This window comes from Pinus tabuliformis, chromosome 5_1 (assembly GCF_031772625.1).
Source record: "Pinus tabuliformis cultivar Carrire ecotype Pingquan chromosome 5_1, CPIR1, whole genome shotgun sequence".
Lineage (NCBI taxonomy): Eukaryota > Viridiplantae > Streptophyta > Pinopsida > Pinales > Pinaceae > Pinus > Pinus tabuliformis.
In genome coordinates this window covers 833,091,242-833,163,330 of record NC_142305.1, presented here as the reverse complement: position 1 = coordinate 833,163,330, position 72,089 = coordinate 833,091,242, and the positions used below count along the sequence as shown (strand labels likewise).

The 72,089-nt window shown below is 37.1% G+C and overlaps 2 protein-coding genes and 2 pseudogenes across 2 annotated transcripts; all 4 read right to left on the bottom strand.

Moving 5' to 3' along the window:
* Positions 1 to 35,009: 35,009 nt before the first annotated feature.
* On the bottom strand, positions 35,010 to 35,912 carry LOC149167479 (CAAX prenyl protease 1 homolog pseudogene; annotated as a pseudogene).
* A 370-nt stretch (positions 35,913 to 36,282) lies between these two features.
* LOC149167478 (uncharacterized) lies at positions 36,283 to 36,858 on the bottom strand. Its single transcript, XM_089430498.1, has one exon. The coding sequence runs from the start codon at positions 36,856 to 36,858 to the stop codon at positions 36,283 to 36,285; it is 576 nt and encodes a 191-aa protein (XP_089286624.1).
* A 3,155-nt stretch (positions 36,859 to 40,013) lies between these two features.
* On the bottom strand, positions 40,014 to 40,916 carry LOC149167477 (CAAX prenyl protease 1 homolog pseudogene; annotated as a pseudogene).
* A 144-nt stretch (positions 40,917 to 41,060) lies between these two features.
* LOC149167476 (uncharacterized) lies at positions 41,061 to 41,751 on the bottom strand. Its single transcript, XM_089430497.1, has 2 exons — positions 41,305 to 41,751; positions 41,061 to 41,150 (listed from the first exon to the last, which is right to left on the bottom strand). Exons 1-2 carry the CDS (start codon positions 41,749 to 41,751, stop codon positions 41,061 to 41,063), a joined length of 537 nt encoding a protein of 178 aa, XP_089286623.1.
* Positions 41,752 to 72,089: the final 30,338 nt, after the last annotated feature.

Sequence of the window (72,089 nt, the reverse complement as noted above, 5' to 3'; positions counted from 1 at the left end):
CTTCTGAATTGATTCCTTGAAACTACCCTACATTTCATTACATCTGTAAACACCACTGTCATGCATTCTATCACATTTGATATCTCTTCTGTAGATTCATCTAGTTACCATATACAAGTGAGTTTTTCTGCTACAAGTGGGTTGCCATCAAGTACAACACATGCATCATAATGCCAACACTATATCACATATATTTTAAGATGAATTCAAAGATAAATAACTGTTTAACCAAACAAGAATACATACATTGAAAGCATGGAAATGATAAGATAGAAATTTACAACATAAGAAAGAACATCACAATCAGGAGTTGCCACTTGAATCCCTATAAAGTCACACCTCTTTCTTTTTCATTCACTCAAAAATATCAGAAAAATCTCTTTCCTTTTCATTCACTCGAAAATATCAGAAAAATACAATGCACATATTGTCTCTTCTTATAAACCCTTACCAACCCTTTGATTCATTAAAACTACAACATAAGTATATTAAAAACCATCAGTTCCCACCTATAGGAACTAAATTCCCTAAAAGAATTTATATTTCTACCTAATGCAATGAATATAGAACTATTTTTCTGAAAACTAGGAATTGTTTGACTAAAGCTTTTTTAAGAAAAATTACATTAAATACAAAGTCTAAATTAAGTTTTGAAGTCCTTAGACACCTAAAAATATTAACTATGACCATAAAAACAAATTACATGAAGTTTTGACATAGATTCCATAGTCCAAAGGTTGACTGTGTGCAAACATCCTAGTCCAGCAGAAACACAACATAGAGGCATAGTGAATTGATGTTCATGTAGCTCTAGTCACTTCCTGAAATACTTAATGAATAATGCATGTGCGAAATGGCTTAGACATCATCAACTTCCGCTTCAGAAACCTCCTTTCATTATTCAAAGCTTCCAACTCTCAAAACTCCACCTATAGTAAAAGCGCCTCGCCTGTATGAATGTGTAGAAAAACCTATTCTTCATGATTTTGATCAGTGATGATGTCTCTAAACAAGATATAAAACCTAAAACTGACACTGAAAATATTGAAAACCCTTTTCAAATCCCGAATCACCAAAAAGACAACAAAATTTCTCATTCCCATGAAGAACCCTAATGCTTCTCCAGAATGCCTCCAGGAAAGGGTAAAACACCAAGTGAAAAAGGATTGTAGGCCAAGCAAGTGATGATGATGGAAAAGAAAAACCAAGTCTCAATATGTAAAAATAGGATGATAAAAAGTGACAATCACAAGGGATAAAATGGTGGAATCCTCCTTGGGTATAGCTAGAAATATGATGAAGAAGAGGACATGAGGCTCAAATTCTAGGTCATGACGAGTGAGAAGGAGGATTCTGAAAAGAGGATAAAAATGACTACATGGAAACCAATATGGAAACAAGGTGATAAAATAGGGAATATTACCCCTTGTTTTTGTACATCGGTTTCAAGAAATCTTTATAGTTGGCTATGTAAAGAGGCATGCTCTTTAACCACTGTTGTCCTTGTAGAGGAATATTTGTTGCAACTAAGATGGTGACATCTACCACAAGGAAAGTGAGCTCTCCAATTGTAACATCCAGCCCTATGAAATTCAAAGAAAACTCCTTGGTGAGTGGTAAACTATATCCCTAGATCTTCTCACAAAATCTAATGCAATTGACTTGTTCAAATAAACTCTGATTGTTGGGTCCTAGTTGATCAAGGTGAGGTATTGGGGTTCACACGTAACAATGTCTCCTCCCTTGTGTTTCTTTCTATCTGGGTTTGTCACGATTTTTAGAGTAGATATGAACTCTAGGGTTTATTGAATGAAATTTCATTGTATGCTAATAAGCGCAAAAGTGGGTAGCAGTGATGAAATAGAGCTTTAGATTAGATTTTTATGACATTTTAGGATGGAAAACCCTATATAAACGACTTGGACAATAAAACTCACCTCTCAAACCCAAAAAAACAGTTGAAATTTTCTTTTCTCACTGTGCTAAATTTAAAACACAGGCCAAGTGAGAATCACAATGCATGGAAGAAACAATGTTTCTTCAGCAGATAAGAGAATATTTGACAACATGTAAGACAAATGAGGCAATAAATGTGGAATTGGAACCAAAAGTAATGCCTATCAAGTTCTCGATGGAAAAATGAATGGATCTGTGGTATTTTGTGAAGTTAAACAAGCCTTTGAACTCCCAAAATGGCTAAATCCATGTTCCAAAAGCAATGATTGCAATTTTGAACCTTAATCATGAAAGTGAAACAATTGTTAGAAGTGCAATGCATCTCCTAACCATTGTACACTCCGATGTCATGGAAGAATGTAATTTGACACTCTAACTAACCATACTGACCTTACAAACTTGTGCCAATGATGATAATACATGATATTATGGCCTTACTCATGAATTTTTGTGATACATGACCCTAGACTCACTTAACTCATTTTCATAGGGAATTGATAACTATTTACATGATCTTTAACACAATCTGAAATAATAACATTAATAATGAAACCTTTATTCTACATTATGACCAATAGCTTGATCTCTTCAAGATCATAGCCTAACCTTTCCACATTTTCCCAAATAATTTGAGAAGACAAAACTTATTTTTTGACTACTATAATATACGATACTAATAAATTCAAAGTCTTTGATTATGTCATAGTCAAAAATAGTAAAAATATGCCCTAATTATTCCTCAAGTCAATGATCAAATAACCTCCAAAAGAGCTCAATCAACAATCAAAATATTCATTCTTCCTTGAGGGTCAACCCATAGTCAAAACAGTCCCAAACAACTTAGTTAAACTTAGTCAAATGAGAGAGAACCCTGTGGTCAAATTCATATTTCATAGGTCAAGGTCAATGATCAATAGCAGTAAAACGTGCTGAGAAAATCTTAGCTCCTCCATAGAAAAACTTAGCCTACAAAAATCGAAATTTTGCAAGTCAAAGTAGGTCAAAACTCAAATTCAAACTTTTTCAACAGTCACCCAAATAGAAAGTCAATGCATAATTTCAAAATTGCCTCTTTCCTTTCGCACATGTGAACTCAACTTCCTTGGTTTCACACCTGTCTGAACCAATCCAAAGAGGAGAGAAAAGAATATTATTTTGATGTGGTGCTCTAAAGTGATGTGACATTATGTCTATTTATATACATTAGAGGAGACCTAAATTGACTTCTAGTTTGATTTGAACTTGTGTGCATATGTGGTTTTGAAATTAAAATATATTTTTCCTTGACCAAATTAGATTCTTCCAAGGGAAAAGAGGGTCTGCTCAGGATGAGAAAGGTTTTCAATAGAAGGGAATTTTCCTTTGAGCTAGCCAATCAAAAAAATGTTATGGATTAGGCATCATTAACTGTGATGGTTATTCCCACTACTTCACCTGTTGTTAAAAAAAGTTGAGGGCTGAGATTTTTATCTTCAACCGAATTTGATGATAATATGTTCAACCCATTATATTTCCTAACACAATATAGAGTTGCAATTTAAAATTTATTTTTAATATTTTAAATTTATGAAACAACCATTTATTACTCCAATAGAGTAGGATAAGTTTATGAAATTCAAAAGACTACACCTCAAAAATTTAGTCCAAACATTCCACCTCATAAAAAGAAGGGAAAATACATCCAAACATTCCACTGAGAAAAACATCCCGACGAAGATAAATGAAAATTAAAAGAAAATTATGTTATGTAATTATTTTAGTTAGCATACCATAGTAGATGTAGTTTCCCTTGATGTACTTTGATAGGGCCAGCCTTTTAATTTTATGAAACTTTACTTTGAAAAGAAATAATCATCATGACATTATGAGTTTTTCTTTATGTACATGTTTCCGTTAATGTTTTGTTAACGTGTTCTGTGTTTTTATTTTTTTCATTCGCAATATGGTGTAATTGGAGGCCTCAATGATATTGACTTGTTCAATCATTAATATTTTCATATGTATTTCTAAATTATTGGCATTCTTAGATAGATATTATCTTGAAGAATTAATTTCACAATACTAATTGATTAGATCATATGCCAGATTTATGTTGATACATGACATTGTATGTCTTATTCTGCATAATTAATCAAGTATCTTTCAATATAGCAAAAATGATTTTGTGTGTTTTTCTATCTATTATTTTCATTTTCTTTGGTTTTAAGTTTATTTTATTTTTAGTTATGTTATATGTTTTACCTTAATTAATTTAAGGAAACATAAATTTAAGTACAACATTGTAGTTGTTGATGATTCTGGTTAATGAATACAGTGTCATGTATTACAAGCTTTTCCATGCTTTTTTAAGGATTTTTAATTTATAATCTGGATTATTTTAAATAAAATGTTATTATTGTAAAATTTTAATCTTAAAAAAATAAAGTACATGGAATACCCTTGTGGTTAAGGGAGACCACTCTTTAACCATAACCAAAACGATAAATTCAATCTTCATTGAATTCCTTAATATTATTCTTGTCGCGAGAACAATTTGAAGAACCACAATTTGACACTTGGGTGTTAAAGGAGTTATGGATCCCAGTTTTTGCACTTGTAGTTGTATCAACAACTCTTGAAACCCAATATTTTGATATCTGATAGCTGATAGGTCCACGGGATATAAATTTTGTTGTCTCCTAACCAGAAATGTTATTCTCAACAGTTCCAAAGGAACTTAATTTTGCAAGGGTGTCCATTTTTTGCATTTGGTGTGTGCCTGATAAAGTTCAAGGTTTGTAATTAAATAGGTCCAAAATCATGGGGTTTTGAAGTTGGATTGAAGGAAGCTTAAAGTAATAGGAAAATGGCTTTTATAGCACTTGGTCAAACCTTTGAAAGTGGTTGGACTAAAGGGAAATTTAAAATAATAAAATATTTTCATAAGTGTAGGAAGTGGCATAGATGTAGGATTGGTTGGAAAAAGTGTCAATTTAGTTAAATTGCGGACAAAGGAACCATCTTTAAATTGAAAATTCCCATAGAGGCATTAAGAGATAAGAGGTGGGAAAGGTCGAGGATAATCACATGAGAAGTTAGTGCATCCAAATGACATTATAAGCAAATAACATAGGATCTGTGGAAATAACACTTGGATTGATTAGGATGAGTGACTGCCTTAACTAAGATATTTGAGCAGTGTGAAAAATGGATGTGAGTAATTTGAAAAATAGATCTGAATAGTATAAATGTATCTAAGAAGTAGAGAGGGATATGTGCATTGAAGAGGCTAAATTTCCTAGTGTAAAGCTAATGTTGATGAGGTAGTTGCAAGTGATTATAGAGTAGTAGAGCAAGCCAAAGAACACCATATTATGGGTCACAGATCAGTGAGGATTGGTATCTCCAATAGGCTGGTTCCCAAAAATATGAGGGGATTGATGTCTCTTGTAGGTGTGTGCCTATAAATAAATGGTGATTGGTGTAAACAATAGGTTGGTTCCTCCAAATCTGGGGGGATTGGTGTCTCTAGTAGCTCGATGCCTACAAATCTAAGGGGATTGGTGTCTCCTATACGTTAATATTAAAAATGTAGTAAGAATTAATGCATCTAGTAGGTTGGTTCCTATATTAAAGATAAAGATATTGGTGTCTCTTGTAGGTTGGTGCCTACAAAAATGAATTAATTAAAAGAAAAATTTTAGTTTTCTTCTTGATGTGTTTCCACATATATATCTTGTCTTACTTGTTCAATTTATGATATTCATTTTTTATGATGTTGGAATGTTTGAATGAGTAAAAAATTACGGTTATAGTAATTCATCTCTGAACTCAATATAATTTTGAATCCAACAATTGGTATCAGAACGGAATCCTTTATAAATAGTCTAACAACTAGAAGGTATATCTTAGAGGGACAAAATTGTGAGTCATCATGGAAGTTTCTCAAAGAAAGCCGCACTTTTTGATGGAAAAGTTATCCCTTCTGGAAGATCAAGATGAGGATATATATTATTGTTACTTTGTGTTGATATTTGGCTGTTTGGGATGAATGGTTATCAAGTTCCAAAAACTCCTCCAACAAGTCTAGATGGTAAAAGGGATTTTGTAAATAACACAAAAGAAATAGATTTCATTCTATGTGGCCTTGCATAATATGAGTGAGTCAAGGAAATGTAGTGTGGATCTACTGAAGAAATTTGGAACAACCAGTAAAGCAATTACAAAGGATAGTTAAAAGGTAAAAAAGCCTAAGCTTCAAACTTATAGAATAAAATTTGAAAGCTTAAAGATGAATGAAGAAGAAGATAGCAAAGTGTTTTTCCTTTATGTGGATGAGGTTTTGAACAATATTAGAGGAATTGGTGAAACATTGATGAATCAGTTATTCTTCATAAAGTGTTGATATATCTTCCATTAAGATTTAATGAATAGGTTTTATCCATTGAAGAAATTAAAGATATAAAGGAGATGAATGTGGATGAACCACATGGAATATTCACTACATATGAGATGAGAACATGAAAAGAGAAATCATGATTAAAGGAAGAAACACTCAAGGAATCAAAGAAAACAAAATAACACAAGGACCATGATCATTCCAACGCTAAATTAGATGAATAAGAAGCTCAATTTGTGAGTAAGTTGAAAAGAAGATCTAGAAAATACAAAGGTTAGATACCATTAAAATGTTTTAATTGTGGTAGAATAGGTCATTTTGCTTCTAAATATCCATATAAAAAATTGGAATATAGTGATGATAAAGAAGAATAAAAAGATAGAAGAATATACCATAAACATAAGAAAGAAAAGATCTCATAGGAAGAAAAGGTTTTATTCCAAAGAATATGGTAGCTCATTAGAAAAGAATGATGAACATGCATCTGATGGACACAAAGAATAAGTCTTATTCTGTTATGTCCCCAATTAAATTAATTTTGCTAAGATGAAATTTTATTTTTCAATTGGGAATTGGGAAATATTTTGGCATGTAAGCTTAGCAAGAGTGGGTGGAGTGAGTCCCCACTTAATTTTTGGAGAGTTGGAGGCCACCAACATTAGAGAAAATGAAAGATTAAATTGATAATGGAATATGGGGCCCACATAAAGTACACACTTGGGGAAGAAAGAATTTGAATTCCTTGAGGAAAATCGAACTAGTGGAAGGACCCACAAGGAATGCATGACCAACAATTATAAAAGGAAGGAATGAGGGAGAAATACAGGTCTTTTGTCTATTTGAAAATCAAATTTGCCTTAGTTGTTCAGCTGAGCTAATATTGTGATGTTTAGCACAAGAGCTTCCTAAGGAGAGAAGTTCAACCTTTCTTCGGTGGACTTTGAGTGCCACCATAGGAAGGATTTCCTTCATCACTCAGAGAGGAAGAAGCATCAACTATAGCTCCCACGCACTTTTGGAGTAGAGCACGCAGTTTGGGAGCCACCACTACACAGAGGGAGGATTCACTGGTTGTTTGTGGAGATGGGTTGTTGGGGAATTGACCGAAGAAGCTAAAAGAGTGTTCTTTAATCATTTTCATGAGTGTGGAAGGAAGCCACAACCAAGAGGACCAACATACACGCAACACTCACTTTATCATACACAGGACTGCATCATCTCCCCCATGATTGCGCAGTCATTGGAGTGAGACACTTGGGGGGAGTTTGGAGTTGGGGTGCTGGGAAATCATTGGAGGGAAATTTGAGAAGGATTGCTAAAGTTTGGAGAGAAGATATTGACAGGAGAAGCCATAGTAACAGAATTTGAATTTAGTGAAGGGCCAAGGTGCGAAGGGTCAAATTTTGAAAGTTGGAACTAAGGAAAACCCTTTTTGGGTTTTTCTGGGTTTTGGGCAAGGAACACTCTCCTAATTTTATAGAATTTTCTAGGCACTGTAGAGTGCGAAAATCGGGGGCGAAGTTAGGTAGTAGGGTAGTTTTGCAGCAGTAACATAGTTTTATGGAGGTGTTGATTATTGCAGTCGTTTGGCTTTCTCGTACTCATCACTTGCTGCTTGTAGATTTCCTTTTTCAAGCCTAGGTGCAATTTGTCCAACTAATTTGTAGCACAATAGATATTATTAATAAAATTTGGCCAATTTGGGGATCTGCAGAAATTTCTGGTTTATGTGTACGCATTTCTAAATTTCTTTGTGTTATTTATTTGTGCATGTATTTTTTATCATTGTAAATGTTAAATTGGCAACTAGGGCCAAACTCCATGTGGGTTGACTTATTTCTGGCAGCTGATATTTTTATTGGATCCCTCTCTTCGAGAGGTGTAGGATTGATCCAAAGATCATCCGATTCCGATAAGTATTTATGGAGATATGAATTTATTTTGTTTATGTAATTATTATCAAGCCGACCAGCACATATGTAGGCTCTAGAAGCCCAACCGACGTGTCTATTCAACCTCTACATTTTTAGTATAAATAGATGAGGATTTTATGTCATTTAAACACACCTTCATGAGTAGTCTCCTCCTCTCCACGTCTGGGTTTTTGGTGAAGGAGAGAGACACCATGAGTGATACGCTGGTCTTCATGTGATGCCCTAGCTGCTGTACGTTACCCTAGCTCCAGAGATCTGGCTGCAGTAAAGGAGGACTCATACGCACCCAAAGGAAAGGCCCTATCCGCATTAAGAAGACTCTAATACGCTGAAATGCCCAACAATATATGCACAAGAGGGAAACCTTACGCAGTTAGACATCCACGCAGTATACGCTGTAATGAGGACAATGTATGCACAGTTTTGGAAACACTATACGATGAGCAGGCAATGTAGATATCTACGCTGTTCATATATACTGTTCTTTACGCAGGATTGATACGTAGTCAAGGTGACAAAATATACGTAGATGAAGGAAACAGTAGCACGTTGTTCATGAAATCATTCACACACAGATTATGGAAACATATATACGCACAGCATGGGGCACTTATACGCTGTCCAACATAAAGCATAGCCGCAGTAATATAAAGGAAGGTGCAGTCAAGACCTGGCATGTATGGGAGCAGATCCACATTGCAAAAGGAAAGACATTGATCTCAGGTGAGTACAGGTTCTTGATGTCAAGGTGCAAGTTCAGTATGTCTCTGTTAAACATCACTTCGGACCTACCTTCTAAACAACCTAAGCACATGGATATAAATGTATATGGGTAAGCATGCTCTAACACTGTCTCAGCTAAATGGAGATCACATTAAGTGATTATCTCAGTGTTGCATATATATATATATATATATATATATATATATATATATATATATATATATATATATATATATATATATATATATATATATATATATATATATATATATATATATATATATATATATATATATATATATATATGGCATAATAGGCATAATGATGAACAACAACAATGATAGAACTATGATGTTCAAGAGATCCTTGGTATGCCTATAAAAGGACTCAACATAATGGAAATAATAAGGATGAACAGTCTCAGATCATAATGATAGAAGCAGCATCATGGGCATATCAGTAAAGGGCAGCACGAAGATGAATGAGACAACATGATTTATGGGTAGCATAGTGATCATAAGCAGTGTGATGACGATGATTCATATTAGGATGGGCAGCATGAAGCATGATGATGCATGAGCGGCATGGAGACGAGATGCAGCTCGATGATAGGTGAAGGAGTCACCTTGGAGAATCAGTTGAAGCATATTGTCTTCAACTGATCTCATCATTATACAAAATGATCTATGTCAAAGTGTTGACTTCTGTTGTAAATGTAATCTCTCTCTCTCTCTCTGCTAAACTTTGAAGATAAAAGAAGATTTGATCAAAGGGTTTCCCCACACATTGTGGGGTTTGTCCCTGGCTTGCGCCATATCTTGTGTCCTCTTGTCTTGGCTTGTCTTCTGCATATTATATTTATGTTCTATCTGTAGTTTATCGTAATGCTGATGTGATTGGTAACTATGAAAATTTAAATAGATTGCTTTAGCATAGAACATACCTAATCTTAACAGTAAAAGTTCTACTAGGAATATTGAAGTGGTATCAAAGCATGATATTGGCCAATTTTGGAGTATCCTAGAAGATCATAGAAGATTTGGGCATGTATGCACTGTGATGGGTGAACTATAAAAAAATCCATGGCTTAAGAGAGAGTGAGTATCATTGCGGTAAAAATGACCCTCACCCACTTTGATGGTTTAGCTAGGAGTTCTGTCAGAAAATGGGTACAAGAATTGGACACATATTTCCGGCTAAACCCCATGAGGGAGGCATATGTTATTAGACATGCCACTTTGCAATTGGATGGAGATGCTATGGAATGGTGGTACTGAGGGCTGATCCCTTTCGTTCATGTATGTATCACATCCTGCAAAGAGTTCACACAAAGGCTCATGGAGGGATTTGACCAAAAGGACAATACACCCCCTCAAAGGGAGTGGATAGGATGTGGAAAGATAGAGGATCAGACTAGGAGGCATTTCTATTGGTGGAGACTATGATTTATATGTCAGAAGCTCGAGGAGGAGGTTGAGCAAGAGGCTATGAAAGATGGTGAGGGGCACATCAATATACCCAGTGTGGCGCAAGAGTCACCATTGTTGGAGGCCTCTTTGGTAGCTCCAGCTGACACCTCAGTTGAAGGAGTAGAGCATACACTCAGAGGACCATCTATTGATGAGATGCCAATAGTTCATGAGGTACCCAGTGCCATGACCCAATTTCTAGATGATGGCCGCCCACAATAGGTTGATGAGGTGGCTGCAGGCATACTTGTCATTGAGGAGGTACCAAAAGAGGTAGAGGGGTCAAGAGTGGTGACCAATTTTACAGAGGATAGCCACCCTCCACAGTTTCATCAGTTTCGAGCTAGCCTTCTAACGTTGATAAAGAAGGTCACGACAATGTGAGAGGCCATTCTGCAGCAAAACGAGGAGTTGGAGGGCATGAGAGCAGTTTGTGCCGAGTCAGTGGCCAAACTAACTCGCATTGGGGAATGGTTGGGTTCCCTAATGGTTCAGTTGGAGTGCACATTGGAGTGATGGGGAAACCCTACTCAGAGATTACAGGCCAGTAGCACTAGCAAGTTACTACTACACATTGGAGAGGGAGAGGTAGAGTCACCTTGACATATTTTATATGTTGACCAGGATGGTGAGATGAGGCGTCATGAGTTGCGTAGGGTGCATCCTTGGTAGGATGGAGGGTTAGTTCCATGCACAAGAGTTTATGCTCTGGATCCTTCCCTTGGGGTTCGATTACAAGAGATATTGAGTTGGTATCTTGTCGAGCTGGCTAGGAGGTTACATGCATCTATGGGCATAGCTCAGTGGAGTCTATGGATTACTAGAGGAGCTAGAGGGCCAGATTATTGTTGGGATCCAAGTGAGATTCTCCATCACATCATGGAGTTTCTAGGTCATGGTAGTTTCTATGTGATGGAATCATTGGTTGGGTGCACACCCCTTTTCACATTCCCTTTAGAGTTCCTGACAAAAATAGTGATAGGATGGATTGGCAAAGGAGCAGGCAGATTTCATGAGTTGTCATGGCATGTTGGGTTGACATGGGATTGTAGGATGGTTAGACTACTCTGGAAGGAGTTGGTAGGAGGAGGTGGCATTGTCAAGCCACCAGAGAGGGCATCATATGGATATAGTGCTTTCTCATTGATGTATTGGGCACCAGAGTTATTGAGGTTCGACATGGTAGCATTAGTCCCGATTACATGTGAGGAGTTGAGGCACATAGGTGTACCTTGGCAGATGAGGAGGTGTAGATCACATCATGGTGGGTGTACTAGCAGAGTGGCGGATGCATGTGCACATATGGGATGGCCTATGGTACATAGTGGCATGGCACTAAGCGTTGATATGCAGTGGTGCATGAAGTTGTGCCACAGAGTTCAGGGCTATGTAGTGGAGTGTTAGGGTGTGTATTTGTGTGAAGAAGAGCATGACGATGCACAACAATTTATTGATATGTTTTCACCAGAGATATCTCCTCATGAGGACATCAAGAAATCCATTGTGTTTTGCACACTCAAATTTGGAGAGCGAGTTGATCATAGGGTCGACCGTGAGCTTCCCTTTATCACTCACCATCATTACACACTGATATCGGGGACTTTGATATCATTCCTTGATGCTCTCATTATGAGCAACATAACCCAAGAGGTTCATCTCAGACATTTGGACGGGGCATGGTGCATCAGGAGAGAGGATTTCCAGCTGTGGCATATGGGCAAGGCACGGGTTGGTGGATGTAGGCTTGGGGATAGTCCAATCTTCTATAGAGGTAAAACATGCACCGCACTTGAGCCCATACTCAAGGAGAGGCATGATCCCCTTTGGGTGAGACGTTCTGACGTGTCTCAAGAGCATCCAAAACAGTTTGTGGACCTTACATGCAGGTGGATGTTCAGACTCCAAGTGGTGTTGCGGAGTGCTTTCAGGAGGTAATATGATAAATCCCACTGCATGGTATGGTTGGCATAGGGAAGGTTTGTATGCACTAGATTGGTTTGTGATGTAAGGAGGCCATATATCAATTGCACATAGGGGCTTGAGATGTGGTATGGGTTGGCACCAACAGCTGTCAGGAGTATACCACAACCATTATGGCTGTGGGATCAAGGGATCTAGCAAATTTATTGGAAACTTTGTTTCGTGATCAGTGGGAGCAGGATAGAGGATGACCCAACTCCCGCTTGGTCTTACATGCAAGCAATAATTAACGCCTTTGTCGCATGGCAAGACTAGTTTTCCTTGTTGCTGCTACAAATTAGAGTGAGTGTTGGATGGGTAGGTGTTGACATCGTGGGCATTTGTGGGCTAGATGCACTGGGACTCCATAGATATTTTTCCATCAGGTCTGACGAGAGGGGGAAACAACATTCACGTAATGAGAAAACTGTCATGATAAGAGTGGTGCAGCGACAACATGGTGGCACCCCTTTTGGACTAGCTTGGGATTTTGTCCTAATAGTTCAACTACCTATGGAGGTGAGTGGGTTTCTATAGGGGAAGGTCATTCATATCTTCCATTTGGATTTAGTGACTTGTTGGTGGTGTGGTGGACTTCACCAGTGTGGTAGGGTGATCAACACGAGGAGATCAGGGGAAGCATAAGTAGGCAAGGATTCCATCCCAAAAGGATTGGATTGCATCTTCAAGGGTCTATTACTGAACTGCACGACAAAGACTATTCGGTAGAGCAGTTTCATGAGGAGATGATCAGGATTTTATACTACCATGATGATCTAATTAGTGGTGGTAAGAAGGGGACGTCTGGTGCCTATGCTGATTTGGATAGCAAGTGGAGCAAGGGATGCATCATGCTAATCAGGATGGCTTGGGATCCTAGAAAGACGAGTCAAAGATTAGGGATGAATGAGTGGTACATATGGTACCACGGTATTGTGTGCAGAGAATTTTGGGGTCAGTTGATCGAGAGGGTGCTTGTTCAGGCATTGCTTGAGAATAAGGAATTTTTGGTGGGGAGGACTGCAATGTCCCCAACTAAATTAATTCTCCTAAGATGAATTTCTATGTTACAATCAGGTGTCGGGAAATATTTTGCCATGTAAACTTAGGAAAAGTGGGTGGAGGGAGTCCCCACTTAATTTTTGGAGAGATGGAGGCCACCAATATTAGAGAAAATGAAAGCTTAAATTGATAGTGGAATATGGGGCCCACATAAAGTACACAGTTGGGGAAGAAAAAATTTGAATTCCTTAAGGAAAATCGACTTGATGCAGGGACCCACAAGGAATGCATGGCCAACGATTATAAAAGGAAAGAATGAGGGAGCAATAGGGATATTTTTTCTATTTGAAAATCAAATTTGCCTTAGTTGTTCAGCTGAGCCAATATTGTGTTATTTAGCACAAGAGCTTCCCAAGGAGAGAAGCTCAATCTTTATTCGGTGGACTTCGAGTGCCACCTAGGAAGGCTTTCCTTCATCACTGGGAGTGGAAGAGGCATCAACTACAAGTCCCACACATTTCTCGAGTAGAGCACAGAGTCTAGGAGCGACCACTACACAGAGGGATGATTCACTAGTTGTTTGTGGAGCTGGGTTGTTGGGGAATTGACCAAAGAAGCTAAAAGAGTGTTCTTTGATCATTTTCATGAGTGTGGAGGGAAGCTATATCCAAGAGTACGAACATACACGCAAGTCTTACTTTATCATACACATGAATGCATCATCTCCTCCATGACTGCGCAGTCATTGGAGTGAGACTCTTTTGGGGCAGCATCATCCGGGGAGTTTAGAGCTAGGGTGATGGGAATAATTGGGAGGGAAATTTGAGGAGGATTGCTATAGTTTGGAGAGAATAGATTGACAGGAGCCTCCATAGTAACAAAATTCAAATTTGGTTGAGGGCCAAGCTGTGAAGGGTCAAATTTTGAAAGTTGGAACTAAGGAAATCTTTTTCTCGGTTTTGGGCAAGGAGCACTCTCCTAATTTTATATAACTTTCTCAGCACTCTAGAGTGGGAAAATCAGGGGGTGAATTCAGGTAGCAGTGTAGTTTTGGAGCAGCAACACAATTTTCTGGAGGTGTTGATTATTGCATTTGTTTAGCTTTCTCATACTCATCACCTGGTGCTTATAACTTGCATTGTGCAAGCCTAGGTGAAATTTCTCCAACTAATTTGTACCAAAATAGATATTATTAATAAAATTTGGCTAGTTTGGGGATTTGCAGAAATTTTTGGTTTATGTGTATGCATTTCTAAAATTTTCTGTGTTATTTATTTGTGCATGTATTTATTATCATTGTAAAATTTTTACTAGGAATATTACATATTCATGGCTATGGAGACTCAATACAATGATCAATAAAAATCATATTCAAAGGAAGAGTATGTTGTTGGATAGGTAGATATTGAGGGATAACTTATTAATGCCTTATAAGAAATATGAATACTCAGAAAAATATTAAAAATAATTTGTTGTAGAAATATGAGAAGGAAAAGAAGCATGGTCTCGATGATTCAACAATCTCTCTCATGAAGTTATAGATAGAAGAGGAAAATAAAAGAGAATAAATGTAACTAATCCAACTCGAAGAAAAGAAAGTACATTGTGAGAAGCTAGAAGCTATGATTGTTTCCTTGGGAAAGGATTTAGAAAAATCCAATGATTAAAAAAATAATAATTTGAAGTTTGGAATGAAAAATGAAATATTAGATGATATTCTCAATTTCCAAATATCCCCTTTTATTAAAACATGTCTTGGTTATCATTAAATATCCAAAGTGGAATTAAGAAAAATGACATTAGAAAATAAATGCAAAGAAGAACCTAACAGTTATGCTAATATGCTCAAAGGGTTAGTAGCAATGAAAGAAGAGACATAAATGAAGCCAAGGATTATCATAGGCATGACTCTCTTAGCAATAAAATAAGCACTAGAAAGGAAGTAAATAATTAGTAGTTATACAAGTTTCCTCACAAAAATAGTCAAAATGGGTTTAGAAGAATAGTTTTTTAGAAATACTAGGGTGGGGGGTGTGAATCACTATTCATGCTAAATTAAGTTTTACCTAGTTTATACTTTTCTTTGCAATATTAATTGGATCATCATTTAACAAGTAGAACATTATGACATTAGATCTAAGAATATGTATAAATTCATGAGCAAAATATAATTAGAAATACATGAGAACCATAATAATGTAACAGATCAACAAGTCAACATACACATCATCAAATAGGAACATTAGATATTAGGTGCAAAAATGAACTAGGAAAACCACCACTGTTTTTATCTCTATCTTTTTATTATTATAAATAAAATCTTCCTTTACTTCTTAGACTTGCACAAACTTCTATTAGTGCACAAGCTCCTAGTTGTTGGAGGCCGAAACCTCCTATCATTTCTCCATCTACCACTAGAAGAAAGCCACTACTCCTTAATCAAGTTATCTGGCCACCACCAGAAGGAAGCTACCAATCCCTCACTGAATGCTCCAAACTTCAAACTCCTTGTATACCTTGTTTCAAAGTCTTTCACACTAGATCCACTTGCAACATAAACTGAATCATGTAGGCCAAGTTTCTTCCAATTTTCAAGTTGGACCCCCTTGTAACTTTCCACTCAACAATATAAATAAAAATATACCAAAACCTCTCTGTAATAAGTCTCTAATCAACAATTGAATTTCCTCAATAAAAAATTAAACCCTAGCTCTGTCATGGACAAGAATACTGTCAAATTCTAGAAACAACACATGTACTCAATGAATCTGACCAACAATATACCAAACCATACTATTTTCTCACCCATGAGATCAAACCCTAGCATCATACTCCTAAATAATAAACAATTTTTCCCAAACTCCAATCTCAACACTACACATCTAAGATACATCAAACATCAAACCTCATAAGTAGAATTTTATCATCAACATTAATAATCAACAACAACTATGAAAAACATTCTCACATCAAACAATACTCGATGATAACAAGCAACCATCATGACTACCCCACACAACTCCAATCACATAAAAATGTCTTTCTATTCATACAACAGTCAACAACAAATATAATTCTATCTTGTGACCAAATTTAGTGCATATGATAACAAAAAAATAGTGGCATTTCATTATTAGTATCAAACTTGCAACACATAATCAAACTCAACTCACCATACAAGATGTAGAAACATCATATACATTGTAACGTGTAAGATAACAAGCTTCCAACCCTAGTCTAACCACTAACATACATCAATTATGGAAAACCCCTAGTAACCAGTACTACAACTTAGTTTATCAAACCCTAGCAACATAGTAGCAACATGCATATGACAATATAAACACTCTTTGTGTTTACCCGATAGATTAGTAGCATCATATTATCTCTGGAAAACCTTTCATACGTTATTATACTAACTAAAACATCAAGATCCATGCAAAAATGACTATACTTATTTTAAGGAAACATATTCATCAACAATGGCTTACTATTCAACAAAATATTCTAAACATCAATATATCATTTCCAAGTCAGGCCCTATAAACATTGTTGAAATCCTGATGTTCTATGTTGTAACAATCACTTATTATAAAACTTCTTAGATAAGAAATCGTAGATATAACATAAATCAAATTCACGATAGAAGACAACCAAGAATACATTAAGACACAGAGAATTTAGGTCCAATGACTAGGAAAAACCCCATAAGGGGAAAACCCAACCAGATTCCTTTTCTATTAGAAATCAATTGTTGAGCAGAGATACAAAGTACAATGAGGGATCAAGAGAATGAGTAAGTTCGCCCAAATATGAACAAGTTGTAGCATGAATATCATTGGTGGTAGCAACAAATGCATAGATGGAGTCAACCTTCCCTTTAGCTAAATCAACATTGAAGCACTAAATCAACCTTGGCTAACCAAGTTATGCTCTTACTCTCCAAGTCTCTCTCTTGCAATATCTTCAACTCTCTCCAACTGTTTATCAAGTTCGAATTCTTATTTCATAATGCACAAGTAGTGAGGTGAAAAATAATGAGCCACATATATAATACAAGCAACGAATCCATGCCATAAAGGAGGAATAACTCTCATGCCAAAAGGAGAGTAGCTGATGCCCATTTAGGAAATGTAACTCATGCCATTAAGGAGGTACACATGCCTTTGCAACATATTCTCTTAAGAGAGTGTGTAACATGTGCATTAAAGAGTGCATGAGAGGAATCTTTTATGACATTCTTTTATTGAGCATGAGAGAATGTAAAAGAATATTTTATGACATTTTTAATGAGGGTAAGAGAGTCTAAGAGTATTAATGAGAGCCTAAGAGGAGTATTCCATGCCAATAATGAGTGTGTAAGAGAACATTATTTAGAGACATGATTGAGTGTCTTAAAATTCCTTTTAATAATAATAACAATAATATCATAAATAGGATAATTATGATGATAAAATATTAAGTCGATATTGTATTATTAGATTAATGATAAGAATTTATTTTTTATCAACAATACTTGATTACTAATTGATGCAAGGTGATTTACTATCTTGAGAATTTCTAATTTTAGATTTTCTGTTTTTAGACTTTTTCTTTTAGAAATTCTATTTTTAGACTTTCCATTTTTATAAATGTTAGAAAATTATATATTACAGGAAATGGTACACATAAAATATTGCAAAAACACAAACACAAAAAACTCTAAAATCAAGAGAGAGACAGATATATGTGGTTAACCCAGTTAGGGCTACATCCACGGAGAAACATCCATTCCTTCATTTTATATTCTTTAGTAAAATGAAGAGATACAACCTACAACAGATTTGTTGTAATTTCCTCTTTGCCCTCACAAAATATCCTCTCTTTTTCTCACTCACAATACACATATACATAGTCACAATACAATTCCCTAATATAGAGTGAGGGGTTTCCTTCTAGGGAGAAAACCCTAAATTAACGTAACTTCTACTGTTACATCGTTCGCCTAATGAATGACCGATATTGACTATGAAATTACAATATTTTACAAGTCAATTTTAGATATATTTTTAACTCCGAGGGCACTTCACCTTAACCTTGTCCAGGGGGGCTCCTAAAATCACTGTCGCCCCCCATGCAACCCCTTGATGGTAATTAAACGGGAAACATTTCCACCCCATTATGAACTAGGGTCTAACAACGGGATACCTCTAAATAAAGAAGATAATTAGGATCCACACCTAACGATAAATTCATCCTCAAGTTACCAATTTCCAATAAACACATAGTCAGTCCAATGCAACAGTTATAGTAGCATGTCATGAGCCCTCGAATTGCAACAAGAATGTTGCAACTCCTAAGGCTACCAGCTTAAATTATCAACTCGGGGTTCGTACAAACTTAAGAGGTATCAAAACTATATTTACATCATGGAATGTGTCCTTCCTCAGTTGATCTAATGCAACGAGGTTAATATTATGAAATCAAAGCCTAAAGTATTTATACAAATGGAAATTTTATTCTATTTGCAATAAACGTAAATGTTTCTTGCTCAAATGTAAACGCTAACCCTAATTGTATAAATATAAATGCTATACTACATGTAGAGATGTAAACATTAAGCTACTTTCAAAATGTAAATGTTGCATTGAAAAGAAACCTCGTCTATGGAATGGAAATAATAGTGCTTTAAATAGAAACCCTAGCTTAAGAATAAAGAAAGAAAACTAGTATAATTTTCATGAAGGAAAGAGCATGTAATCAATCACTTCATTCCAAAGAGGTTAGATCCATTGACATAGTTCATTAGATACTTCATGTGGCAATCAAGAAATCTTTATTGTGCTATCCAATTCATAAATTTATCCACTAACCCTAATTGTTGAGATTTGTTGCATGGATAAAAGAGCAAGTCCATAGTTGTATTTAATATTCCTCAATCATTTTTGCAGAGACTAGGGGAAATTATTCAAGGCTAGAAGGAAAAAATCAAGATTCAAGGGAAATTTTGATCAAGTTTACACATTGCTACATGATGTTATATGATTTCTACATGGTTGCCCTTTTTTGCTACAAGATTGGATCCATGATAATTATGAGGGTGAAAATGGTGGCTTGAAGGTATTGAAAGGTAGGTGAGGGTAAATTATGGTTGTATGATACTTTTTCAAGCCTAGTACTCTTCAAGGGCCCATCTTGCACAAAATCCAATGCACACTATGGCCTTCAATAACCGAAAAATGTGTTCTCTATGAATAGTGTTTTGAGAGATTTGTGAGGTTAAAATAAAGATTTTGATGGTAGGGATAGTAGTGCGAATGAAAATTTAACCCTCAAAATCAACAGTAGTACCCACACACCACAAAAATATTATAATTTTTATAGTTGAAAAGACTAAAATACCTAGTCTTCCAACTAGTTCGTCCTTTGAGTTATCTCATCAAATGACCAAGAAAATCAGCTGAAAATTAGAAGGGGTGATGTTTTCTATTAAATAGTATGTCCTAGGACTTCAATCAAAGTGAAATTATTACTAAAAAAAAATCCTTGTTAACACATGTTAAAAAATAGCAGAAAATTACTACTCTAAAAGCCAAAAGAATCAGTGAGCTAGTTAACCTACCAAATGCCTAACCTAATCAAGTACAAATGTTATGGGTTGAATTTTGTTATTAATTTGAATTTTTTTATGAATCGATACAAGTTGACAAAACTCAAAAGGGCTTCATTAACATGTGCTAAAATTCAGTAGAAAATTACTACTATTTTGCTATAAGAGACTTCCAGAAATTCCATAATTGTGAACTAGTAAACCAATTCAAGCAGCTAAATCATGGATATTACATTGAAAAGTTGTTCTAAGTATGAATAATTCTTTTAAATCTGTAAATAAACTTTAAGACAACTCACTACAATCATTTGACTAGTATAACCGACAATAAATGAAGCATGAACATGGAGAAATAAGAGATGCAAGTGAAAAAGGAATTCAAAGAAAATAAAGAAATTGTATAGTAGGGCTCTGAGGCTCCTGGGATTGCCAAGCCCAAGGATGCTCAAATTCTTATTAAGTAAACCAATATTTAGAAGCTAAAAATGACACCAAACTTCATTATTAGATCCAATCCAAGTACATCACTTCTAGAAATGAAACTAGAGTTGTTGAATAATAATTTTTTTACTCAGATATAGGTAAATTCCCCACGCACATTCTGATCTGGAGATCCCATGCCCTGCTTCCTCGGCCCCAGCGGCCCTTCGCAAGCCTCCTACTTGGCAACCCCTGTTGTTGGGCTCTCAACCTACCCTCCCGGCATCCCCGCAATTGAGCTCTGCCCCCCTTCTTTGGCCTGCGCTGCTGCTGGCCCAACGATAGCGTTTTGTGACCGTAGAGGAGTGTTTTTGCCACCATGAGTGCACCAGGGGGTGGGGAGCCTCCTCCCACCCCACCTATCTCTTCAGAAGAATCTTTCAGAAGATTGCTTTCGCAGAAAGGGAAGAAATGTTTGACTCCAGAAGTCCCGAAATTCATCAAAAAACTGGAGGAAATTCCAGAGATTACCCTGCCAGAAGACCAACCGATAAAAATCGCCCTAGCCCTGGATATAGAGGGTTTGTAGGACAATTTATGGGATGCTGGCCATAAAAAAAAACAATAGATGACTGGATCCAACGCAACTGGAGGCCCCAGCTGGAAAACATTGTGATCTGCTATGCTCTCGGAAGAGGGTATTTCATTTTCGAGTTCACCTCCAAAGAAGATCGAGATTTGGTTTTCAGAAACGGTCTGTATTTTATGGGAAATCAAGGTCTGTATTTTAATAAGTGGACCCCTGACTTCAATCCCTCAATCAATTCCCCTAAAGAGGTCCCAGTCTGGGTCCGGCTTCCCAATCTTCCGATCCATTGCTGGAGCTATCACACCCTGCAAAAGATTGGAAATGGCCTCGGACGTTTCATTTACAAAGCTGATAACAAAGGCCAATATACTTGTGCAAGAATCTATGTGGAAGTCGATCTAGTAGTTGGACTACCCAAAGCAGTAAAACTTATAGTCAAAGAATGGCATCACTATCGAAAACTGGATTACGAGCAATTTCCATTCAAATGCAGAACCTGTCACGAACATGGACACTTCCAAAGAAATTGCCCAAAAGATCCAACCAAGGACAAAGTTGACAAAGAAGGATGGAAAGACATAAAAAAGGGAAAAGCAGTCCCAAAACCAACTGAGAAGAAAAATTCAGGGCCATTGGTGAAGTCCCGGCCCAAACCAAAAGCCAAAGAAGTTCCTAAAGAGGGTTCTCCCTCTGGGGAGAAGATAGATGCCATTGGGATCCAAGAGGAACCAGAAGACCCGTCGAAGAAAGTGAAAGAAGCTGAAGCAAAGTCATCTCTTCCTCCATCAGAGGATGAACAAGGGGAAAAAGAAGAAAACGAGGAGCACATCAATCTGGGCTCCAATTTTGAGGGAGATTCAAAAGATGGAGTCTCAAATTCAGACAGCTCGCAAGTCACTCCTATCAAGTCAACCAAGGGTCGAAAGTCTAAGAAGAAATAGAGAGAGGAGAAAACTTATCTGGATGTTCTCCAAGGTTCTCAGAAAACTCTCAAAGGAATGATGAATACCAGATGTAGGTGCAAGCATGGTAAGGCTCCAAAAGGAGCCACAACCTCCCAAGCTAGTAAATAGTGAAATACGTCTCTTGGAATTGCAGAGGATTAGGTAGAAAGTTGAAAGAAGAAGCTCTGAAAGACATTGTGAGGATGTACTTGTCTGAAATCCTTCTCATCCAAGAGACAAAACTGGAGGACCTTCTACTCCTCCAAGAAAGCAAAGTTTTCTGGCATAAAGGCTAAGGGAGAGCAGTCAATGCCAGAGGCGCCTCTAGATGGATTGCCTCCTTCTGGGACAGCTCCAAATATTATATGATTCACAAAGAATGTTGCCCCCATTGGCTACTCACTAAGCTCCTCCATAAAGAATCTGGCCACCAAGTAAGTATGCTCAATCTTTATGCTCCGGTTTTACCCTCTGAGAAAAAAAAATGTTGGGACTTGCTTGAGTCCTATCTTTTCTTGCACAATCCAGAAAATATTATTATTGCAGGTGATCTGAATGTTACACTAGCTACAGAAGAGAAAAAAGGGGGCTCACTGGTCAGGGACCCAGCTAGAGAATGGGTTGAAGGCCTCATTCTATATTGGAATTTAGAGGATATCAAACCCACATCTGGGAAAATCACCTAGTCAAACAAAAGGTTAGGCCTAGGCCACATTGCTGCTCGTCTGGATAGATTTCTTGTCCAATCCTCCTTCTTGACTTGTGGTCTAATGGCCACCTCTAAAATTCTGTCGAACTACACCTCTGACCATAAACCCATTCTGCTTGAGCTCTCCTTGGATGGAAATCTTGGCCCCATTCCCTTTAGATTTAGTTCTCTTTGGATTGATCAAGAAAGATTCCAAGAGGTGGTCATCAAGGCCTGGAACCGGCAAGTTCAAGGATCCCCTTTCTTTATGTGGAAAGAAAAGATGAAGAGACTTAAAAGGGAGCTCAAGGAGTGGGCTAAAAGGTTGAAAACGCCCACTGCCAAAAGAAAGGAGATGCATGACAGCTTAGCAAGCCACCAATTAAAAATGGAGAACTCTGATGCTATTCAAATCCTTCTTCAAAAAGAAGTTGAGTTGCAAAAAGATCTCCATAGAGAAAGTAGGGATGAAGAAGAGTTTTGCAGATAGAAGTTCAGAAATCTTTGGTTACAGGCTGGAGACAAAAATACAAGCTACTTCCATAAGCAAGTTGAAGCACGCAAGCACTTCAAAATAGTGAATGAAATTCACTATCAAAACTTTGTGGTTAAAGATTTTGATGGCATAAAGCAAGCAGCCCACGCCTTCTTCAAAGATCTTTATTCTGCCCTGGAAAACCCTCCTATTGATTCTCAAGCCTATCCGATTGATCTTATTCCTCACTGTGTCCAAGACTCTGAAAATATCATGCTGACTGCTCCGATCAGTATGAATGAGATTAAAAATGCTCTGGATTGCATGGACTCAGATAAATCCCCAGGCCCTGACGGGTTCACAGCAAGGTTCTATCTGACTTGTTGGCCTACAATTAAAAAATACCTTCTGAGAATGATCCGTAAATCTCATACCTGTACCAAGATTGGAGGAAGCACCGAATCGGTCTTCCTTGCATTGATTCCAAAAGACAAAGGCGCCACTGATTTCAGCAGATTCAGGCCCATCTTTTTGTGTAATACAAGTTATAAGCTGATTACAAAAATTATGGCCAACCGTCTTAAGAAAATTCTGTCGGGCATCATCCCTGAAAACCAAGGAGGATTCATAAAAGGGAGAAAGATTCTTGACAATATTGTGTTGGTGCAAGAAGCAATTCACTCAAGCTGTCACCGAAAAGAGAAAGGCATGGAGATTAAGCTAGATTTGACAAATTCCTTTGACAGGGTGAGACATGATTTCCTGTTCTCTGTGATGGGGAATTTTGGCTTCTCAAATGCTCTCATAACTTAGGTGAAAGCCTGCATTGCCTCCCCTTGGATAGCACCTCTGGTTAATGGTCATTCAAAGGAATTCTTCTAGGCCTTGAGGGGGCTAAGACAAGGTTTCCCTTTGTCCCTACTTCTTTACGCCATTCAAGCTTTGGTGTTCAGCTTCCAACTAGACTATTTTCAACAGATCCAAACTCTTCCAGGCCTGAGAATGGCTCAAAATGTTAAAGACATAAATCATGCCCAGTTTGCTAATGATACTTTATTACTAGGAGGAGCTACCATAAATTCTGCTAGAACCTTCAAGAAAGAGCTGAACATTTATCAGGAGGTTTTGGGCAGCAAGATTAACTATCTAAAAAGCATGATCTATGGCTGGAACTGCTTGGCCAAGGATTTGACAAGCATAGCAAGGCTTTTAGAAATGGAAAGAAGCTTGACCTGGGAGTATTTTAAGTATCTTGGGATCCCAATCTTCAAATCAAATCCTAAGGTAGTTCACTGGATGCCCCTGCTAGACAAGCTAAAACTCATAATACAAGCTTGGGGAGCCTCATGGTTGAATAATGCTAGGAATGTAATCCTAATGAAATATGTTCTCATAAGTCTCCCGGTTTATCAAAATTCCATTCTTCTAGCTCTTAAAACCTTTATCAGTAAAGTGGACATTCTCCTTAGAAGATTTCTTTGGGAAGGAGGGAAAAATAATGAAAGAAGGCTCCATTTAGTAAATTGGGACACAATTAAGAAGCCATTCTTGGAAGGAGGTCTTCAAATGCGGGATTTGGCAGCCCAAAATCTTGCTCTGGGCTCCAAACTCCTTTGGAACATTGTCTCTGGGAATTCTAGTTGGAGAAAGAGAGTTCAGTGGAAAAAATATTTTCATGGGTAGCGTTTGAGGTGTTTGGACCAGCCTCCTAGAATATTCAAAGGATCCCCAGTTTTCAAACTCTGTCTCACAGCTATGAAACATTTCAATCATAAGCTTTATTGGATCCCAGGTAATGGGAAAAAAGTAAAAATCTGGGAAGATTCGATTCTTGGAGATCAACCCTTGAATCAGGTGGCAGAACTGGAAAATATCAGAGTTTGGCTTCAGGCCAGCAATCTGGAAACCCTTTGGGACATCTCCAATTGGAAAAATGATGCAGAAAGTCTTTGGGATGGTTGGAATTTGGGGGAAGTCCCTCATTGGCTGGATGTTGAAGCCAAGTTATTGATGGATCTACTCGAAGGAAAGTCTCCCTTAAAGGCCTCTTCTAAGGACAAAAGAGGGTGGGGTTCTCTTTCAGGCTCTTACTTAGCAGTAGAAGGTTACAAAAGTTTGATGGATGTCCCCAGCGTCCCCCTAGAGCCAACTCAATGGAAATTTATCTGGTCTTTTCCTGCTCTCCCCAAAATTGACTTCTTTTGTTATACTATGGCGCATAAAAGTATCCTCACTGGAGATAACCTGAGGAAGCGTGGAATGGCAGGTCCCTCCAGATGCTGCCTTTGTGTCTCGGATGAAGAAACGGCTAACTACTTATTCTTATTGTTCCCCTTTGCTCAAGAAGTTTGGAGGGGTGTCCTAATGTTAGGACCTGACAATATGGAGCTTCGAGGAAATATTTAGGACCTTCTTCGAAACTGGGCCAAGTTATCCCAGTTCTGTCTCTCCAAAAAAAACCTTCTCAAGGCTAGCTGGATGTGGATTCCGAAATTCACATGCTTGGAACTGTGGCTGGAGAGGAAAAATAGAATTTTTATGGAGGAGAGTTGCAACACGGTCAGAATTATCACTAAGATCAAAGCCCTGTTGGGGGAGGCTTTAGAAACCAAACCCACCATAAGAAATGGCACGACTCTGGATAGCGAGGAAGATCAATGGCTAAAAGAGCTTGTTCCTAATCATCAAAATAGACCCATTCCTCCTGCTAAAGCCTCTTCTCACTGGGAAATTCGTCTGGAAGAATAGGAATTCATCAAATGGAGATCTGCTTTGGATGACCATTGCCTTTTCTTCAATGGGGCCTCTAAAGGCAACCCAGGAAAGGCCGGTGGTGGTGGAGATATCTTAAGCCCAGGTGGCTCAACTAAGCTGCGCTTTTCTTGGGGTCTGGGGCATGAAACAAACAATAGAGCAGAGGCTCTAGCTCTGTGGCAAGGTCTAAATCTGGCTTTTAAGAGGAATCTCCTCTCCATCTCAGTATTTGGAGACTCCAGACTAATTGTTTAGGCTATGAACTCTCAAAAGATCCCTTCTCAGGTGCAGTTAGCCCCCATCCTCAAAAAAATTGAACTAGTGTTGCCCAAGTTTCACAAAATTGCCTTCTATCATGTGCTGAGAAAGTTAAACTCATAGGCGGATGAGGCAGCCAACCTAGCCTCTATCCGAAGCAGAAAATCCCTATTATTCAATGAGGTTGAATCGGACTGCAGCATTCCTTAATTCTGGAGATGCCTAGGCCTCTGTATTTCACAGGTTCAGCTTCTCCAAAGCTTCGGGTTCGAACCTTTTGAGCTTCCTGCTGTTAAGTGGCACAGTGGGTAGGTGCTGGGGAGTTCAAGAGGGCCACCTCAAGGCGCGTTTTCCGATCTTAGCATTCTGGATCACATCAAAAAGAAAATGTAGTGATTCTCGGGTTGATCCAGCACTCTGGCGTGGTGGGTCTCCTATCTGCAAGCTAAGCAAAAGTAGTGGAACTCCAAGGAATAGCAGAAAAGGAACAACAGAAAAAACGGAACAAAAAAAATGGAACAGCAGAAAAGGAACAGAAGAAAAGGAACAACAGAAAATACAGTAGAAAAGGAACAGCAGCAAAGGAACAATAGAAAAAACGGAACAGCACAAAAGGAACAACAGAAAAGGAACAGCAAAAAAGAAAAACACAGCTCCAACAAGTTCGTCAAGCTTGAAGCAAGTCGGCGCCGACGACAATCCTGAAGAGTCCATTGCTCAACACATCAACCACAGTAATATAGATTGATATGATTTGTAAATGTTGTTATCTATTACTACAGTTTGTTAGGATTTACCTTTGGTCTTTGGTTTTTAGAAGCCCAAAAGGCACGATTAAGGAGGAATTTTCTCCTTCTTCAATTCTCTTTCAATCCCCTATCTGCAATCACAGTGTAAATCATTCAGCGGGCTTTTCAAAAACCAATTCTTCTGTTCCTGCTGACTGTAACAAGGATCTACAGAGTATCAATGTTTAAGCCCTCGGCAGCTGTTTTGCCGATCTTCAAATAAAAACTAACCGTTTTTGTCAAAAAAAAAAAATTTTTTCCTCAAGAAGACTAAGAAATACATTCCCCTAGAGGAAAATTAGAATTGGTTGTTATAAAAATTGATGGGGAAGCATCCTCCTTGAAAGAAAGTAGATTTCCCCTTCAAGATCCCTCAAAACATGGATCTGGTTCCCAATAGTAGGAATCTTCATTAACTGATAGGGAGCACATTCCTAGATTTTCTCAATCACTAGAGGTATAGAATATGTTCAACAATTTCATAATATCTTGTTCATTTAGTATCCAATCTTATTCGATCATGTAGCAAGGAGCAAGTCCCTAAATTATCTCATCTTCCAAATCGTCATAACATGCCCAATATTCTCACAATATTCTACAAAAATAAATAATATTAGGCACATAATATTAAACTAAACCTTCCTAAGAACATACTAAAGCTAAAAAAAACATTATTAACTATATAAGGAGAGATTTAATATAGCCTCCATGTGCCTAAGAAAGGTAATATGGGCCTTAATTTGTATCTAATTTGGGGGGCCATCAGAATGCACTATACGTTTGCACACATCTTTGTCTCAAGCCTTACCACTATCATATAGCATTGTATAACCTCAGGAAGCTTCCATTTCAATCACCCATGCAACATTACTAAAAAAATTCACTCTCACTGCAAAAAAATACATCTTCTCATAATACTCTATAACACTCTTACATTTATTGACTCAAAACTAATTATACTTGATAGCAACATCATACATCAAACCCTCACTCAACTTCATCACATCTATGCCAAGGACTCAATTCACACACATGAAAATGATACATGGCTTATACATATACAGTAATTTCCTTAAAATAATGATAACAATGATAAACATTATACTATAGCTATTAAACTCAACTATTTTTCTCTGCCAGATTTCCCTGCAGAATGAATTATTAGACACATGAAAACTATATCAGGTACACATCTTTGCTCATGTTATGTCACATTGTTTATGTAGTAGATATGACCTGAAAATATATTAAATTTGAAAATATGCCAAAAGCATAATAGAAGAGATTGTTGTTTCTCTGCCATGAAAATGTTTGAAGCGCTGGTCACAGAAAGAGACACAATGATCATCTTTCACATCATGTCTATAATGTGTATTTTATCTACAAAAAAAGATTAATATTTCATGTGCATACAAGCTTTGTCTCATTCACACTGGTGTATAATAAATTATGATCTACACACACCAGTCTCAAATTATCCCTTTCATTCACATTATATTTTTTGTTCAAACACACCCATAGACTCAATTCACTAGCATAATCTGACTCAAATCAAGTTATGTTTGATCTACTACGCTATCTGCATAAATTTCTAGTACTTGCACTTTTATTTTCCATGAACCTCATGCACAAGCACTTAGACACTAAAAATCTATCGATCTCTATGTTTAATTCTTGATTGATCTAGTGTCAGTTGTAGTTAGTATCACATATTATCAAACCATTGAAAGGAATATTGCATCAAACTTCAAATTCATTGTACATATATGCTTAGTCAAATCAGTCCTTATTCAATACATACATAGATCCTCAGATGTTCATAAGACTAACTCATATTATTAATCTCCTATAGTAATGTATTCACTCTTCTTCCAGATCTTTAGCCACACATAATAATCAATCCACAAATTCTTAGATTGATTTTCTTAATGCCTTTATACTGTGCCAAAAAAATGGAAAAAGTAATCCAAAACAATAAATAATGAGCAATGTTGTTAACCTCATCAGATCACACATCCATCAGAGATCTCCATCCTAGATCAATGTCACAAATGCAATCCAGGTGACATATTTATAGTGCCAAGGACAAGGTTTTACCAAGGGCATTTACAGTGGATATTTTTATGGTATTTTAATGTCCAAGTCAAACCATACCTTGAACCATTAATTGTATTATTACTATGGAGGATTAAATAGAGCATTCTAGACATTACCATGAGAAATTACAGTCGCTAAATCCCAATATAATTCATATTTTCACCTATAACAATCATCATGGGGATAATCCTAGATCCTAGAGAATATCATCATAGGAATAAGCCTAGATCCCATAGAATATGTTCCAATCATCACTTTGTGCTAGTTATCTTCCAAGCAATGATGTGCTAACTTGTGGAAAATGATAATTGATCTGCCTAGAACTCTACCACACTTCTAATTAACATTCTGAGGCACTTATAGAGTTTTTCCATCCTCTACATCACCTCTACAAGACCACTTAACACCAATAAGCACCAAATCATCATGAACATAGTCAAGCCAACCTCTACAATACTTTTTCGAATCATCAAGGGTGACTAATAAAATCACGATCTAGATTGTCATAATGGTCAACGAACTAACCATAATGCTAAAATATCCCCTTTTGGCATTGATTTCAACCTTCTGTAAAACACCAAGGCATCAAGTCCTTCTCTCCCCATTTGACATCAATGACAAGAGTGGGCTAGTCTTCTCAGAATAATGTCATGTTGCTGCCATTGAATACAGCAGATCAACTACCAATATGTGCATAAAAAATATGAGTATTCATCTACTATATGAAAGATAAACATACTCCCCATAAACATCGGGGTTATATATATATCATGAGCCTTCTACTACTATACACATCTCCCCTAAAACATATGCAATCTAGAAGTGAAATAAGAAAACATCAATGTATAGCGTTGTATGTAGGGAACGCATGTGCCTCACATGATGACTCAATACAAAATAATCAATGAAGTTTTATTTGACTACTTGTGAGCTCTCGAAAAGCATACATAGCTCTCCCTAAGCACATTAGGTTGCCTCATACATTCATTTGAGGATACAATGTTATTTTATGGTACTAATGGTATAGAAACCCTAGGTGGATTTTAACAACATCTGTAAGTGACTAGGGAATGTATCAATATGGAATCCTACAACATATCATTTTTAGCAATTCATAATATCATCACAATAATCTTGTTAATATCAACACACTTCAAGCCTAGGCATAGCCATCAATTTGATTGATACATGTACAGGAAAAGATTAACAATACTTGACATGGATGTGATCTCTCTAGCTTGACCAAATGAAATCATATAAGACTATGCAGACCCTGAATGCATAATATTCAACTCACATGTATAGAAAATGATATATCTTAACATAAACCTACAATAAGACAATGTCACATAATACATTGAAAAGCATGACAAATTCATTCCCTTTTCTTCCAGTAAAAGAGAATAATGCCAACAATGAATAACTAAGATACTAGAGGCATATGAGATGCTTCCCTTGGTAATGTGGCATATTTTCATCACCATTAATAAGTATTCTACAAAAACCATAGTCATAATAATCTCAGTGGATGTAAGATCAACATCAAATGGTAAGCATCATAATGTTAGGTAATGCAGTATGTTTCCAGATAGAAAACTCTAGGTTCATACTAAAAACCCACAATGATCTAGCACCACATCAAGAATTGTCAAAAAATAAACATGCATCAAGGGTCATATGCATGGTTGCCATATTAGCAAACCATCATTAGGGTTAAAAAAAAAAAAAATCTCCAAGACCTAAAATAACCATACAAAACTGAACCAATGGAAATAGCAAACATTATTAACATGTAAACTTTCTCTTCTATGTGCCTCTCCCCTTGCGCTCATGTGCCTCTTTCCAAAGAGAAAACTAATCTTTTGGTCCTTATTGTCATCAAGTTCCTACGTTGCTTCCATGTGCTTCCCTTTAGGTTATGCACCTCCCACTCATTTCTGTATTCCTTTTATAAATATGTATAAAGTACAATAAACTACAATTTGGATTTTCTTCCCCTAGTTTGAATCTGAAGAGGTGGATATTGACTTCAATCTCTTAATTTTTCTCAAATTTTTCTTCAATAAATATACCTTCCTTGCATTTCTAATCCCTTTTAATATGACCTTTCCAATGTCTTCTTCTACAATTTTCCAACCTCTTGAGGTAAATATAACTACATGTCCTTTATCAGTCACATGAACCACTCTCCAGATGTTTTTCTTTAGCCCTTTGACCAACAATACATTATTTTCCTTTGTATTTTTAACATCAAGATTGGATCTACCTTTTCCTAGCACCTTCATCGGTGCACTATTTCCAAGAATAATGTTACCACACATGGTTTTCTTAAGAGAAATGAATTGATATTATCTCTAGACATGTGATGATAACATCTGTCTATGTAAGAATGATTTTATTCTTCTAGAGTGCATAGAGAAATGACATGCTTTTTTTGTTGCTATTTCTATTAATTCCAAGTTTTTGTATGAGTACTGCTAATGGAGGTGTCTACTTCTAAGTTTTTGTTAAATTTATTTTTGAAATGCCTAAACAAATTCATTGGCTTGCTCCTACATTCTTTTTCCACATGTACAAATTTATTGCATGTATAGAACCTTGTTTGTCTAGAGAAGAGGGAGAAATAATCATGATACTTCTTCATTTCTCATTCATTTCTATATTATCTACAATCAATACCTTTATGACCAAGTAAATTTCATTTAAAACAATAAACTTCAAATACACTTGAATACATGGGAACCAATGATCTTCTTTAGGATATACTCTTTTCTTGAGTTTTGAATAATCTGCTTCTACGATCAGCGACAATGTGTCCAAAGTTGTGATAGATAAAACACTAAATATCATTAATCAAGGGAGATAATGAATTATGTTTACTTCTTTAGATACCATACTCATTCTTGGGATGAAATGATTTCATTGAAGAGTCACTTTTCTTGGTTGTTGGTTTTGCTACCTAAGGGTTTTTGGATTTTGCTCTATTGTCTTTAAGACTGTCTCCACATGCATATGAGTTTGATTCTCCTTTCACTATTTCATGAAAATTGAGCCTTGATTTAATGGAGGGTGACCTTTGACTACTAATAATATTGTCCAATATCTTGTTATTGTCTTGAAATCTCTATTGTTTTTCCTTTTCTTCTAATTTATGGCTTAATTAGATTACCTTTGTTTCTAATTGCTCACAACCATCCTCCTTTTCTGTTTGTTGGTTTCTTATAGCTTCTTCAACTTTTCATACCTCTTCCAGCTAGGTTCTTAACTCAATAGTATCCTCTTTAAGCCCATTTTTTTGTTCTTTAAATATCTGAAGTAACTTCTTATTCGTTCATTTGAGTTTTCTAGATCATACATCAAAGAGATGATGTCAACTTCAAGGGCTTCACAATGTATTTTCTTTTCTTCTTTTTTTAGCTACCATTGTAGTGTTTTTTGATTCATCATTATACCTATTTTCATATACCTGCAACAAAACTTGAGATTGTCAATCCTTTTCAATTCATAAACATGTTTTCTTCTAATTTTGAATTAATTATCTAACCTTTCTTATTTTGAATTTGTAGCTCCATCTGATATTATGAAAATTGTTTCATTACCACACTCATCTTTTGATAGACTACAAGTTTCTTCTTCAAATACATTGAATATTTTGAAAGCAATATTACCTGTCAATTTTCCTAATCAATGAACTTATATCTTAACTATGTTACTTTCACTATTTCCTCCTTCATGAATGGTCTACAAGTTATCCCATACATCTTTTTCAGTTTCATAGTGCATATATTTTTCAAGTTTTGAATCAGGTATGCCACAATAGATTGCATTTATTGATTGATGATTCATATACAATTCTTAACTTGATGGAGGAGTTTTAGTATAGCCATTACATACTAATTTCCAAATATCATATCCAAGTGATATTAATCTAGATTTCATCTTTTCTTTCCATGCCTATTAGTTTGCATCATTAAGAAGAAGCATACCTTGATATTCCATAGTTCCATACATGAATTGTTCTACTAATAATTCTCCTTGTTCAAAAATTGTTAATACTTCCACTGCATGTGATACCTCACTTGCACTAACATAGTTCTCTTGAATTGACTTCTTCCTTTCATTCATCTTCTTCTTGTGCTTCCTTAGATAATCCCTTATATCCCATTCCAAATGTTAAACTGATTTTGACCTTGGAATGATAATAATTGTTATAAATACTAAGCAGGTTGGGGGGGGGGGGGGGGGGGTGGTGAATTAGTATTTCATATTGAACCATGTTCTACCGAATTTATAATTTTATTTTGAATCTTAACTAGATCATATGATTTAACAAGTAGCACATTATGACATTATATCTAACCATAAATAGTAAACCATGAAAAATATATAATCATAAAGACATGAGAATCATAATAGAGCAACACATCAACAAGTCTACATGCACATCATCACATAAGAACACCATATATTAAATGGAAAATCCAACTAGAAAAAACCGCCATTACTGTTGTCTTTGTCTTATTTTTATTATTATAAATAAAATGTTTCTTTACATGTTAAATTGGTGCATACTTCTATGATCATACTTGCTAGATGCTTCCTGTTATCTCAAAATCAGGCCCTGGAAGGCTGCTGACCAGGAAGACTTCAAGCAACTATTTCAGACCAATCTTTTGACTAAGGCTTAGCCTCCTTAGCCTGAGAGGGCTCTCTCAAAGGGTTATTGATTTTGACTATTAATAAGATGACTAACTCTCTTGAAACAAATATGAAGGCTGGACAAACATTACATAAGTTTCCATTGGGCTTATGGAGTCAATCAAACCTCAGTAAATAATGATATTGCTTTACCATAGAAGTTAGGGCATGTGACATTTAAATGTTCAAAATACAACTCTTATAAAACCACAGTTCATAGATGAGTACAGGAAGTCAGAGCAGCATAAGTGAATTCTGAGTGATTACTCATCTAAGCAACTGAAAAAAGACATGAAGGACAAAGTAAAATAACACATCTTGAACATGGAAATGCTGTATGAATCCTGAGAAGAAAAGCATATAACTTATATTACTGAACTCTGTTCTTTACATAAGCCAAAACAACACTCTGTTTTTATAAAATATCCAACCCTCATTACATAGATGTTCCAGCTATATATAGAAAATCCTTATTCTAACTACTTCGAGCTTCCTCCTCCCACATGAGGGGAACTCGAATTCTGCCTATGATGACACCTATCTGCTTTACAACAAACTATTAAATACAATAAGGGCTAACTGGAGTTCTAAAGAGATCTAAATCTAGTAGGACTCTAACACCGTGTTATGCTAATAATAGCCTTGATTACAATGGTTCTTGTTCTTTGACACCTGGTCTTCTTTAGATTTGGCTGAGCTGGATGTTAAATACGCCTTATTGACCTTGAACGCTGAATCCTTTACTGCCCCGTAGTATTAGGAGATGGCCCCTGCTTTTCGGCTTTTGTTTTCATTAATTTGCTCAAATATATAACAACATGTTTCTTAGTCTTTAATAATCCAAGGTATGGAACGCTGCCATGTTTCTGATGTGCTGTAGGCTGTATTGATGATGTGTCATCCACTATTTTAAAAAAACCAAAGAGAAAACGCATTCAAGCTGTCTGATGCATGCTTCAATTCTTTTATGATATGACAAAATGCCACGTCCTTAATACGCTGTCCACCGTTTTCATATGTGTAGGAAAAAGTTCTTGCAAGCTGTCTTGATCTTGTTGAAAGCTGATGGCTTCAGATGATTCCTTGTAGACATACCCTTTTCAAAATTCCCGCTTGTATTTCAAAACCAGTTGACTGAGATTGGATTGTGTAGCTTCAACAGTTTCGCAGCGTGCTACGAAACTGCTGTACATTAATCATCTTCAGCAGTTTCGTAGCGCGCTACGAAACTGCTGTGTGATTCCAAAAACACAGTTTCAACCCAAAACTTTGAAATTGTCTGTGTTGATCAGGTGGAAAATAAGGAGCCGGCGGGCAATCTGGAGAACATTTCCTCCTCATTTTTGCACTGCTGAATCGAGGTGTCATATATCACTATACGCTTGTTATTGTAAAATCCATACATGTATGCGTTGCTGTGTGTCGATCTTGTTGAACCATCAATCACAAATAGCTTCTTCAACGGAAACTTTAGAGATGATGCTAGCCTTTCAATATTCAACCTAAGTTCCCCTTCCGGAAGAGGAGTGAACTTGTTGAAGAGAGGAGCTATAAGAATAGAATATAAAGACATCATCACTAGTGACAGTATAAGCATGAAGGCCCAAAGGTATATTGCTAAATATTGACCTCCTTTCTGCACAATTATGATTATTGCTGAAACAATTGGTGGCCCAAGTAAAACTGAAAAGCCCAGACCCACAACCATATCTCTGAGAAAAAGCCAAATCGTTTGTTTATTGAATCCATGCCGAGCCTCAATGACAAAAGTTGAATACAGTGAAAAAGGCAGATCTATCAACTGAGACCAAAGAGTAACAGCTGCTAAACATATGAGTGTATGAATGATTTCATTATGAGGATCTAAGCCCAAGTTTGCAACTACAACTTCTGATTTCTGCCAAAGGGATGGTAATGCTCGAAGAAGTAAAATTGCTGAATCTCCTATGATGGTCACTGCTGCGTGAACAAAGTGGAAGCGGCTTTTATCAATGCTGTAAGCTCGAGATTTTTCAAACTTATCCTGACTCACCATTCCTTTTAAAGGCTTAGGCAGATAAGGAAGCTTAAGTGACGTATGTTGCCTCAAGTCAAGGTATGTCTCAATGAAGTACATGAAGATCATGAAACCAACAACAGCTTCCAAATAGGGAAACGCCATTTTTTAGACCAATCCAAGACAAGCCTCACCTCGCCTGTAGCGAATAAAGGGCCAACTAGTAAACGAATGGGATGCAGTAGACCTGATCTCCAGTTGAGTTGAGTGCCGGGGAAGCCGTGATACTAAGGTAATACGGGGGTCAATATAAGGGCATGATGCAATTCCTCCATTAGTTCATAAAAAGGGCAATTTCTCCCTTGCATTATTCTTCATTTGAAGACAGTTCTGGTCATAAAGATTACTGACATCATGTTCACCTTGCATCTAAAAATCGAAACGATTTCACGGGTTGCCTCACATAATCTGTGCAGAAAGATGAATTAAAGAATCCCTCGAGGCCCCACTCATTCTATTAGTGCATATGGAATAATTGTCGAGGGATAGTCTCAGTGAATTTCCGTCAGTTATTCATGTTATTCAGGAGCTTCACAACTTCTCCAATTGTGACTGTTTTACCTTCATCCCGAAGTGTGAACCTTCCAAGTTGAGGAAAATCAGAGAACTTCTCAACACAGATAGTGTCATTTACCTGAATTCGACACAACACAACTGCTCCAGTCTTAACAAAAAGACATTTATTTTTCATTGGCTTTTTCATCCTTGGATCCATCTGCTCTAACAGCTCCATTATCTCACATTCCTCAACAACAGAATGAATATGCAGTACAGCTTTATAACCAGCAGTAAATATTGCTTTATGTTCCAGTAGTTCTAATATCTGTAACTGAGCCTCAAACTCCAGCACTGCTTGAATTGGATTTGAAATGGAAGACAAAACAAAGCCTGTAGAGATGTCATCTTCTTCAACACCAGATAATTTCACCCTAACATTTTCTCCAGGCCTTGCATACTTTATTTCATCACTTTCACGATAAACAGCTACAACTTTCTCGTGAACCTTATTTGGCGTTATAGTTAAGCTGTCTCCTTGCCTTACAGTGCCTGACTCTGTTTTTCCCATAACCACAGTTCCCATATCCTTGAATCTATCTATTAATGGCATCCTGAAAGGACCTTTAGGATCTCTTGGAGGTAACCTGAATGCAACGATTACTATGGGATTGTCAATGAAGGAGTTGTTCCATCAACTTGAATAGCATCAATGACCTCTCCAAAAGTTGGCTATTGAGCACATCCACAAGAATCCATTATAGTCCTCCACATCATACAACATAGTGTCCTTTATAGGCACATATCCTGCATCCCTAGACAACTTCTCTAATATTGCATAGATATCCTTTGTTTGAGAGTGCGTTCGGTCTCCTATGACAGAAGTATGCACTGTGTTTTTAATCTCAATCCAGCTCTGATAGAGAAGAAACACGGGACTTCCATCCACAAGAACCCTTTGAGAAATTTTTTAAAAAATGAATGTTCAGGATTTAAAACATTTTTCTTCAGTGATAACAGTGGCTCCACTTGGGATAGTGTGCCCTTGTGGTACACTAAGAACTAGTAGGTCCAGTGCTTTGTCCTTTTTATAACAAACATGGATTTTCTTGACAAACATCCCCTTCAAGCTTCTTGGGCCTTCACCTCGGGCTTAAGCTTGATGATCACTGTAGGAGAAAGGAATCTACATCTACTAAAAAAAAAAATGCTCAGTCAACCTTGAGCTTATTTGCATTTTCCTACCTACCTAACCTATCCATTTCAAACTTCTTTCAGCTCAATCAATGTGAGATTTCCAATGTAGCCAATCATTTGTCTTATCTGATATTGGAGTTTTTTTACTGCATCGGAGTTCAGAGCCACTATGATATTTTGATGACCACTGCCACTGAAATTGCCTCTGATCTTCATAGAAAAGCTGAAACACTGGAGAGTAAAACTCTTCCATGTATTCAGCTATAGGATCCCATAATTCATGATCAGCTTGATGATTCTTGTAACTTTCTGGCTGTGCAAACTGATCTTCAACAACAGTGTACTCTTCCTCAATTGTAAAAGAGAAAGGAAGCAACACTCTCTCCTTGTGTTCTATCATAAAAACCTTCTGAAAATAATGATCATGATTATGAAGACTATATGCCTGAATCTGACCTTCTAAACCTTCAATGTCTTTCTCAATGTCCTCAGCAACTTCATCCAGAAATTTCATCTTATCCTCTGCCTTACACTCAAATGATTTTAGATACGAGAACAAGGATAAAGAAAAATTTTCATTTGTTTCTCCATTACTATGATCATTATTCCATTGTTTGAAACCTTGAATTGAAGGAGAGTTTGCCACCACATCTGATCTATCTATCCATTCCTCCAAAAACATAAACCAAAAGTCTTCAAATGACTTAATGGATTTGGTAGGAAAGCTTTCAACCCACTGTTTACATTTCCTTTGAAATGAATCATAGAACAACATAATGCAAACATCCTCATGTTTAACTCTAAGAAGCTCGGTAAAATCACAGAAATCTGATATATGCTTCAAAGTTAAACTCAAATCTTCTCCGTTGAATTTTGGACCATTCCTTAGAAAATATACATCCTTGGGAAAATGATTTGGGAAACCATGAATTCCTGAAAAATTTATGCATGCATACCACGAAATAAGAATGGTAGCATTTGGGTCCTTCATAACTCCAGTGGAATCACCATGAATGTATGAATTTTGAATTCTTCAACAATGGAGTCGCCAAGGTAGATTGCAGCCTCGAAAACCTTCTGAGCTCCTGCTACCTTCAGAAGTTCAGCTTCATAATTTCGGGAATGAGTAATCTTCAGGCTCCCGGCAGACGCACCAAAATGTTATCTCAAAATCAGGCCCTGGAAGGCTGCTGACCAGGAAGACTTCAAGCAACTATTTCAGACCAATCTTTTGACTAAGGCTTAGCCTCCTTAGCCTGAGAGGGCTCTCTCAAAGGGTTATTGATTTTGACTATTAATAAGATGACTAACTCTCTTGAAACAAATATGAAGGCTGGACAAACATTACATAAGTTTCCATTGGGCTTATGGAGTCAATCAAACCTCAGTAAATAATGATATTGCTTTAACATAGAAGTCAGGGCATGTGACATTTAAATGTTCAAAATACAACTTTTATAAAACCACAGTTCATAGATGAGTACAAGAAGTCAAAGCAGCATAAGTGAATTCTGAGTGATTACTCATCTAAGCAACTGAAAAAAGACATGAAGGACAAAGTAAAATAACACATCTTGAACATGGAAATGCTGTATGAATCCTGAGAAGAAAAGCATATAACTTATATTACTGAACTTTGTTCTTTACATAAGCCAAAACAACACTCTATTTTTATAAAATATCCAACCCTCATTACATAGATGTTCCAGCTATATATAGAAAATCCTTATTCTAACTACTTCGAGCTTCCTCCTCCCACATGAGGGGAACTCGAATTCTGCCTATGATGACACCTATCTGCTTTACAACAAACTATTAAATACAATAAGGGCTAACTGGAGTTCTAAAGAGATCTAAATCTAGTAGGACTCTAACACCGTGTTATGCTAATAATAGCCTTGATTACAATGGTTCTTGTTCTTTGACACCTGGTCTTCTTTAGATTTGGCTGAGCTGGATGTTAAATACGCCTTATTGACCTTGAACGCTGAATCCTTTACTGCCCTGTAGTATTAGGAGATGTCCCCTGCTTTTCGGCTTTTGTTTCCATTAATTTGCTCAAATATATAACAACATGTTTCTTAGTCTTTAATAATCCAAGGTATGGAACGCTGCCATGTTTTTGATGTGCTGTAGGCTGTATTGATGATGTGTCATCCACTATTTTAAAAAAACAAAGAGAAAACGCAATCAAGCTGTCTGATGCATGCTTCAATTCTTTTATGATATGACAAAATGCCACGTCCTTAATACGCTGTCCACCATTTTCATATGTGTAGGAAAAAGTTCTTGCAAGCTGTCTTGATCTTGTTGAAAGCTGATGGCTTCAGATGATTCCTTGTAGACATACCCCTTTTCAAAATTCCCGCTTGTATTTCAAAACCAGTTGACTGAGATTAGATTGTGTAGCTTCAGCAGTTTCGCAGCGTGCTACGAAACTGCTGTACATTAATCATCTTCAGCAGTTTCGTAGCGCGCTACAAAACTGCTGTGTGATTCCAAAAACACGGTTTCAACCCAAAACTTTGAAATTGTCTGTGTTGATCAGGTGGAAAATAAGGAGCCGGCGGGAAATCTGGAGAACATTTCCTCCTCATTTTTGCACTGCTGAATCGAGGTGTCATATATCACTATACGCTTGTTCTTGTAAAATCCATACATGTATGCGTTGCTATGTGTCGATCTTGTTGAACCATCAATCACAAATAGCTTCTTCAATGGAAACTTTAGAGATGATGCTAGCCTTTCAATATTCAACCTAAGTTCCCCTTCCGGAAGAGGAGTGAACTTGTTGAAGAGAGGAGCTATAAGAATAGAATATAAAGACATCATCACTAGTGACAGTATAAGCATGAAGGCCCAAAGGTATATTGCTAAATATTGACCTCCTTTCTGCACAATTATGATTATTGCTGAAACAATTGGTGGCCCAAGTAAAACTGAAAAGCCCAGACCCACAACCATATCTCTGAGAAAAAGCCAAATCGTTTGTTTATTGAATCCATGCCGAGCCTCAATGACAAAAGTTGAATACAGTGAAAAAGGCAGATCTATCAACTGAGACCAAAGAGTAACAGCTGCTAAACATATGAGTGTATGAATGATTTCATTATGAGGATCTAAGCCCAAGTTTGCAACTACAACTTCTCATTTCTGCCAAAGGGATGGTAATGCTCGAAGAAGTAAAATTGTTGAATCTCCTATGATGGTCACTGCTACGTGAACAAAGTGGAAGCGGCTTTTATCAATGCTGTAAGCTCGAGATTTTTCAAACTTATCCTGACTCACCACTCCTTTTAAAGGCTTAGGCAGATAAGGAAGCTTAAGTGACGTATGTTGCCTCAAGTCAAGGTATGTCTCAATGAAGTACATGAAGATCATGAAACCAACAACAGCTTCCAAATAGGGAAACGCCATTTTTTAGACCAATCCAAGACAAGCCTCGCCTCGCCTGTAGCGAATAAAGGGCCAACTAGTAAAAGAATGGGATGCAGTAGACCTGATCTCCAGTTGAGTTGAGTGTCGGGGAAGCCGTGATACTAAGGTAATACGGGGGTCAATATAAGGGCATGATGCAATTCCTCCATTAGTTCATAAAAAGGGCAATTTATCCCTTGCATTATTCTTCATTTGAAGACAGTTCTGGTCATAAAGATTACTGACATCATGTTCACCTTGCATCTAAAAATCGAAACGATTTCACGGGTTGCCTCACATAATCTGTGCAGAAAGATGAATTAAAGAATCCCTCGAGGCCCCACTCATTCTATTAGTGCATATGGAATAATTGTCGAGGGATAGTCTCAGTGAATTTCCGTCAGATAGTGTCATTTACCTGAATGCGACACAACACAACTGCTCCAGTCTTAACAAAAAGACATTTCTTTTTCATTGGCTTTTTCATCCTTGTATCCATCTGCTCTAACAGCTCCATTATCTCACATTCCTCAACAACAGAATGAATATGCAGTACAGCTTTATAACCAACAGTAAATATTGCTTTATGTTCCAGTAGTTCTAATATCTGTAACTGAGCCTCAAACTCCAGCACTGCTTGAATTGGATTTGAAATGGAAGACAAAACAAAACCTGTAGAGATGTCATCTTCTTCAACACCAGATAATTTGACCCTAAAATTTTCTCCAGGTCTTGCATACTTTATTTCATCACTTTCACGATAAACAACTACAACTTTCTCGTGAACCTTATTTGGCATTATAGTTAAGCTGTCTCCTTGCCTTATAGTGCCTGACTCTGTTTTTCCCATAACCACAGTTCCCATATCCTTGAATCTATCTATTAATGGCATCCTAAAAGGACCTTTAGGATCTCTTGGAGGTAACCTGAATGCAACGATTACTATGGGATTGTCAATGAAGGAGTTGTTCCATCAACTTGAATAGCATCAATGACCTCTCCAAAAGTTGGCTATTGAGCACATCCACAAGAATCCATTATAGTCCTCCACATCATACAACAGAGTGTCCTTTATAGGCACATATCCTGCATCCCTAGACAACTTCTCTAATATTGCATAGATATCCTTTGTTTGAGAGTGCGTTCGGTCTCCTATGACAGAAGTATGCACTATGTTTTTAATCTCAATCCAGCTCTGATAGAGAAGAAACACGGGACTTCCATCCACAAGAACCCTTTGAGAAATTTTTTAAAAAATGAATGTTCAGGATTTAAAACATTTTTCTTCAGTGATAACACTTCCACCTCCTATTGTTTCTCTAACTACCATTCGAACAAAGCCACCAATCCTTGATCAAGCTCTCTAGCCACCACCATAAGGAAGCTACCACTCCCTCGTTGAAGGATCCAATCCTTAGACTCCATGTGAACCTCATTTTAAAATATTTTAGATTGGATCCACCGCAATAGAAATTGAATCCTATAGGCCATGTTTCGTCCAATTTTCAAATTGGACACACTTGTAACTTTCTTCTCAAAAGTATAAATAACAATATACCAAAATCTCTTTGTATAAGTCTCTAATCAACAATCAAATATTCTCAATAGAACGTCAAAACCTAGCTCTGCAATATACATCAACACCATCAAATTCTATCAATAAACATGTACTCAATGACTCTGAACAACAATATACCAAACCATACGCTTTGCTCACCCATCAGATCAAACCCTATCAACATACTCCTTAATAACAAACCCTTCTACACAAAATCCAATCTCAATGTTGTGCATATAATATACATCAAACATCAAGCTTCACAAGTCCAATTTTCTCATCAACATTAATAACCAATATCAACTATGACAAAACCTCTCAACATCGAACAATACTCAATGATGATGAACAACCATCATGACAACCCAAAACAATTGCAACTACATAAACATGGCTTTTTTTCCATACAACAATTAATGACAAGTATAATTATATCTTGCAACCAAATTTAATACATCTGATAGCAAACCCTACTCGCATTTCATTCTCAATATCATCCTTGCAACACAAAGTTGAACTCTTCTCACCATACAAGATGCAACAACATCATAACATGTAAGATAACAAGTTGCCAACCCTAATATAACCATCAACGTACATCAATAATGAACAAACCCTAGTAACCAACATTATAACATAGCTGATCAAAACCTAGCAGTGTAGTATCAACATGCATATGACAATGTAAACACTCTCTTTGTTCACCCAAAAACTCAGTAGCATCATATTATCTCTGGAAAATCTTGCATAAGTTAATTCTTTCGAATTCAACATCAAGATCCATTCAAAAAATATTATTCTACCTTCAAAGTATCATATTCATCGATAATGGCATACTATTAATCACAACATTCTAAATATTAGTAGATCATTGCTAAGTCGGGCCCTACAAACACATTGTTAGTCCAATGCAACAACTATAGTAGCATGCTCTATAATTTTTCATACATCTTTGTCTCAAACTTTACCACTATCATATAACTTTTCATAACCTCAATAAGTTTCCATTTCAATGATCCATGCAACACTCCTCAATAACCTCACTCACTGCAAAAACATGCATCTTATCATAATTCTCTACAATACTCTTACATTTACTGACTCAAAAACTAATTATTCTTGAAAGAAACATAATACATCAAATCCTCACTCAAATTCAGCACCTCAAAACCAGTGAATCAACTGACATACAAGAAAATGATACATGTCTTATACATATATGGTAATTATCTCAAAATATTGATAACAATGGAAAATGTGATACTATATCTGTCAGACTTAGCCATTATTCTTTTCCATATTTATGAGAAAAATAAATTGTTAGACACATGAAAACTATATCAACTACAAGTCTTTGTCCATGTTCTGCCACACTATCTCTCTGCCATGAAAATGTCTCAAGCACATGTCACACAAAGAGACAAAATGCTAAACTTTCGTATCATCTCTGTCTTGTGTATTCAATCTACAAAAAAACACAAGGTTCATGTGTGTACAAGTTCTATCTCATTCACACTAGTGTATAAATTATGCTCTACATACACCAGTCTCAAATTCTCCCTTTGCTTCACATTCTATTATCTTTTCAAACACACCCATAGACTCAATGCACTAGCATACTCTACCTCAAATCAAGGCTACCTTCGATCTACCGCTCCATATGCACGAATTTATGGAAGTTGCACTCTTCTATTCCATGAACCTCATGCATAGGAAATTTTCCATTGAAACTCCATTAATCTCTGTCTTTTGCACTTGATTGATCTACTTTCAATCACACTCAGTCTCACATATTTTGAAGTCAATGAATAGAATATTTCATCAAACCTCAAATCTAATGCACAGATTCACTTAGTCAAATCCTCCTCATCCAATAAATACATAGGTCCTCATATGTTCATAATACTAACCCATATTATTGATCTCCTACAATACTGTACCACTATGCTTCCATATCTTAACCTACACATAATGATTGATCCACAAATGATTGGATCAATTTACTCATATCCTTTAACCTGTCTTAGAACAATGTAGAAAGTAATTAAAAGAAATAGAGAATGAGTACTTTTTTCAACCACCTCATAACATATATCCATCGGATATCTCTATCCCATATTAATCTAAAAAATGCACTCTTTGTGATATATTTATAGTGTTAAGGATGATATTTTACCTTGGGCATTTACTGTGGATAGTTTGATGGTATATTAATGACCAATTCAAACCATACCTTCAAACATTAATTATATTCTCATTGTTGAGGACCTAATTGAAAGTTCTAGACATTACCATAAGAAATGACAGTGGATTGAGATAATTCACATTTGCACCTACAAGCTTCATTGTGGGTATAATCTTGGCTCCCATAGAGGATTGTCACAGGGATAATCCTAACTCCTAGAGAAGATGTTTCAATTATTTATCTATGCTAATTATCTTCCCAACAACAATGTGCTAACTTAAGGAAAATGATAGTTAGTCTACCCAGAATCTCCCACACTTCTACTTCACCTTACCAGACATTTCTTAAGCTTTTCCATCCTCTACATCACCTATGCAACTTGTCATAACACCATCAAAGACCAAATAATTATGAAATTATTGAATCCAAACTCTGAAATTATGCTTCTAATCAGCACGTGTGTGATAAGATTATGATCTAGGTTGATATCAAGGCCAATAAACTAGCCATAAATCCAACATAGTTCCCTCAAGAAGGCCCTTCCCATCTAAGCATCAAAATTTATTTTATTTCTATTTACTTTCATGTAACAATTTTGGACATAAAGTGATAGATTCCAAAGCCTATGTATGCAATGAATATATGAGGAGTGTGAGCAAGGCATCATATAATATCTCAAGGAATGGTTGTGTGAGAAACAATCCTATAAGTTTTAATAAGAATGTTGTCAAAAATTAGAATTCATTTCCCCCATTATTAGATAATGTTGAATGTTTCAATTGCAATAATTTTGGGCACATAGCTCATGATTGTAGAAGTAGTACATTGAGGCCTCCAAATCAATGTAGAGAAGAATATTTTGTTAGAAAAAAACAAAATCATTGAACAAAGGTATGGAGAAGGAAGCAAGGGAAGCAAAAATAATATGATATAGCTCTACATGTTTAGAATAAATAAACCCAATGGTATATAAAAAATTGATGTTCAATTCATATGACAATAGATAAAACAAAATTTCTCTCCCTAAAGGAATTCAAAGGAGGTAGTGTCACTCTTGGAAATATAATTCGAGAAAGATCATTGAAAAGGAACAATCAATCTTGATGATGGAAGAGGAAAATATCAAAATGTTCTACTTGCTGAAGGTTTAAATCACAATCTACTAAGTGTAATTCAAATGGTTGATAAAGGGTATGATCTCACATTCCATTATAAAAGATCTGAAATAAGAAAAGTAGGTTCGAGAAGATTGGTAGAAAATGCAATCAGATCTCTAAACAATGTATATGTCCTAAATGATATTAAAGGAGAGAAAAACTACTATATGGGAGAAATATTACTAAAATATCATCAATAAAAGATTGTATGGATTGAAGTGAAGAAAGAGGTGGAAGTTATCATAAAAAAGATGGAAGTTCTAGAATGTAAAGTACAAGAGAGGAATGATTATATGAAAAGTTTGCAAGATGTGAGAAATAGATTATGTGTGAAGAAAGTGAAGTAAATGATTTATTTCAATTAAAATTAGTGCATAGGTTCAAGTGGAGGAACACCTTTCTCTTGATATCAAAAGGGCATTCAATTCCAAACAAGAGGTTGTAGAAAATGAACATTGCAAATAATGAGAGGAATCAGTTCAGGTGGAGCATCCCTTTTCAAAAAATTACAAGTTAATATTAGAATACGTGTAAAGTCAAGGCGAGTTGAGTTGCAATAAAAGAAGAAGGTGCAGAAAAAGGAGAAGTTGAAAATAGAGGGAGTAGTCTCAAAATGAGAAGAGTCAAAAGAGGAATAGTTGTAGATAAGGGAAAAATTTACAATAAGAAAAATAGATGTTTCTAATAGGAGTAAAATTTTGGTCAAATGAACTATAGACAAATGCATACTTGCAGAAAAATGAAGCATCAAAGCCAAACATAGAAATTGTAGACATAGTGAGGAATTGAAGATAAATTATTTTCTCATAATGGATAGATAAGGGGTGTCACATGCTAAACATGTATAACCATTTTCCATTTATTTCAAAGGGAGATATATTACACATAGGGGGATCCCTTCTAAATTCAACAACAAATGTCATAATTTGGGGATTTTTATCAATGATAAAGGGGAATATTTTTGGAAATTGTGTTTTCATTTATGTTAATGATAGGGGGAGTCCTAAGTAGGTACATTCCCAAATTAAGAGGAAAGGACCCAAGTCATAGGAGAAGAACAAATGAATGAGGTTGAGTATCATGAACGTGTGATTAGAGGCAAGAAAGTATAACATATTTAGAAGCACAAGGAAAATACTTGGATCAAAGTAGAATAACTTAGATCAACATATCAACATATCTTGGATAAGTCCATCTTGGTGAAGATCAGTGGCTCTTATTAATTTCAAGGGATCCTAAGATGCTTAAAGGTTAACCAAAGGGGGGCTTGAAATGACATCAGGGCAACAAACCACTGAGGGCATGTGGCATTTGATGAAGCGACCACCCCCACCCCCCCGCCCCCCCCAACATCGCATTACCAAAACCATCGACCCCACCTTCCTAAAACCACTTGAGGTGATAGGGATTCAGGTGAAGGTGATGTGGAACTCATGGGGATAGGTGTGATATGTGGATCTAACACCAACTGATGATGTGTTTAGGGAATAACCCACAAAATAAAGGGTTTTATGTCCCACCACCAATTCATGAACAAAAAATTTATTTTCTTATGTTAGTCATCTATGATATGCTTAACTATTGGATGTCTTTTGTATCATAGTATTTTTAATAAAAAAAAGTCACATATTTTCCTGATATATTTATGGTAATCCCCTAGTCAAAAGTATTGATCAAAAAGAACTTGAGGATTGGTGCCCAAGAGCTGAGACCCAAGAAAATCATGTATAGGAATTTTTTTAATGAAAACGTTCATGGATTTACGTGATCATCTAATATGGTTGGCCCCTAGTCACAAAGAGATACTAAGATATAGTATTTAAGGGATAAAAGCCCCATATTTCTTAGAATATTGGATATGTAAAAGTATATATATTTTATTTATACCTAATAGTCCAATGCTTGGGACATGCCATCTAGATAGGTGACATCACAATGATGTGGCATGCTAGGAATAGCATATGTCATGGCAATGGAAAACAAATGTCACCTCATTTTGGAATTTTTGATAGCTAATTGTGTAAAGGTGAGACACACATGGTGCAATGCAAGCATGTTGAATGGTAGAGGACTCATCAACAATCATCACACATTAGACTATGGTTGGCTCTTGGAAGAATGAGGTGGAAGGCTAAGTTGTCCCTGGTGCCCTAGAATCTCAAGGTGTTGTCTTGCTATTAAATCATTTAATACCTTATGATCTATCATTTGGAAATATTGATACATAGAATAATCAATTACAACTAACATAAATTTTCATCATTATTGGGGCCCTAGAGCATTAGAATCCAATGATGGCTTCGGGAAAATATCTTCCAATTACCCCATAATGTATGGGTTGCAATCACAATGTATGGTCATAAGGGGATCACAAGTAGTGCATGAGATATTAGTGCCTTTGGGCCCCCAGAATACCATTATAATTTTTTACAAGGAAGTGTTCCATAACTCTCAATAGCCAAAGGAGTCGATATGATAGGTGATCAATCAGGACATAAGGTTTTAGGTGCTCACTACTTGTATGCCTCGACACCTGGGTGCTAAAGAAGCCTCAAATCCTAGTGTTTGAATGTATGGTCATATCAATAACTCCCTACACTTGATATCCCAATATTCATTAGCTCACATGTCTAGGGTAGAGAAAGTTTGTCATATGTTAACAAGAAAGGTTCTCGTCAACAAGTCTAAAGGGATTTAATTTTGCAAGTTTTTGAGTATTTGGTGTGCACCCAATATTGTTAAAATTTGGTGGTTAAACAGTTTCAAAATCCTAGGGTTTCAAGGTTAGATGGAAGAGAACTTAAAGAAACAGGAAAAGCGCTTGCATAGTGCTTGGTCAAACCTTTGAATGAGGTTGGACCAAAGGGATATCTAATGTAATAATAAAATATTTTTATAAGCAAAGAAGGTGGCACAAATTTAGATTTGTTGGAAAAATTTCCAAGTTAATTAAATTGAGAATGAAAGGAGCTATCTATAAATTGAAAATTCCAAGAGAGGCATTAAGAGATAATAGTACCGCAACAACATGTATAAGCAAAGGAGAAGCATGTTTTTTCTAATGAAAACATTAATAGTTAACACAATATCTATGGACAAAGCACATGGTTTGATTGGATTGAGAACATGGTTTGATTATATTGATTAAGCACGCTAACTGAGATATTTGAGCAACAGAAATGGATCTTAGCAATAGAGAGGGATTTGTGCATTGAATAATGTGAAGTGCATGGTGAAAAGCTAAAGCTGATGCTAATGAGTTAAATACAAAGAATTAAAGAAGAATAAAGTCGATTAGAGAATACTAGTTTGTGGATTAGAGAACAATGGGTATTGGTGTCTTCAATACGTTGGTTTCTACAAAACTAAGGGAATTAATGTCTCTTATAAGAGGGTTCTTATAAAGTAGTTTGAATTGGTGTTTCTACTATGTTGGTGATGTTGGTGCCTATAAAGTAGTGTAGATTGGTGTCTCTACTATGTTGGTGCCTACAAATCTAAAGGGATTCGTGGCTCTTATAGTTTGGTGGCTATAAAGTAGTGGGGATTGGTCTCTCTAGTAGGTTGATGCTTGCAAATTTTACGAGATTGTTGTCTCCTATAGATTTATTACTACAAAGTAGCAGGGATTAGTGTCTCTAGTAGGTTGGTCCAGAAAATTTGAGGGGATTGGTGTCTCTTATACGTTTATGCCTACAAATATTGTAACAGTAGGTTGATGCCTACAAAGATCAATTAAGTAAAATATGTTTTGTGGTTTTCTCCCTCATAAGTTTCCACGTATATCTTGTGCTACTAGCTTAATTTATGAGATTGATGTTCTTTTATTTTCTAGATGTTTAAATAAGAAAAATATTATTTATATGAATTCCCCCTCTTCTCAGTATAGTTGCGAGTCTAACACAATGGAGGACTTAGATCAAACTACATGCAGGAGGCTTATTTTTGGTTCAGAGTGGGGTAAATATTTGTCATTGAAGTGATGTATAAGAGTCCACTATTCAACTTTAATCAAACTTTGAACAATCTGCTTGACCCTATACTCATTCACGAAGGTGTAAACTTTCAACAACCTCTTTCCTTGTTCTCTCATCCATAACTAGTGAGAGCATTGCTTCAATGATGGGGAAAATTGAATCACCTTCACCATATATCTATATGATTCTTATTATGATGTCCATACTTACCTCCAATTAGGGTCATAAGCTCCTCTCCTCTAACCTCATTTTCTATTTGTGGCATCCCACCAGTTTCTTCTACAACCTTGATTACCCTCCCTAGTCTTTTAGTGTCCCTTCCTCCAACCATATTTATGTTTGATATGGGAGGACTCTAACTATCACAATCCTATGGATGGTTGGATCCCACCTAGTTCCACTATCCCTACAATTTCTATGTTGAATCTATGAAAATCTTCTATAAGTAGTCTTCTAAAGAGGTGTATGCCTATTCTATGACATGTTTGGGGTAACAGTGTTTTCGTAGGATCATATAATCCCTAGTGTAGTACATCATTAGGAGGAATAGCTTTAGAGGTCACATTTTTTTAATGGGAGGCCAAGTTTCAAGGGGAAATATCCCCACTAGTACCACTTTCCCTACACATCGAGTTTCTTTCACTCTAGGAGGTTATACTTCTAGAACTAGATATAGTCTCATTAACAACCATGTTTTTAGGAGTTAGTTTTTAGCTAGGGGGGATAATAATTTTTCCATTTTCTTATTCCATGGTATCAAAACTTATGAATACTAATCCCTTTAATCATATGTCTTATTCTAGTAACTATGATATGGGGGGATCACAAAGTCTGTATGGAGGCCCATCTCTACCTCCAAAATTGTTTGATTAGAACCAACTTTAGCCCTCACTCTTTTTGTCCCATACTCCCTTGGTTTGTAGCCATGATGTCATTTATTATTACATGTGCACTTTATGCATTACATCTACCAAACATGTTGGCCATTTAACACTTAGGATCTCTAGATCAACTACATAAGAACCCTAGCCTTAAAGCACATCAATACACTAGCCCAACAACCTAACACATTTATACACATAGAGGCACACAAAAATCAATAAAATCCAACTCTTCAACCTAATTACCATGTACCATCTCACCACCCTAAACATCATAAGTACAAATACATTACAATTTAGGGGTCAAGTCGAGGTTATTACGTCCTTCCCCTCTGCACCCCTAGACACCTTAGTAATGCAATGTCCTTAGTGCATTAAGGCACATGTAGAATAGAAAAATTACAATTTCAAAACTACTAATTCCTAGAAATTTCATGCTCAGGATGTCATTTGCTATTTCTGGCATTATCCCTTTCACTATCATTTTCCTGTTAAAGTGTCTAGAAGATAGGAGACACTCTCATTAATAGTTACAAGGGAATCAAACTTGTCATAAATTTGAGTATTTATAATATAGACACCACCCTTGCAGACATGAAAACTTGACATGACCATCATCATTTTCAAGTCATAAAAGGGGATAAATAATTTAACATTTATTTTTCAATCTGGGTGGGTAAACATCGAGGTGAAACACGGTTATTATAAAATTGATTCTTTGTGTTTTCATATCAAAATCAATCATAAGACATATATAGGTAGATCTTAGATTTTATTCACCTTAAACTAATTTCCAAATTCTTGATTTGAAATTTGACTTGTTGACAGAGAGTTATAGATTCAGTAGGATATATCAAACTTCCTCACTAGATACTCCATCTGAATTATTTGTTCACCAACATCAATTAAAATTGTTTTGAAATAAATTTAAGTGAAATCAATGTTCTGAGTTTCAAAAAAAAAATGTAATTATAATCACTCTTTCTATTTAGAAAACACAAATTACATTATGAGGATATTACGAATGAAATGATTTGAAGCATCCATAATTAAAGAAAATTTAATATAAGGAAATTAATCAAAGCACTAAAATATGTAATCAAAAAATAAGTAGGATCCTTTGTGATTATGGGATCACTATAGGAAATCATGTAATTACTAGAGGAATTCTTGTGTGATTACAGAGTCACTACAATAATTCTAATAGTTATTACAGGAACTCCTGTTGTAACTACAGGATCGCTACAGGAATTATAAACACTCAATTTACAAGAATTTAAGCACGTGAATGTAGGAATTCTAAACGCAAAATTACAGGAAAAGTGAATAATTAAAAGAAAATACAACATATTGTTCATTACATATAGCTCATGAATTTCGAATAAAAATATTTCCAAACTGTATTAAATCTTAAAAACATGTAGCAAAATATAAGCAACACGTACCAAGGGGCCCTCCTCGTATGTGATGTTGCCATTATGGTACAGGTGTTTTCCCTGATGGAAGCTCACATATATGATAACCAGATGTATCCACAGGTCAGTTGAGAAATGATAAAGTGATGCATGATGGCAACTCACATTGTAATAGGTCAATTCTGAGGTAATAGAGTAATGGGATAGAAGAACAGGATGATGCGACAAAGGATTAAAGATCAGAATCAAGAAATTGAGGAAAAATAATGTTTTAAGTTGTATACATTCTTTAACCTATTCCAAGTCATGTATACACACGGGTTCACAGAACAGAAGGCACGTATATGTGTGCACGTAGTTTCATAGAAGGGAAAGCGTGTATGGGATGTAAAATTAAGGTCAAATAATACCAAGGGTTCATACCATGGTATTAGCCCACAATATTGAGCAGAATAATGGTTACTTGATTCCATCTAAGAATACCATAGGTTGTATATGTTGTTTTGTTCCATGGTATTGACAAAGGATCCAAGTATATAAGGAGGAGAAAATAAAAGGGTTAGATGTCCAAGTGAAAGGGTTTTTCATGAATACTTCTATCTGAAGTATATTTTTTGTTGTAAGGACTATGATTATGATATAGATTGAAAACATCTTGTGCACTCTTGGATACAATGTTGGATCAAGATAATGAGACCTGAAATGACTTATCATTGTATGATCTGATAATGGATAGGCTAGATCTGAGTGCTAACAGATGTTTTATCCTTTAAATGTTACGATCTCGATATATGTGAAGTCTTGAAAAGTTGCAAAGTTATCAGTCATTATTTCCAGATCTATACGCAGGTTCGCCTCAGTGAAGGCGTGTATACATGAAAATTCAACACTTCCAAGTAGCGTATGCAAAGGAAGGGCTTCTTTTTCAAAAATGATTGATCTATTTGATTAGTGATATTGTTTTACTATTGTTTGTCAATGATGTCTTCATTAGATCTAAAGTTAAAATAACTGTATAAGGAGATTGAATTTGGCTGATTGATTGATTGAGTAAGAAGGGTGATGTTTGTTGCTATCTATTTAGAACTCTGTAAAATGATAATAGATCTTCAGAATGTCTCTAGTTAATACAGTTTTTGGTTCAAAATTTGTATGATTCAATATGTTTAAAGGTATACGCATGTTGGGTTACACAAAGTAGTGTATACTCACAAGTTTTCCTCATTGAAGTAGCGTATACATTCTGACATATGATTTTTGAGGTTGCAGTTGGTTTTGGATGTTGGTGCAGTGTTCTGGGTTCAGCTTAGTGTTCTTGTGATAGTGATCTGACTGTTCAAAGTGATTGATTGTGTTTTTCTTCAAAGTTGATGGGTTTCAGTGATTGGTAGATGAAATTGTATTTGATGGTTGTATTGCAGTTGTGATTGATGGGTCCAGTGGTGATTGATGGTCAACATATTATGTTGATGTGTACCAAAAGTATCTATTCTGAAAATTTATGAAATGTGGTCCTTGGAGATTGAGTGAAGATGTTAGCCTTCTGTAGGCCGACGCCTACATACTGGTAATCATATCATCTAGTACAAGATCTGGGGGGTTGGATCTCCCTTCCAGTAGAAGATGGAAAATGAGTGAAGTTTGTAGCCTTTAGCAGGTAGATGCCTGCGCACTGGAAAGAGTGTGCACTAGTACAAAACTTGTAAACACTTTTAATAATAAGAAGATTGAAGATTGAGATGAAAACAATGGTGGTTTTTTCCCGCATTAGGTTTCCACCTGAAAAATCCTGGTGTTCATGTGTTCTTTTTATGTGTGTTGATTTATTATGTTCTTACTACATCTGTTTACTTCTTAGTAAATGCATCACACTCTGATTTAAGTTCAATAGACAATGAATTAGCTGTTTTACAAGTTTATTATCTATACATTGGTTTCATTCATTATAGTCAGAGAAATATGCTGTTTAGTTTCTGTAAAATCATGTATACAGTTAGAAAAAGAAAATTATTATTATGAAAGTTTAAATACTAATTCACCCTCCCCTTTTAGTATTTTTCCCAACAATTTTCATCAAAGAAATTCCTTCAGAAGAAGCTTGATTCCTTGAAGGAACATCTCTCAATATGAGAAATCAAGATGGAATTGCATTTATTAGACCACCAATCTTCAACAGAAATAACTTAGCATATTGGAAGATAAGAACTAGAGCCTATCTCCAGTCACTTGGAGCTTATGTTTGGGAAATTGTGGAAGGATGATACCAATATCTAGCAGCAGTCTCCACAGATCCATCAGAAAATAAATCATATGAAAACAATGCAAAAGATGTCAATGCATTATTGGGAAGTCTATCAGAATCAAAATTCGTCAAAGTCATGCAGCTCAACACAACCAAAGAAATATGGGACATGTTGGCTTGTTGGGGCCTGACCCAGGTTCAGAGGTGATTTGGCCAAACAAATCCTGGTACTACTGGCCCTTTCAGCAATAGGCCGTGGAGCACGGACTGAAGTCTAACCCAAAGTAGTATGGGAGGGTGCTAGAACCAGGTTTCCGCACCCTAGAGATGTCTGATGAGCGTAAGTGGTTCGCGGTTCGACCCTGCGTGCACGTCACTACGTGCACTTACCCAAGCCTCACAGCCTGATATGCTACCTTCGCGTATCCCTACTTGGGGGCCGAACAATGTTATTACCAAAGTCCTTACTAGTAATCTAATATTATTTGATTAACTTATGTTATCTATATGCTTTCAGTTATACTTAACAATATTCACAATTCATACAAGTGCGCGCATGAAATAAAAAAATATTCACAAATGATATCAAACATGTAGTAACTCAAAATAGATACACAGAATTGGTAACACAACCTTTCTTTTTTAATCTCTTCTCCCATTATAAACTCAACTCTACTCTGTGTGCTCAGCTACAGGGGTCCGCACACTTAGCTGCGGACTCTACTAGGCCTCTGCACACTCAGCTTCAGAGCCTTTTCCTATTCTATGACACACTTAGACTCTCGCTCTTTCCTTCTACTTTCTTGTCTATCCAATCTTATATGTATTTTTACAACTTAGAGCCTCACTCTATTTATACAATCCCATGGTCTGCAGACCATGGGTAGGCCGACATTACATTCAAAACTTAGGGTGGACTACTCTATGACTCCAACATACATTTCACACCTGCAATTCGCGGATCTTTACAACAATATCAACTCAAAACTTGGGATTTGAGCCCCAAAACATGTCATGGGGGGATTCCATGCCCAACAGGCCCCTAACACAAACATCATGACTCGCCCTCGAGTCACTCTGTCAGTGCGACAATCTTGGTGCGGAGTCTCTCCAACTGCTCTTGAATGGTACTGATGTCTACAGCGCACTGAGCTCCTACTTGCTGAACCTGTTGCATCCGTTATTCTGAGACCTATGTGTCTGGTGTGCTTCCCTGCATTTGTGCATGCATCCCCTATATGTGCATGGTCTTTCCTTCAATATTTGTCATGATCGTGAAGGCCTCGTCAATCGATGGCTCAACGCATTCTTTGAGAACTGCTTCGTTATGGCACATGATGTCCACTTGCTTCTTTAATGCCTTGGCTTGCAGTATCCTTGCAAGCCGTTGAGTGAGGACTACTGTCTGCGCAGTTCCTCTAACATTGTCATACTTCTACTGGAGTTCTCACGTCTCTGTCTCCAGGCGTTGGATGTTGGGGTCCCCCTACAATGCTGCGAGGACCTCCAGTGCTTGTTCCAACATGCCGGTACAGTCATGCACTGCACCTCCAATTTCTTCCAACCCTGCTGTGATAGTGTTAGCACACTGTTCTCTAATTTCAGGGGGAGTGGAAGGTTGTGCCTTTAATCACAGCTCAGTGATCTAGAGATTCAACTCCAATTGTACCTTTGTCATCCCTTCCCTGGCCTCGTGGACTCTGCTTGCCAAATTGTGGATCTGCACTTCTACTGGTAGATTTGTTGCGATGGCCAGCTCTGGGACATGTCAACAAGCGTCATCTACTGTCTGCACCAAATTTTGATTTTACGACACCAATTTGTTGCGTTGCAAGCTGAGTTGTTCTATGTTTATCTTCTGCTCACTAAGAACTTGGATCATGCGGATCTCCCTAGCATGCAGCTCTGCCATCATCCCATCCTGTAGCTAATACAACATCTCTCGCGGAAGGGCAACCAAATTAAGGCCAAGTCATTTCAACATGCTAACCGTGAATCTATCGGTCACTTTTGCTGCAATTATGGACCCTTCAGGCAATACTATTGTATTGTCCATCTGCGCACACCATTTGCTTTGCTACCGAGGATCCTGTTGTGGGGTGGGTAGAAAGGGTACCCACCTGAGGGGGCCACACCTGTAACTCGTGGAGCTATGCCCTGAGGGCCCCCAACATAGTCTCGTGCTCCTGCATAAATTCTTGAAGTGCTTCATTAGTGACGTCGTGGACAATCTCGTCGATGTCATGGATATCACCTTCGATTAAGGTGATCGGGTCAATGGAAAACTTTGATGCCTTGACCTTTTTCCTTGGTCCTACTCTCTCTGTGATGCACGGGCACTTTAAATGTGTGGACGTGGCCCCTTGGTCTGTGCTCCCTTCTACTATTTCTGTTGCCTCTACCTCCTACCCTGAGGACGTTATTGCTTGGCCCTTGTCTACTTGTGTTGTTCTTACCTGTGCTGCCTATGCTACTGTTGTTGCTTCTGCAGCCTTCTTCTACTCCATGGCTTTCTGTGTTGCTTCTCGCGCTTCCCTTACCTTAGCTGCTACTTTTTAGTTCTACCTTTTCTATGCCAATTGAGTGACACGCGGCTTGGCATCGTCCTTTTTATTCTAGGCTGTCTCCTTCTCTAGTTCTGCCAGATCTAGGGAGTGCCATTCGGGACGCCATGTTTCTAAGACAGTAAAAATTGTGTCATTAGTGGCTACAAACACTAGCTTCATCCGTTGCTTCACCAGATCCTTTCGTGTCTTGATATAAATGTTATGTATATCAGCTTTTAAATCTGCAAAACTCTGCAAACTATTGTACACCGTGGGTGATAGGCACAACTTCTGGCTGATCCACATCCGGATGTTCATGTCCATGAGCACCCAAAAGATCTTGGTGTCATGGATCCGTTTGGCATCCTTTGTGGCCCAAAGCAAAGCGTACTTTGCGGCCTCGGGTAATTCTATGTTGATGTTGGGGAATTGACTATACTCCGGCAATTCTCCCACTATGAGAAATATGGATGATAGCAACCATGAACAGTAGAAGGTTTTACCCTGCTCCTAGGCTTCGTGATAGTTCATGAGAAATTCTTCACAAAGGAATTCAGACCAGTTGAACTGGACCCCCTCCGCTCACTGCTCAGCCAGTGTGATTACTGACACTAGTACCTCATCAGTGCAGCACTTTCTCATAACTTTCTCAGCCAAGATTTAGGTGGCTAAGTGGAACCCTTTGTCCTTGATGCTGGAGATAGCATAGCCCCTCTTCTTCTTCTCCAGCTTATATTTGGTCTTCATCACTTCTATAAGGGCCAAATCATTGTCCTTTCCTTCAGCTATGGTTGCGGGGTCTTTTCCTTTGCACGAAAGTCGAGAAATGTGGTGAATTAGATTGGTCATGATGGGGATAGGCTCATCCAGCCATAGGTACCCATAGTGCACCAAGCAGAGCAGTCGCCTGATGACGAAAATGGTGATTGTTGCGTGGTGGAAATGTGGTACCCAAAGTAAGTTCAGTAATCCGGCCTTTTCCACACCGCGCAGCCACTTCCGTGCCTCGAGTGTTGTCACCACCCCTGTAGTGTTTTGTTGCATCAGATTCACAGTCTCTATATGGGGGAAATTCTCATAGTCAGCAAGGTCCTAGTCTTAGAACTTCATGGTTCGCATGCAACCCAGGTGCATGCCTTCAAACACGATGCCGTCTAGGAGGAGCAGGGTTTGGAGTGGACTCTTGGTTTCATCCAGATCCTTTGATATTTTAGTCTTCCCTTTCTGTGGAGGGACATACGCAAGAAGTTTTGTTGTAGAGCGTAACGGTTGGATATCCTCCTCCATGTATTCTTCTTGTTATTTTGCAATGATCAGGGCCTGAAAGTCTTCTTCTTCCTCAACCATTTCTATTGTGACTACTTTCCCCTTCTCTACCATGGTTAGTTTGTTGTGTTGTGAATTCCTCATGGACATGGGTACTCGACCCATTGCCTATTTATTCTTCTTGGGCCTCGATGTTTGCGGTGATGGAACATCCTCCACCATTTAGGTCTGCGCAGCCTCACCGATGGTTACTTCTTCAATTCCCAAACCATCCTTAGTGGTCATCATCATGTCTAGGTTGTATTTAGTTACTTGCGAACTTAGGGGCTCAATTATCGCTCGGCTCACAATGCACAGTACTCTACTTAAGCGCTTAGTTCTCAAATGACCAAGTGTTGTTTGTTAGTCAACCCTTTGTGTTTTATAGTGCCTTTTGAATTCAAATTTGACTGTTACACCCAATTTCAGGCCATTAATGCTTTCTTGGCGGCAAATTTTCATAGATCTGGCCCATAAATCACATCTTAAATGCCTACCACCTGCTCCATTTGGCCTCAAATCACACATCCGATCATGAATAGTGACACCAATGGTCACTTTCTGGCCAATTCACGTGGCAGCGCACACCTCCGTGCGCGGTTGCGAACCTTGTGATGTTCTGATTCTGCGTGCATCTCCAATATCGCACAGCTCCCAGACAGAATATTTTATAGTCCCGCGCTCCCTTTCAATTGCCTGGAGTGCTATGATTGTTCTTCCTATGGCTAGTCAGGTGGTTGCACCACCCATGCGGGGCTTCATCCCATCCTCCACTACGGTTTGTGGAGACTCCCCACTATCCATAGTTGTGGTCGGCCTCACGCACCTTACTACTAGCAATGCGCTACCGTGGTCATTATGTTTGGCGATATGTGGTCCAAGCCTCAATAACAGACTAACCAGTTCATGGCAATAGTCCTCCAACTTGTTAGTACGATCGTACGCACCTTGCCTTTCCATCCTCGATTTTCGATGAGAAATATTTCCTTTATTTCATTTTCCATCTTCTTAACCTTCATGTCCATCAAGGCGCTTTTCTCCCTTAGCCATACCTGGTCGTTTTCAAGTTGACGAAGCCTAAGGTTTTCCTATCGGATTTCTTCCTGAAGTCTTATGTGTTTTGTTTCTCACAGCTATGTGATTCCTTCGGTTCGGGCTTTGTAGGCTATCGTATCCACGGGTGTTGCTACGTGTGGACTCGTCTTCTCATGCTTTATAGGGATAATAGCCCCTGCTTCATACTTCTACTTCGAAAGTGCTTGCATGGTTAGAGTTTTGTACATGGTCTTATAAGCCCATAGAAACACTGGTAAGCGTAGGTCCCAGTTAGTGTGTCTCACATGGTGGACCGTGTTCAACACTTCGCACACCTTGTCAAAGGCTTCTATGTGGATCATTTTTGTCACTCTTGGTCTTTTCCAACTTTGTTGTTTACGCCCTTGTCTTGCCTACTCCTGCTTGTTGTTCCTATTTCCTATTGTGAGGATGGTGTACGTTTGTGTAGGTTGCGTACCATATGCTTGTACCCATCTGGAGAGGTGGGCGTGTAGGCTATTTCACCCCTTATACATGTCTTCCATCCGTAGTTGAGGCTTTCCAAACCATACAAGCATCACTGTTCTACATTCGTGCCAGTTCTCAAAACTTCTTTGATGTGTACCCCACCATCTTGCAGGCATAGCGTGCAGTGCCCATTTCAGAGCATTGAGCTATTGCTGTTCTGGCACTTCTCTTTCAAATGTATTCAGGAATTCATCCACCTCGGTCAAGCCGTCATACATAGGTAGATCCCTCGCCTCTATTGCTACACATTGTAGTAGCCTTTTATCATGTTACAGTTTAGCGTGGTTACCTCGTGTAACCGGTTCTGTCATCGTTCTATTTCCTCATCCAAGTCAGACGTGTAGGAGTTTTCGTGCTCCCACGAAGTCTTGTCATCGGCTGTAGGATTTACCCAATCCTGTTCTCGAGCGGTTATCTTGTAGATATAGTCTAGCTCATCGACGCTCTCATTGTCGTGCACTGGCTCTGTGTAGCGCAATCCTTCTGCAGGGTCTAAAGGTACCACTACACGCAGTGACTTTTTCTCAAAAATCATTTTGTGCTTCTTCAGGTTTATCACTCTGTTCATATTAGTGGCCCAATCTATTCCTAGTAGTGTGGGATAGGGATTGTTGTCATCAACAATCTGTATCACTTCAAAATCTACAAGCGCGCTCACACCTTCAAATCCACCATTACTCCCTGTAATATTCCCATGGGTAGGATCTTTTGTTGGTTCGCCATTCGCAATTGAATAGGAGACCACTGCAACACAGGCCTGCCCATGTGCTCCCATGTCTGCTTTGGCAGTACATTTGTGTCTGATACTAGATCCAAAATTACTTGATCCATTTCATGCTCCCCGATTTGTGCAATCAATCGCATCTCCCTTCCTGTTCACGATGTATGTTTTCTGAGCTTTCGGACTATGCCTGGTTCTCCTAACCTCGTGCACTTAGTGATAAGTTCTGCAGTCCGTTCACCTCTCTCTCTTTCAACAACTTCATGCATGTCTCTAAAAAGGTAGTAAGCATTGAAGGATCCATCTTCGGTTCTTGTTGATTCTTACTACCTAAAGTGGAGACCTCCATGAAACTCTTCTTAGCTTCCATGAATGTTTCCTTCACACGCTCCAAATAAAATTCAAGTTCCTTTGTAGGAGCCTTGCAAAACCACACACTTTCTTCAGGCTACTTGCCCTTGTCATCTCCTGTTGTGATACCACTTCGGAGCACTATGTTTACATTTGGGTCCTCTTTTCGCGGCTCAAACCTCATCATTTGCAAATTCTGAGTTGGGGGAGGCTGGAGTATCCCTTTATCGCGTAGCCTCACTATCAGTGTATGGCAGTCCTCCATCTTATGATCAAACTGAGTACAATATAAACATGATGCTTTTGTCAGATTTGTACAATCATGGGCATAATGCCCTAACCCTCTGCAATTGTAACAAATCAATTTTCCATGACCCCTTCCTGGTCCCATTCCACCTCGTCCTCATCCACGCCCCTGTAATCCAGTGCGCACCATCACTGCATTTTGATCGAGGGCTCTTGTTTTAGTCTACACTCTGTAGGTAGCAGTCTGATCCATAATCAGTTCATAACTTCTGTAGGTGTGCTCATCATGTCCTACTAACTTGTAGAAATTACAAAACAATTGTTGGGATGTCTGTGTATACTTCTGTAATAGACGACAATTATCTGTAGCATGTTTTCCTCCTATCTGACAAATCATGCACCATAATTTAGGTGTCGTGCTCGGTCCTGCTTGTGCCTTTGGTCTTAATGGCATTGACCCTCCTCTCGCCAAGTAGTTCGCGAAGACTGGACAATGGTCCTTATCATATCCTTGGCCTTTACATTTTATGCACCATACCTCCTCGCACGCCTTTGGCAGAGTTGTCCTGTCCTGTTTCAAACTCTGCATTTCGAGGCATAAATTTTTCAATTGAGCGTGGATTTGTTGGACTCCTAGGGCAAGATATTCTATTAGGGGCTCATGTAGTCTCATTGAAATCTCCAAAGCTACGGCTTGGGTGGATAACTTCTGCTGTGACAGCGGCATCCTTAAATGCGGTGTTAGTGATGCTACAAACCATGCGTGGTGTTGTCCATCCATCATGGTCTTATTGGCTTCGTGAATCATACTCTTCAGTCTTTGATCCAGATCCCATGGGTTCTCACCTAGAAGCGTTGCGATTTCCTTAAACCTGATAATTGATTGTGTCTCTGATTTTGGCTTGCTAAATTCCTTGTTCAGCGCAGCCTGGATATCTGCAATCCCTGCATTTGGATGGTCATTAGAATTCTTAGTGTACCATGTTAGTGCACGATCCTGCAATGCAATTACTAGCGTTACCTTCTTTATATTGTCATCCATGACTCCTTGAGCTTCCCATACAGCTTTTACCATGAACCAAATTGGTCCGGATCTTCATTCCCTACTCCTTTGAATATCGAAAATTTTATTGTGTTCACCATATGGAACTGTGGATGTGGCGAAGGTGGTGTGGGTAGAGATGGAGGTGACGATGGTGAAACCGGTGGTGGTGTAGGTGGGAGTGGTATGAACATAATTCACTACCTTATCAGACTGATTGTGCTTCTTGGTGAAACTTTCGCGAGCTCTTCCTCACTTTCCTATCGAGGTGAAATCAAGGGGCTATTTTATATCTCTACACTACCTTCATTTCTATAGATTCTCCCACTTCGTGTAGCCCCAAAAATCAATTTATTCGCATAACCCACTTTTCACACAGTAGCATTTTAATCCAAGTGTTTTGAGGAAGTGTCATTCCACCTCGCTATAGCTGACTGATGTATCTATCACAAACTCGGTGATAAACCCTCTTATGATTCGATCGAGCTAATGGTCCACAGTGCGCACAATCTTATCTTCTGACACTTCTAGGCGGTGTACCAACTCTAGGGTCCACATGATTGGTCTGTCGAGCCTACACCTTCCCTGACTATCTAGTAGCTTCGTGATCCACTTGTACAACTTAGACGGGAAGGATGCAAAGAAAATTTCATGGATTTTCGTATACACGTAGTGCTCTAACCACTATTCTTTCGATACTTGTGGATTCCTATTTTCTTTCACCGCAAACTTTTGAATCCTTCTATCGAGCCACTTTTCAATTTCTTTCTTTGTCAGATTTCAGTGCCTCGGCATCAGACATCCCTTATGTAGATCCCGATCTCGGCAACAAAACCATTTGTTGGCTTGTTGGGGCTTGACCCAAGTTCAGAATTGATTTAACCAAAAAAATCATGGTACTACTGGCCCTTTCGGCAACAGGCCACAAAGTGTGGAATGGAGTCTCACTTGAAGTAGTAGGGGAGGGTGCTAGTACTAGGTTTCTGCACCCTAGAGATGTCTGATGGTTTGAAGTGGTTCGCGGTTCGACCCTACATGCACATCGCTATGTGCAGTTACCCGAGCCTCGCAACCTGAGATGTTGCCTTTGCACTACCCTACTCAGGGGCCAAACAGTGTTGTTACCCAAGTCCTTACTAGTAATCTAATATTAGTTTATTAAATTAACTTATTTGTATGCTTTGAGTTATACTTAACAATATTCACAATTCATACAAGTGAGCGCAGGAAAAAAACAATATATTCACAAATGATATCAAACATGTAATAACTCAGAATAGATACAAAGAATTGATAACACAACCTTTATTTATTAATCTCTTCTCAGGTTACAGACTCAACTCTACCCTGCGTGCTCCGCTGCAGGGGTTCGCGCACTCAGTTGTGGACTCTACTAGGCCTCTGTGCACTCAGCTGGAGACCCTTTTCCTATTCTATGACACACTTAGACTCTCGCCCTTTCCCTCTACTTTTTTCTCTATCAAATCTTAGATGTCTTTTTACAACTTAAAGCCTCACTCTATTTATACAATCCCATAGTCCACTTACCATGGGTAGGTCGACATTACATTCAAAACTTAGGGCGGACATCCCTATGGCTCTAACATACATTACACACCTGTAATTTGTAGAGCTTTACAACAATATCAACTCAAAACTTGGGCTTTGAGCCCCAAAACATGTCGTGGGGGGATTCCATGCCCAACAAGGTTAGTACAGGGAGATATAAGGATAGACTGTGATAGCCAAAGTGCAATTTCTTGGCAAAGAACCCTGCATATCATTCAAGGACAAAGCACATCGATGTTCATTATCACTGTGTGAGGGATATGATAGAGGACAAAAAGGTGTTGCTAGTAAAGGTGGACACTTTGAAGAATATTGCAGATGCATTGACAAAATATTTGAGCTCTAAGAAGTTCTCCTAGTGTAGAGAAACAATGGGTGTTATAGAGCTAGATAAATGACTAAGCTCTCTTGTATCCCCTTGTGGAAAGAGAAAAACAAGTGAGATAATGTTGGATTGTGTTATATTCTTTCCACAACTAGCCCACGTAGTTAACCAGGGGGTTAGAATGGGGGTGGAGACCCACCCTTCATCGCGCCGATTGCATATCGGGGGGGTCACAGGGGGTTTGAGGGGTGTAGGTAACCCCCCTCTATAGGGTTTGGGGCAGCGCCCTAGATTTTTTTTTTTGGACCCTATATTAGGTTGGGCATACCTACGTATGGTTTTGTGCATGATTTTCACATGTGGTTTTGAACACGATGGTTTTGGACGTGATAGTTTTTTGGTCCATGGTATTGGATGCTTCGGCATGTATAAATATGTATTGAAACATTGAAAGGAACATGATGAAAAATCAAGCTGGTAGTCTCAGTTTTTGGATCTAGAGGAAAATCTTTGTGTATATGTGTTTTATGTATTATGCTCTCGCATTGTTTATTTTCTGTGTTTTAGAATTCGTATGCAGGTAATTTTTGTATGGGGTTAAAACCTACATCAACAACAGTGCTACCTTGCATCTTGTAAAGAGTTCCAATCTGAATTTCCTGCATCAATACCAGTGATCCCCAAACCATGTTACAAGTATCCTTCTTGAACACTATCTTTACACATGCGTCATCCAGCTTGCTTACAAAAATTAGATTTATGGCCAATGCAGGAATATGTAGAACACATGGAAGTGCTCTAACCCTTCCACCTTGCAACTTCAACTTTACTTTTCCACGACAAAAAATTCTAGCCTTCCTATCATCCCCTAAGAAGACATCACCACCATCGTATTTCTCATACTCAAAAAACCACTCTCTATGGGGAGTGAAGTGAAAGGATGCACCTGAGTCAATCAACCATGCCTCACGATGAACATGTGTACGTGAAGAAGCCAAGTACACATCCCCACCTTCATCTGAGGTGGTTTTCGCCTCTACAGAAGGAGCATCATCAGATCCCTTTCCTTTATTAGGAGCTTTAGATTTACAATCCCTTTTGTAGTGCCCTTCCTTTCCGCATTTCCAGCACACCACCTTTATAGGTTTTCTTGGAGATTTAGATCTCCCTGTAGAGTTAGACCTCCAACTCGATGACGTATTTTTGTTTCTGTTCTGGGACTGTCCTTGTATAGACAAGGCATCACCATTCTGGCTCTCCATATTTTTCCATCTCATTTCCTCTGTCAGCAAGGATGAGACTATTTCATCAAACTGCAAGGCAGTTGCATTGCTACCTATTGCAATAACCAAACTATCCCACGAATTTGGTAGAGAAAACAACAAACTGAATCACTTATCTTCATTTGAAGTTTGAATATCAACAGATAATAACTGACTTACCACAGTATTAAATGCGTTCAGATGCTCTGTCACTGAGTCTCCATCTTTCATTCTCAAGTTATACAACTTTTTCTGTAGGAACATCTTATTCACCAGAGACTTGGATTGGTACAAAGTCCCTAACTTGTCCCACAAAGCCTTCTTCATAGCTTCCCCTGATACATTCAACAATACTGAATCTGAGACACACAATCGTACTATGCTCTTTGCCTTCTGATCCAACTTCTTACATTCTTCATCAGACAGTCCTGTTGGTTTAGTACCTAGATCTATCGTGATCCAATGATATTTATCCACTAACAGGTCCTCCATCTTGAGTTTCCACAACTCAAAACTCTGACCATTAAATTTCTCGATCTCTATCTTTCCACTGCTCGCCATCCACTTTCACCAATCGAATCGATCTCATAGATATACCACTGAACAGGGTCTACCACAGGCCCAAGCAAAACCCCTCAGCGATAAAGAAGTCCCCTTGAAGCCAAAATAGCTCTGATACCAAATGTAGGTTTAAAACCCATACAAAAATTACTTGCATATGAATTCTAAAACAAAGAAAATAAAAAATGCAAGAGCATAACACATAAAACACATATACACATAGATTTTCCCCTAGATCCCAAAACCGGGACTACCAGCTTGATTTTTGATTATGTTCCTTTGAATGTTACAATACATATTTATACATGCCAAAGCATCCAATACCATGGACTAAAAACCATCGCGTCCAAAACCATGTGCGAAAATCATGCACAAAACCATATGTAGCTATGCCCAACCTAATATAGGGTCCAAAACCAAAATTTTCGATGGTGCTACCCCAGACCCCATAGAGGGGGCTTACCTACACCCCTCAAACCCCTTGTGAGCCCCTCGCTATGCAATCGACGCAACGGATGAGGGCCAGTTAACTACGTGGGCTAGTCGTGGAAAGAATATAACACAACCCAACATATGCATGGGAAGGATGATGTAATAGTTGTAATTTTCAGTCATGTATGAACATTTGATGTATCCCCACTTAGTTGGGTGATTGATGTATGTATGAGTCATTGGTGATATGAAGGTCATACTCACATAGTTGAGTTATAGATTCATGTTATTCTTTTGAAAAATATTTCTGCAGACTCTGCACGTGCTCAAGGGGAGCATGGATAGTATAGTGCATCTCAGCGTGTACTAAGGGGGAGAATATCTTGGTCGACCCTTTGCCCTTGATGTTAAAGGGGGAGAGTATCTTGGTGTTGTTTAATATATCTAACAGGTTCTACAACTTGAAGTGATAAACACCAATATGTTTTCCATCAAGTCCAAAGGGGGAGATTGTTGGCAATATGGTACATGTGTTGTCCTTGATGGAAACTCACATATGTGATAACTAGATAAAGTCACGTATACAATTTGGAAAATAAAATTATTATTTTGAAAGTTTAAATATTGATTCACCCCCCCTCCCCTCTCGGTATTTCTCCCAACAAGTGATTCTATGAATATTTGAAACAATTACTACAACTATATCATAAATTCATTCTCATATTACTAGAAAATTATAGTTTGATACAACAAAGAATGTATGAATATTTATCTTTTTTTCTCTCTCTTTCTAGCCTCTCTATGTACCATCTGTCTATTTTTATACAAAACATAATCACTGAACAAAGCTGCCTAAAAATTAGGGCTATATCCATATTTTATGCTAAGAACCACTTAATGCAACCAAATATACAATGTGTACTCTACTTTTCGAATCCACTGGAGAAAATGATGACAATCCCCTGATATTCTGATGATTCGATATGCATTGCCTTTACTTGGATCAATCTTCTAGTACAAAGATCCTCCCTACTGATGTGGAACAAATTGGTGACTCAACTCCTGTATCAACATATTTTGTACCTTTCATCCTTATTAGTAACAAAATAACTTTTTATAAACATTTAAATATAAAAAAGAAAAGGATAATATTGCAAACGATTTTTACCTTAAACTCATTCTTTAAATGCCAAAAATGGGTAAAATGGTGTAAAGTGAAGGTTCAGATGAAGATATGATGTCAAAAATGGAATGGTCATGGATATGGAAATTAAAGCCCAACATTTCCCCCAAGATAATTTTTTTGCATGACCCTATGCAACCAAAATTGGAAACTTTTCTACTAGTACATTGATCATTGACCAAAATTGATTTTCTTCCTTACTTATCTATTAGAATTTGACCTCTCTATTGTCTTGAATTGATCTAGTTACTTGGATGAGAAGATTCAGGCTACTTTGTCACCTTTTTCTTTTAGTTTTTCCTTCAAGTCCCTAATCCTTATTACCAATCTTTTATTGATTTGAATGTTATGGATATTTTCGTGATATAGATCTTTACATTTCCTTTTCATATTTTGGCATTTTTCCTTGTTTTTGTAAGCCCTATCCTTCAATAATTCATTCTCTGAATTTATTATTTCATTGACCATTTCTTCCTTTTTCTTTTTTTTTCAACTCCTTAATGATCTTATTCCTTTTCTTCAATTTATTCAGCAACATGTTTACTTGACTTTTAGGGCTTTCTTAATTTTGAACTTTTTCAATTGATTGTCCTTCATATGCTTCTTTCTCTTGCTTTGATGATTGACTTTGAAGTAAGCATATCTTTGGTTCTTGTTAAGGTAATTGGATTGAGTTTAAATAGGCCTCTTCAGTATAGTCTCTGCTAGTGTATACCTCTTGTACTTCTTCTAATTTTCCTATTTGTTCATCTTGCAATTTCTTGAGAATTTCCTCTTGAAGCTATTTAGTTTGTTTGACTTGTACTTGTTTGAGAGCTTCTTCATACAAAATCTAGGATTTAGTTTTCGGTTCCTATTAAGGAATGTGATTTGACATAGGTGTATTCTTCTCCATAGGTTTCTTTTAGTAATTGCATTTGTCTCCTAGTATGTCTGCTACCAACTGTTTGCACTCGGCTAGAACTAGTTCTTGCTTTCTTACTAGTAGTTGAGGATTCAATAAATTCAACGGCCCAGGAGATCCTTGATCGCCATGTTTCTCTTGTGACCCTTCTTCCCTAGTTTCTTCATTTCTATTTTGTTCTTTATCCCTATTTTCCCCAATTTGATTTTGGTTAGGTGGCTCTAAATTATCTTGCTACTAGGAAATTAGTTTTTCTGGTCCCTTTGGTATATCTCCCTCAAGTTGTTCTTCATTACGGCAAGATTAATTTCATCAGGGTTTTTAAGAGGTTGTTCCTCTTCCACTGCGAATTGGTTTCTTTGTAGACAATAGCTCCATGTATGATTCATTCTAGCCAATTTATATAGCATAATTATCTTAACAAAACCATGATGATACAAGAATATTTCTTTGTTTCCTTGAAATATCTGAAAGTTGAATGCCATTTTTTCCAACCTTTTATGCAAGAAAAATGGAAAATTGATCCTTCTAGTATTACTTTTAACATGCTCCATTAATCAGATATGATAAAGGAATATAATATTATACCTATACTCGAACGTCACATACTTTTACATAAAATAAACGATATCACCCCATGGGTCTTTTAAGCATAATTTGGACACTCCTTTGGCCCAGTTGGCATTCCCCTGTGGTCTATTAAAAAACTATGTATGTGCTTTTTTTTATTCTCTTCGTTTTAAACCATTTTTCACATGTTCATGGTATCCCTGTAACCCTAGCTAGGGTTTCTTATGAGATTGTTAATTTAATGTCACCAACTCTTGTTGTTTCTCCATTGAATATACTAGAAAACTACTTTGTGACCATAACATTGTGCCTCTTAAAACATTCAAAAAATTAAAGTAGTCCAGCATTGTGAAAGTGTATTCTATAGGCTAGAAAAGACTCCAAGATTGCAATTCCATAAGGTTCAATACACACCACGCCCAGGGCCACCATTCTCACTCTTATCTCTGGTCAAAATACTTAGACTTAGTTTTGAAGATATAGGGTATGCTATAAAGTAGCGATACTTTGAAATTAAAATGTGTTGTGAATTATATTATGTAATGACATGAATAAATCGATTTTGGATAGAAATGATATTTGTAAATGAAGGTACAAACATCATCTTTTGTAATCATTAGCCATAACAAGTTTATCATAATGAGGAAAGATGATGGCAGTAGACATTACAGGATGATAATTTACAATAGAAAGGTGGTCATCAAAACAATAATTGCATAAAAAGGTATGAATCATGGTAATAATGATAGGTTATGGGGAGTGGCATAGAATTTATTTAAAAATAAAATCACCTATTTTTAAAATTCTTTTCAATTTAATAATTAAATGTAAATAAATTCATTACCTTTTTCATTACCTTGCAAGGAAGTACAAGATGCAATCTTTGTTGGTACCTTCACTTTTGATGTCATGATGAGGTAAATGTATTTTTTCTGCAACCATCATCTTTCTTTGAAGTCGATTTTACAAGAAATCATTGCTTGTTTGCAGAAATTTGAACTTTCTTACAAGAGTCTAAACTTTACTTAAAGGAATCTGAACTTTGCGTATAGGAGTTTGGATTTCAGCTACAATAAAAATTTAAACTCATTGCTTACTATTACATAAATATTTGCTTATTTACAGGAAATATGAAAAGAGACATTTCTCTTACTAATACCACTGAAAATTTCCATGACTGAAATCAAATGTAAATTCTTTTTAATCCATCTTTCTAATAGAGACAGTCAGTCATAAAAATTATCTTTCTTGCAATATTGAAATTTTTTAAGCTTAGAGATCCATTTAATTAAAGGCTTTTACAGGAAATTGTTCTAGCTCTGTTTTTATAGGGATTGAGAATACATATTTCTAGAAATTCTTGTATCTAGATGAATGTACAACATTTTAATTTTGTATTTACAGGAAATAATTTTCACATTGTTTTTGAAAGTGAGCCTTTTTCTACGATTTTCTACCATTTATTAGTAGACTATAATATTTACATAATATTTAGGACGCTATCTTATGGAATTTTATCGAGCCCAATATAGTTAATGCTCACCGTTATTTTCAATTTGAAAGTCTGAAAAACTTAAAGAAAACTAAAATACTATCCCGTGGATTTTTCTTGAGCCCAGGATGGTTGATGCTTACCGACATTTTCAATTTTAGAGAGTCTGAAAAACTTAAAGAAAACTCTAAAGGGTTCATTTTCCATTATTTAATCTATCAAAGCTAAATAAAGGGATAAACCTAAAATTGATAGATGTTTTTTTCATTGTTTAATGAGCACCAAAAGGAACATCATCAGCTCCTTATTTTAGAAATGTAAATTTATGAGGAAAGTGGATTAGGGTTATTACCCCCTCTATCAACAATGTACATCTCTGCATGCTGAAAATTTGAAACAAAATCATCCCTAGAAATTGGTTGATGATACAACTTTAGCCTATGACCATTGACTATAAATGAAATGTTTTCATCAATTGTTTTGATTTCTACAACGCCATTATCAAAAAAAAATTGAATTTCATATGGTCCCAACCAATTAGTAGTAAACTGACCCTTGAAGTCTTTGAACCTTGAGTAAACAATAGGGCCCAATCTCCAATCTTAAATTCCCTCTTTTTATGAATCTGTCATGCCATTTAGCTCTCTGGTACTATATAAGAGTGGTATTTTTTAGAGAATCTAATCACATTTAATATAATTAATTTAGCTTTAGGACAATTTTTTGTTGAGCTTTAGACATGTTTAATCCCAATTCAACTGCAATGTTAAACATTTTAGCTTGAAATTCAATGGGAAAAGGTTCCTATTTTTGGTAGACTAGTTTGTATGGAGTATGACCTATTATACTATTCCATGTTGTTCCATATTCCCAAAAGGCCTCAGGAAGAATTTCTTCCCAATCTATTTGGGGAAGCCAAAGAGTCTTTGTTAAGATGCATTCCAAAACCTTATTTGTAGATTCCACTTGGCCATTGGCCTATGGATGATAAGGAGTGGTTTTTTGGTGTTTAATTTGGCATTTCTTCACGATTGAATCAACTAGATTTGACAAAAATTGTGCCCCCTAATTAGTAACTATCTCTCTAGGTACTCCAAAATGAATAAAAATATCTTCAAAAGGAAGATCCACTACTGATTATTCATTAGCTTTTACCAAGGCTTTTGCCTTTGCCCACTTTGTCACATAGTATGTACAGACTAATATCTATCTCTTCTTCCTTTATGATGGATTAATGGGTCCCACAACTTATAAGACCCATTCCTCGAATGGATCTATAAGAACTTGTGTATTAATGGGAATTTCATCCACTGCAACTGGACGACCCATACATTGAAATTGTCACAAACTTTCACATACTTTTGCACATCTCTAAAGAGACTTGGCCAATAGTATCCAAGATAGAGAATTTTGTAGGTTGTCCCTTTATCTTAAAAATTTCCTCCACATGGCTCATCACGACATGCTTTCAAGATATCCAACATCTCATCTTCTCCAACACATATTTGGATGTCCATATCTGTTCTTGTATAGAAAAGATATCCTTGAATCTAGGAGTATCTAACACTTTGTCTAATTACTTTATGCTTTTATTTTGATGAAAAATGTGGTGGAAACATTCCTGTAGGAAAATAATTGGCAATATCAGCAAACCAAGGTGTTATAAAGGAAATTGAAAAATAATTTTCATCATGAAAATTATATACAACAAGAATG

Excerpts from the sequence above, each read along its gene's own strand:
- LOC149167478 (XM_089430498.1), bottom strand. The coding sequence starts at position 36,858 with ATGGGAACTGTGGTTATGGGAAAAACAGAGTCAGGCACTGTAAGGCAA.
- LOC149167476 (XM_089430497.1), bottom strand. The coding sequence starts at position 41,751 with ATGGGAACTGTGGTTATGGGAAAAACAGAGTCAGGCACTATAAGGCAA. Across the intron at positions 41,151-41,304 it reads TTGTGTTGTGTCGCATTCAG|ATGCAAGGTGAACATGATGT; the intron begins GTAAATGACACT and ends TTCGATTTTTAG.